At 38.6% G+C, this 70,245-nt stretch overlaps 1 protein-coding gene across 1 annotated transcript; it reads left to right on the top strand.

Annotated features, from left to right (window-relative positions):
* Positions 1–9,624: 9,624 nt before the first annotated feature.
* Positions 9,625–61,210, top strand: SHC3 (SHC adaptor protein 3; the record flags this gene model as incomplete). Its single annotated transcript, XM_084225392.1, has 12 exons — positions 9,625–10,715; positions 25,962–26,032; positions 38,175–38,238; positions 40,858–40,977; positions 44,099–44,152; positions 48,334–48,385; positions 52,291–52,417; positions 53,453–53,606; positions 54,573–54,669; positions 55,527–55,721; positions 57,837–58,132; positions 61,082–61,210. Exons 1-12 carry the CDS (start codon positions 10,176–10,178, stop codon positions 61,208–61,210), a joined length of 1,899 nt encoding a protein of 632 aa, XP_084081518.1. The 5' UTR covers positions 9,625–10,175.
* Positions 61,211–70,245: the final 9,035 nt, after the last annotated feature.

The following is a 70,245-nucleotide window of genomic DNA, read 5'->3' as shown; positions in this document are numbered from 1 at the left end:
TAATGTGCTCTGTAGAAAGGAAGAGCTCCTTCCAGCTTTGTTTGCATCTTGGACAGCAGAGGGCAGGTGTTAGTTTTGTGTGACTGAAAGCTCCTGTGGAATGGTTGTGTGTACACATTTCCATCCGCATACTAGAAAGGGTTAGGAAGACATAGTTTAGAGCTATTAAATATAGATTATGCCTTTTTGTGTATGTAGGAAGTGTTTTTTTAGCAGAATATTCTTTTGCTTTTTCTTAAAAAAAAAACCCAACTGCTGTTTTGGCCAAAAAAATGTAAACACAAAATTAAAATGGTATTGGCAAGGTAAGAAAGAGTATCAGTCCAAGAACATTACCATCGCTATAATGAAACCTCCCAACATCCTCCTGTTCTCTCATTTGACTCTCATCATGGTGGTCTGTATATGTATTCCATTACAGAATACATATGTATTCTGATACAAAATTTTATGTAGCAGACTTACTTTTGCCTTAATTGCCTTAATTGTTGAGTTTTCAATTTAATTGAAAAGTTCCTGCAAGGCCACTTAAGGATTTTTTTTGCTTGAGGAAGTCCTCATGCTTGTAACTAAACAACAGATTTCTTCTGGTTTAGAAATTCCAATCAAGCATATGTTGGTAAGGTGCTGTTCAAAAGCAGGTTTAGTATTTGCACACTGTTGGGTGCAAAGCTGTGTTCTTACTGGTAAAGTTTCTTGCACTTGGTTAGAGGAGCAGCATTAGTATAACAAAGCATTGCTATGACACTCTCTTGGTACTCATTGGGAGATAAAGTGCTGCTAGTTTTCAAAATAAAGTCTTAGTTTAAGGATAATTGCAGTTCATTGTGGTCAGTAATAACTGTTAGACATGTAACGTTGCTTCAGTGGCACATGATAATTTCATAACAGTATGGATCCTTACCCTTTCATATCCTAGTCAAAGTGAATAATAACAGCAGACAATCAACATCTATGCAATGATAACGTTGACTGTAATGATAGAGTGCAGTCAGTCTCAGATGTGCTGTTGCTTAAACTTGAACTAACTGGAGACAACAGCACTACTGTTGCCACTGGGTAGTAAGGCTGGTTGTTTTCAATGCACTTGGTAGGATTTTTCCTTCTGCCTTACTTATTGTTATAGCAGACCTCAGGCTGTCTGGTGGCTTCAGCATCCCTTTTTCCTCTCTCTGTTCTGGAGCTGTGAGCTGTCTTTGTGTCTCTGCCGGTGGCATTTCTCCTCTGCCTCTTCATCCTGGCACCAGGGCTTCATTGAAACCCAATTCAAAGTAAGCACTGGGCAGTTCTGAGACTGGGCTGTTGATGTAAGATTTCTCCACTGATTCTCATAGCTGACTATTTTTCCCCATTCCTGTATCTCCTCTGACCTGGATACCCATTAATTACCTTTTGCCAGTGGGCTTTGGGCTTTTCTGCTTGTCTATACAAGCACTTAACATGTTTTTGCTCCAGCCTTTCTGCTGTATATCCTTGCTACATGTCTTTGCTGTTACTGAAATCTGGTCTTAGTGCATGTCCCCAATGTCCTTTGGAGAACTGCTGACCCTCAGAATACCAACAATTTTCATGCTAATTCAGCCTTAATTGTACCGAAGGTTCTCAGGGGCTCACCCTGCTTGAGCAAACAAAACACATTTTCTGGGGGTACCTAGAGAAAGGTTTTGCTACAACAAAGAAATATACAGGCTTCTGTGTATGGCAGTAGGGTGCCAAACACATGTTAATCTCCATTTCTCTGCCATTCTAAACATTTTTTAGTCTTGGAGACCCTTTTAGAGTTCGGGGTGCTTGCTTCCCTATTGCTCTGCTTCAGTTCATGGAGCTTAAAACAGAATTTCCCAGTCTTCACATCTGCAGCCATTTCACTTAGTGCCTTTTCTTACATTACTAGCAATGTAATTTGTAAACTTCAATCCATTTAAGTGAACATTTAAACAGATGTTTAAATCCCTCCATCCAGCCCTGCCTCATTATCATGTCTTTCACAGATTTGCCATCCTGCTTTCCATATGTATTGTTGCATGTAAGGTAGGCCAACTCAAATGCAAGGAAGAAAAGCAACCCAACTAAGAAAAGAATGCATCCTTAATACATGCAGGCATGTGAGCATACCTACACATATACACTTGTCTGCAGATGCCTCTTTCATTTGACTGTACCCAGAAAGAAGTGAACCATTAATTCAGGTCAGATAACAAGTAGCATGAGCATAAACAGGTATGCTAGTTCATATCCTCTATGATATACAGAAGTAGTCCTTATTTTTAATTTCTGGGAAGGAGTGCTGTGAGTGCTGCTGTGAATAACCCTCCACTGGTGCTGTTATCCACTACTGCAGAATTGCCAAAATTTTTTACTACTGAAGCTGATCAATAACAGCTCTGTGTGTAGCTCCATGTTTGCCAAGAGCATCTGTATTGTTTGGTGACAGAAGTTAATGGGTTCAGTTTCAGGGTGAAGTGGATGCAAGTGGGTGTTAGACACTTGTCCTGGCCTGTGCAATTCATTTCCTCTTCCTCTTCACTGTTCATGACTGAAGTGATTTGGAGTCTAGAACTGATCTAGCTGAAAGTAACCCCCAAAACCCCCCAACAGTTTTTCTGTGTTATTCTTCAGCCAGGTGCCACACACAGCGTGCACTTTGTGGCAACATGGCAAAGGTGATGCAGTCTGAACAGCTTTACTATCCCTAGATCTCTACACATGCTGCCAGAATTTTGGTCTGATGTGCGACCTAAGACAAAGATGGTAATTTATACTCTCTGTTGGTGTTTGGTTCTTACAGTTTTGATGATAACCTTTTAATTAGGGGAGGGGAAACTAATGTGTTTGGGAAAGCCTGCATTTTTTTGATAGACTGCTGTCTGCTTAGACAAGGTATGGTTAGCCCTTCCTGATGCCAAGAGTTACAACAAAGTGCATTTTTTCACATATCCTTTTCATTGCTGCTCTTCTTGCCACTATTTAGCTATCCTAACACATGAATAGATACTAGAGCATAAATATTTCTTTTGGTGGTAAGGAACATATTTATATATAGACTGTATAAGAAATAAATAATTTTTTCATGGTTTTAAAAAGCAAAATATAAATAAAGCCATTTGCATTTTCATAAAAGTAAACATACTTTATGAGTGGCAAACAACCAAAGAAATCTTGCACAAAAAGTCAGACACACTTAAAATTCCCAGACTTCCATTTGGATTTGGAAATGGAGAATGAAATTTTACTCCTCTTGGAATCAATAGGAAATTTGTGAAGTCAGATTTCATATACAGGGGGTTTTAAAAATCAGCTTTGCAAACCACTCCTAGGAAATTAAGATATCAATAAAATAAAAATAAAATACTCAAAAAACCTATCAAAACTAAAAAACAGACACTTTATTACAATGTAGAAAAGAAAAATATTGAATTATTAAATACATTTCATGAATGAGAACCAAAATTGTGCTAGGTTAACAAATAAGTAAATGACTGGCTTTCAATATGAAGAAGAAAGCAAAAAAAGTTGTCGCACAATTTGTCAATGAACTAGATTGCTATTTTCTTTCTCCACCAAATAACAGGTTTTTCTGATTGTTTAAAATAGAAACACTTGGAGACACACAGATGTTAATGCCCACATGCCCAGGAGAAGCATCATTTCCATCAGTATGAATGGATCATGGAACCATGCTATGGGCCTCTCATTACATTATTCACAATTATTCACAAAATTCACATTTTGTTCACCATGCCCTGGTTTGTGGACAAAAAAGAAAATGGGACTGGGATGTATTTCTTAGGCAGAGACCCTCTCTAGGGTGAGGCTCCAGCTAGAGTGAGACTCCTGGTGCAGAGGGTGGAAGCTTGGGAGAGGGAGAAAGAGGAAAAAACCACAGAAACAGGATCATTTAGGTCGGAAAAGACCTGTTATATACAAAGGTCTGCAGTAGGTGCAGACAGCCAAACAGATGTGGCAGAGCTTTAGATTGTCTGGTTTTTAGGATGTACAATTCTGTTACACTGCTGCTAATTACCTAGTTTCAGTGTCTGGCTGAAAGAAAGAAATAATTAAAACTGGGGCGTTTGTAAGAGTTGATTTAGTGTTTGTAGATTTTAATACACTTCACTGTCTGATTCTTCCTCAAAAAAGCTCAGTGTCATGTTCAGGTTTGGGTATTATCCCAGATCCATCTTTTCTTTGAACTTTTGTAGTGTGTTGACTTTTAAGAGTTGGCTCAGGCGCTACAAATGGAGCAGAAGGAATTACAAATTTCATTTTCTTCCAAATATTTCATGTCATATTTCAATAGGTGAACGTGTCTTAAAACAAAATTGTTTCAGAATTTCCAACTAACAGAAAAAACAGCCTCCTGAACATTGTTTATGGTCTGCTTCTGGTTCAAAATATAAGCATCTGCCCAAAAATTTTTAGGCACATTTGAGACCTTGATTTTATACACCACTGATGTAATTTTAGTTGGAAGTTGATCATTAATGATTAATAATCACTGATCTTGAATAGTAATATTTTCAACAGTATGATTTTCCAGAGAAATAATTTGCAAAACCACAGATAATGCTCCCATTTCCTGGTGCAGCCCACCCTTAGCAATAACGTTGCCATGGAAACAGCAAAACTCTGATCCAGTGAAAGAACAGGAGTGAGGATGAAAGGGAGATGGGGGCAACTTATAGCTTTTTGGTGTTTTGGGTTTTTTTAAATAAATTAATTAGAATTTGTTAGAATAGTTTTGGTTTCAGGTTGGGTTTTTTTGAGAAAGGGGGTGTTCCTTGATTTTGAGTTGGTTGGCTGGTTGGCTGGTTGGCTGGCTGGTTGGCTGGCTGGTTGGCTGGTTGGCTGGCTGGTTGGCTGGTTGGTTGGCTGGCTGGTTGGCTGGTTGGCTGGTTGGCTGGTTGGCTGGCTGGTTGGCTGGTTGGCTGGCTGGTTGGCTGGCTGGTTGGCTGGCTGGCTGGTTGGCTGGTTGGCTGGTTGGCTGGCTGGTTGGTTGGCTGGTTGGCTGGTTGGATGGCTGGTTGGCTGGCTGGTTGGCTGGTTGGTTGCTTGGCTGGTTGGTTGGTTGGTTGGTTGGTTGGTTGGTTGGTTGGTTGGTTGGCTGGCTGGTTGGTTGGTTGGCTGGTTGGTTGGTTGGTTGGTTGGCTGGTTGGTTGGTTTTTCTGCAACGGGAAAATGGCACCCTTTACCTACATGCCTTCAGGTTTTTTTTTGCATAGGACAATAAGCTGAGGTTGAACTCCAACACCCATTATGGGAAAAAAACCTAAGCAATGTGAGCCCAGTCTATGCTTTGATTCCTGAAAAATGTTTTGAAATAGAAGTATTTAGTCCTGCCACTGTCAGGAAGTTCAGTGCTTTTCAATAATTCTTGCAGCTATGGGATGAGCCCCTCTTGAAATCACAGTAGGATGTAACTGAGTTCTCTGTGCAGGTACATCAGAGAAACAGAGGAATACAGAATATGATGTATTAAGTATGTACTAACAGAACATATAGAATTGTTTAGGAATTTAATTTTTAAAATTAAAATTCTTAATTCTTAAGAAAGTTAGATCATAATGCCTTTTAGCTTATCCTGATGTTATCTTGCTTTTCTGTTAACTACATCATCTGAGCTTCTCTCTTATAAAGAAAGCTGGATTAGGCTGATTAATAAATACATGGGTAAGAGATTTCTGATATATGTCTATCTCGTGTTGTGCAAAGAATGCTGATTTTTTTCCTTCTTAATTGTCAAAAGAAGAAATGTTCCCACAGGATATTCAAAATCTTTGTATTATAGAAATGCTATCTTTTTATTTGAGGAATTGACCATTTGTTAATATTGAAGATTCACCAAGAACATTTATTAAAGCAGATCATTAACACTTGTGTCCATCATATTACAATGTAAGGAATAGTATCCTATTTGCTGATGGCTTAATGTTACATCACACCAACAGTAATTGTTCAGGACTTGTCCTAAGGAGGAATGTTAACTATGATGCCCTATGGCCACATTTTGTAAAGTATTAAAACTCTTAGCAACATCAATATTTATGTTTGTCTGACATAGTCAGTGTGTCTTATAACTTAGCTAACCCAAATTCCATTTGGAGGGGTTTTGTGGTCCAAAATTAAGGTCTTTCTCATTTGTCTTAAATTCAGTTTAGCCTGCAAACAATTTTACTGCTACCAGGCAACAACTCTGAAAATGCAAATATTTCAGCAGAAATTCAACAGTTTCTAGCACTTATTTATTGTATAGAGTATGTACTTGACCACAGTGTGTTACTGGAATGAGGTATTTTTGCCAACTCTGATTATATGATTAATATTTCTCTGAATATTTCTCTGAATATGATCACTGAAAGTCAAATTTTTTGCATTCTGGAAAGTTTTTTACTATACATTGAGCAACATAGTGGTGGTATGCCCTGTGTTTCCTCTTTACAGTGGTCACATCATCCTGCCTGGTTTGGCTTGTGTATTGGCAATGTCTTCTATGTTTGCAGCAATTTAAAACCATTTGAACCTCAGCAAAATGTACTTTCTTCCTCTAATCATGCCCCCAGCATAATTTCTTTTCTTACCCTTTTTGGTTAATAAGAATTAGTAGCTTCTGAAATACAGGCTGCAGAGGTAGTTTAGATACAGAAAGAAAAATGTGGCAGCTAAGAATAAGCCCCTAAGAGCCGCTTGGCAGGAGAAAAGGACATGAAACAAGAATGGAATTAGGGTAAGAAGAGTATCCATGAGAAAACAAAGCTGAAAAAGACAGCAGAAAAAAAAAACCAAAAAAAGAAAGAATGGTCTAAGAGCCAAAATTACCAGTAGTTTGTAAGAAATGCTGTATTTTGTCAGAGGCAGTGCACACCCCCTCACTGTGTATGTATTTCTAGGATTACATATTATTTTTCACTTACTGACATTGAATTTCCACCTGCCATTTTATTACTGGGTCGACAAAGGAGTAACTGTTCCATGGCCATTTATTAATCCTGTTGTAGTGTCTGTCTCACAGGCCTACAAAAAGAAAAAAGAAAATAAAAAGGCTCATTTTCAACCTGGTTGAAATTCAACGTGCTGACTTAACACAGGTTGGTAAATAGAAGTAAGAAAAAAATAGTGCTCTGAATGTCTTGCTGTCTTGCAAGATAATAGCAGCAACAGGCTTGTTTAAGGCAGACATGGTAAAGTCAGTATGCAAACTCCAGACATATTGCTGGAAACGCAGAAGATATTATAAATGCTCTGGCAATAGCTAGAATGAGCTAGATCCTAATTTAAATTGCAGTTTATGCCTATTACACAGTCTCCTAATTTCATTCATTATTTCCTGGAGTTGGATTTGAACCTGCTGCCTGCAGGGCAAAATTATGTACTGTTTCTACTCCCTGGAACTATAAAAGGCAAGGTTTTGAAATGTTCAGTTCTCCTACCCTAGGACTGGATTTGTAAGGGAGACAGTTTCTTGATCAGACACTGAAATAGGCACTGGATTTCAAGCACTGGGTAATTCAGTGGCTTCTACTCCTCTGCAGTGTCTAATGTCAGATTTGCAGTAGAGCTCTGCTTCCAATGGATGCCTTGCAAACATTTCTCTGTCCAGTGAAAGTTTCAAAATTAGACGTTTTGCTGGTGCTCTGGGAAGCTTTTGTCCTCTAGCTTTCCCATTGCCTGTAATTCCCTGGAGTGATGATCATACTGCCTTTAAATATCTACTGTGCTAACAGGGTAAATAAGGGGGAAATAAGTATATGCAATTTTTTTTCAAGGAGAGCTTTGGGGTTTTTTTTTGTGGTTATTTTTATGTGGGGGGGTTGTTGATTGGGTGGGTTTTTTGTTTCAGTTTTTTTGTTTGTTTGTTGTGGGTTTTTTGTTTGTTTGTTTTGTTTCGTTTTTGTCAGAGGTCTCTGAAGACAAACCTGTAAAATCTGTGAATCTGCGGGTGCACAGAGAGCAATCGAATATCAAACGAAATGTGCACATTCATGTTCCTATGCTGGATGTAAATGAATTGGCTGAATGAACGCGGTCGGGGAGAAACAGAGATCTGACTCCACTGTTTTCCTCACCTGCTACTCCTGTGGACACCCCAGGCATTTCTCTGGCAACACCCTGTCGTCCGCAGGGGCTTCACGACCCGCTCCCGTCTGCTGACACGCCGGCTTCATTTTCTGGTGCTGCAGCAAAAAAGGTGCCGCCTGTGCTGGAAATGGGATCTTCCACTATTTAGCAAGGCTTTGCTGAATGAGTCATCAAAGCCGGCTGGTATTGGCTGGGCTGGTGAGCACCCAAGGGATTGCCTGGCAGAGGCTGCGAGGCCTCGCTTCATTCACAGAAATGTGGGGATGCTAGCCAGCCCTTTCATTCACTCGCGCAGCATCTCATTCACATTTTGCAGTCCTGCTGGCCGCTTATAATGAAGAGAGCCGTTCGGGAGCAGTAGGGTTTCCTGGGCAGTAGAGACACGTAAAAATAGGCTATGGTGTGTATATTTGCTGTTGCTGTGCTAGGAAGATGACGAGAGGAATGAATGCTGTGAGGAGGCTGTAGCAGGTTTGCAGCATGGTGATGAAAGGCTCTTCTGCAGATCAGTAGAAAACTGCTTTACATTGACTAGGACATTGCCATTATTCATCACTGGTGGGATAAGAGGTGCTGACTTAATTCAGTATGTCATGAATATACTAATTAAATACCTGTATTTAAGCCGGCTGTTCCACTGTGTTTGCAGTTTGTATACTGCAGCCTTTAGTCGTGGGAGAAGGAAGGAATTCCATAGGCTTTTTTCCTTTAAGTTGTGCTGCAGTTAGTAATTTATTTTAAAATTTTTCACTATGCAACTTCTCTGGTCTGAATTTGTTTATAGTGCAGTGTGTTGTCCTACATCCAAAAAATGTTTTGCAAAGCAGATTGATTTATAGGAAAAAGCCATATGACTTGTGATGGGCATTGTGTATCACAACGCTGAACACATTTGGACTTCTAAAGAAATTGCAGGAGAAATGAAATACCTGTTTTCTGCATGTTTTGCTACTTCTCCAGATCAAGTGTTTGTGACTGACATTCATTCTTAATAAAGGCTTTTTTTTTTTTTTTTTTTCTCACTGCAGGGTGTCAGTTTGCTGCTACCTGGACTTTTTAATATTCTCTCAGGGTTTTTTCAGTTTTTCAGAATTGAACCAAACATTCCAGCGAATTGAAGACTCTCTTCATGTCTTTCTTCGGACTGAAAATCAGTTGTGAAAGAAAAAACGTCTATTAAGCCTGTTCTTGGACATCAGAAAAATACTTTTCTTCACACATAGGTACTTACATAATTCCTGCACTAAAATAGAATGTTCTTGTGAAGTAACAGGAAAGAAGGATTTCTTTCTCTGTCAAAATTTGAATATAACAGTTTCTGTGAGGGATAGCATTGACAAAAAGGCACTGTTAGGCTGCTTTTGTGGAAAAATAGTATATATTCTTTAGTTCATCTGTTCTGAAAACCTTTAAGGTGTCTGTGTTCTGCTGCAGGGGCAGAAGAGGGGGATTATATGTATGCAAATATTATCCAGATATTTGCTATCTAATTGTGATTTCTTTATAGATTCACAAATATATGAGTTGGAAGAACATTTTAGCAGATGAATAAAGTGTGGTGTTTCATAAAGGCTATTAATTCAGTTTTAAAGGTAATTGCCTTTGGTGCTAAAAGGGTGGTGGGAGGGGATAAGAATTAAAGGTTGGGAGGAAGTATCTGTTTGAGAAGATAGGAAAAGGGAATTTGAGAATTGATTGGTGCTAGTGTGCTGTAAGTGGGTGGATGTGGTTTTTTTTTTTCTTCTCTCTCCTTTTTTTTTGGCTACAGGAAGTGATTTGCAGTGTTCACAGCCTTTTGTTGAAAAGGGTCCTTCTCATTTGTGTGAGTCATGCTTTTGCTGTGAGCGAGTTGGCAGCTCTAAGCAGGACTGAGATCTCAGTCACAGAAAACTGTTACTTCACCCAACCTTAACAAGGAACCAAAAGAAATTTCTTAAAAATATACATTTTTTCATTTTTCCCTATACTCTTTTTCTTTTTTATCCTAAACTCTTGTTAACCCTCCGTGCTGTTATGAATTGCTTGCTATGTTAGTGCAGGCATCTCCTGCATTGGCATCAGATTTGCCAGAACATATGCAGGAAAGCAGATAGAAGGGCATGCTTCAACGTACCAAGTATAACCGCTTCAGGAATGATTCTGTGACATCTGTTGATGATCTTATTCACAATTTGCCCATGAACAGCAAGGTCTCAGCAGTTGCTACAACTTCAGCATCACCTTCGTACCTGGTCTCACCAGAGGTTCTCCGCAAGGACCAAGAAGATGGACCCACCACCCTGTGTACCCTCATCCATAAAGTGTCCCACTTGAAACTCTCTAGCACGGGCAGCCTTTTGGGTATCAAAAACCTCTCCTCTGCAGTAAAGGAGCTTGCTGTCTCCAAATTGCAGGGAAGCTCGAGTGCTTCTAGTTCAGCAGCAGGGGCTTCAGACAACACATGTAACCTTGTCTCTGCCACTTCGTGTTCTCAGCAGGACGTGAGCAAGATGAGTATGGGGAAAAAAGCACGGTCAGAGGAAATGCACCTGGGAAGTGAAGATTGGAATCAAACCAGCAGTTTTGTCAATAAATCCTCTCAAGGATGGCTGCACTCGAGTGAGAAGATCCTGGGACCTGGTGTGACGTACATTGTGAAGGTTGGTCTGTTTTCTTCCATTCTCTGTTTTTATCAATGAAAAATTCTCTGCTGGTTTTGCTGACAGGATAGTCAGGCTGAAAGGATCTCTGTTTGGTTGGGTTTTTTTTTTTGGTGCATAATACATTAAATGTAAATGCAGGAAGGAAGGGTTGGGAAGCTGTGTTAATTTGTTATATTAAAGCAAACCTGCAAATATTGTTCTACAGCTGTATAAAATCGTGTTCTAAGCTAAAAGCTGATTTGATCTGGGTTTTATCTAGCATACTGTATATATCTTGGATATGTAGGCTTTCAATATGTCTGGTGCAATATACAGGAGGAGAGAAAGACTCCTTGATGTGAGGAGAGCTGTTAATCATGCATGAATTTTTCAGTTTTAAAAACCTCTAAGGGCAAGTGTTTTTTTAAAGTGAAATGATATTTGAAATCTTAGAGCAGGAAGGCAGAGAGCACAATTCTTATTTTGTTTCACAATTAGAAATAATGTTGTGGGTAGAGCAGGAAAATGCTGCTTGTTTTACATAATGAGCATTCAGCCACTTTAAATGTTATTGCTCTTTTCAGTTCATTGATACAGCATGTCAAGAGCAGAGGATCTTAAGTTTACAGGGTAAACTTAATGTTTCCATATGCTTTAAAAATATTTTGAAACCACCTGTTAAAGTAGAGCCTTCAAGATAAGTGTATGTGCAATTTTTTTTATAGTTAGGTAAGAGTCTGGTTGCACCTTTCAGCATAGTGTGCAGAAAGTGTAAAAATTACATTATTGTCCAGAATTCATTCTTCACTTGCTATATTTCATTTGCCAAGAGGCAAATGTATCTTTTGTATCTTAAGTGTTAAACTGTTTTGCAGCAGGCTATTAATATTACAGGTCTATTTTTAGTTGCATCTTATTTTAGGCGTAAGAGTCACAGGTGACTTTATTTCAGGCTGCTTTAAAACTGAGTGACACCCTTGTTACTTAACTCTCACTGCTTTTTCTCAAGTCTTATTATCAAAAGCAGAGTGCATATTTAGCTGTTGGGAGACGAGGAAGCAGTTTTCATTTCTTCGTGTTAGTGGTGATAATAGATTTAGCAGGTGGTGGTAGATTGAGTAAGTTGGCCAATTCAGAGCACTATTGAAGTTGTACTGTCCTTTTTACTACTCTGAAATTTACTGGGACTACAAAGGAGTCAGTGCTACCTTTCAAGCCACAAACTGCTGTTCTGTTACTCTTCAAGAAGTGTCTCAATAAAAAAACCCCACTGAGGCTAGACATAGTGGTCTTGAGACTCTGATATCCTTCTGCACAGAAATACTCTGGTTAACAAAAGGTCATTTACCATTTTCACATTAGCTCAGGCAACTCAACCATTTTACTTTTATTTTGCTTAGGATAGTATAAGCCGAATAATGACTGTGTGAATACACTGCTGCTGTTAGTTTTACCTGAAGTGATCATTATGAAAAAGAACAAACACAGCATTCAATTTCTCAATTCTTTCAGTAGTTTACCTACTATATGCTAGAGGAAGCTGATATCTTTGAATTGAAAAGAGAATTAAATTTATACAGAAGTTGACTAACATTTACAGTCAGTAATTTACCCATATCTCACTGAGATGGTAGAACAAATATTTAATTAGTGCAATTGATGTTGGGTACATGAAAGTGTATTTATACACACTGTGTATATCAGAATTTTTAAAATCAATCAAACAACTTACTTTTAGGTGTTTGCTAGTTGTTTATTAGTCATTAAAATGTACGAAATCTGGTTTATTGTTTCTGTTAAAAAAATAGGACGATCACTTTAACTTTATGGTGTCTGGCATAGGAATCACAGAACAGTGCTCTAAATGTAAAAACAAAGATTGAAAATAGATACCAAAATAAGTGGTTAATGAATGAATGAAAATAGACTGGTCCTGATTAGTTCCTAATTTGCCTGCTTATTAACCATCTCAGTTTTCCTTGGCAACTGCAGCATTCATATGGATAAGAATAGAAGTGCAGTTCCCAAATCCTTAAACACTGTTTGCTACCAAGGCTTTTATCCAATCAGACCATCAAATCAATACACAGATAATGTATACTGAGGGGAAACATTCCTTGGATACCTCATGGCTATACTGACTGTCTGGGGGACTCATACCATGTTTAATTAGTACCATATGCCTTTCAGAAAATTCCATATGCCATTTGTTAAATGAGACAAAAATTAGATTTGTTGTTAACCAGCAAAGCCTTTTTTTTTTTTTTGGGGGCAAATATGCACTGGGTTACAATTTTCTCATTAATCCACATTTAAAAGAGAAAATTTGTCGTGGAACAGGGTGAGTTGTAACTACTGGGCAGTTTGATAGCTCACATGGGAATCTTCTGAAGTAAGAGACACAAAATTCCTATGTGCAATGTATGAAAAATCTGAAATTTTACTGCTGTTCCCACATTTTTACATATTACTCACTTTTAAAATAGTCTGTGTAACTCTAATGCTTAAAAAGGGTGCAGGTTTGTGGTAAACTGTAGCTATATTCTGATCTCCATGGTCTGCTGCAATGGAATTGTTTTCAACCATAAAAGTGCTGGTGCTGTCTCAATCTTTTATTCCCTGTGGATTTCCTTTTGCATTTTTATACATTATAACATAAAATTTTTCACAAAAACAACCCCAAAAAGCATTTTAGCTACAAATTAGACAATGACCATAACCATACTGGGGATATTAAGTAGTCAGGTACTGATGTCATGCTAAATCATACTGCTGGACTGTTTAACAAATAATGAATTAATGAAAAAAAAAGGCAGTAGTTTGCTGGAAGTCTTTAAAGAGCTCAGTGCTTTCCCTATAGTGGGACTGATTACAACAGGAAGAGATTATAAATCTTCATGTTGTCGGGAAAACAAAGGCATAGGATAAAAACAGTGTAAAAAAACCTGAGTAATGCAACAACAGTTAAATGTTTCAATGGAATCTGTTGTTTCAAGTGATAAATATCTACTGATGAGTATCATAGGGTAATATTATAGACATTTTGGAGTTTGGTTTATGTAAAAAGGAGCACAAAAGTCAAGAGGCAAATATATTTTTGTCTTTAGGTAACTTGTGGCTGGATTTTGTAACAAGTGTCAATGAGTTTAAAATGCTGTTGTTCAGCAGTTCAAAACCAAATAAACCAAAAATACTGTATAATTTTACATACCTAAATGAAGTGTATCTGAAAAAACCAGTAAGATTTAAAGCCAACACAGTAGTATAGAACAGACCTGAATAAATCTAATGTTAAAAAACAGATAGAAGTATATAGTATCTAAGAGAGAGGAAGGTAGAACTATTTCTTCCAAAAGAATCGCTGCAAGTCAGGCAAATAATATTTCAATAAAAAGGACATTAAATTATTATTATTATCATTATAGCAAAGTAGTCAAAGAATATAATCCTAACTGATGTTATTTCTTTAATATTCTAACACTTTAATTCTTTGTGAGGGAATAACAGCAGTTTATATCTGATGTGCAAAACAGACATCATTGTGAAGCTGTTCAAACACATCACCAAAAAAAGGCTGCAGTTCTGCAAACATTCCTGCATGACACTGTTTATGGGAGCATTCTCATTGAAATAATTGAGGCTACCTTTGTACACTGGAAGTTAAGTGTGTGCTTAGGGATGAACTGAATTGCTGTGTCTCTTTAGTGGATAACCCAGACTGCAAAGCACAGCCTTAAATGGAGCTAACAAAGTGGAAACTGCATCATATGTCACCTTCCCCTAGAAGACTTCAGGGCTCTTTGGAAAAATGTTTCTCTTTCCTTTTTTTTTTTCCTTTTCTGCTTTAGCGAGAATTTATTTGCTCTCACTGAAAAAAAAACCAAACCAAAAAACATTACAGCAAACTTTTTCATTTCTCTTTTTTGGTTAAATTTATCTTCTTTATAGGAAAATTTCTTGCAAGTTTGTTTGAGTTTCTTTAAATTAGATTTAATTTCAACTTTTGTCAATCAAATTGAGGTAGTGCTGTTGGTTAATCACTGATCATTTGGCGTGGCCTGACTAAAACCCCAAACCACAGTCCCAGAGCATCCTGTTTGTAATGAGGTTTACATGTTTAAGAAATATGTTGTGTGTTTCAACCATATGGCAATTATAGGATAGAATACTGACTTTTTACTTCATAGTCTGCTACCCTCAACCTGGGTACACAAACAGTGCTAACAAAGACTAATGGAACTGGCTTATCACTGTGGGTTTTAAAGCTGCATGCATGCAGATTAGGGGAGAGAGAAGTAAGTGACAAAGACAGCATTGGTTTAAGTAATTAATCCCTCCTATTGTACCATATTCCTGAGAGATCAGTTAGTTTCCTTTCCATTTTCCTTCACTGTTATTTGAGCTATGAAAGAAGGGTACTGATGCCTGTTGCTCTGTTGAAAACCTTTCTTTTGATCTTCATGGACCTGAACTACTGTGGGTCTGTTGTACAGCCCAATAACAGGAAAAGAGCATTTCTCGCAGAAATTAGATCAGATTCTACGAGCAGAAATCATACCATAGAGTCTTTAATTATAATATTATTCTAATTACACGAATCAAGTACTATTACTGTACATTTGCACCCTTTTTTTTCTTTCTGCAGAAAGCAAAGCATGTATTGATTTCAGAGTTGAAGGATTCAGCTGTCAACATGAATGTCTGTTCTCCAGTACATTTGGAGTGTTTGCATGGAGTATTTTTGTTTAAAACAAAAATTATACTCTTGCTAGTTATTTATCCTGCTAGTTATATATGTCCTACATTTTTAAAATCCCTAGATGAATTTAGCTGGTCAGTGTATGAGGTAATATTGCATTCAGGCAGAATTCCTTCTCTGTTTTTCCTTGGAAATTGGACTGTTGGTTTCTTTATTTGTCTTCCAACAATGTTTACAGTAAGAATATCATGTGCCCAATGTAAATATCTACCACTACAAACACAAAGAGAAAACACCGATGAATCAAGATCTTCAGTGAAAACTCATGCCCTTCTGTGCTGCTGGAGACAAGGCACTCCTTTGTCCCAGTGACAGGGTGTTTTTCTCCCCTAGCCAAAGAGAAATCTTGTCTCCTCTAACCCAACAGCTATACTTGTGCTGCAGCCTGGCTTCATTTTACAGCTGTAAGTTCAAGTGAATACACAAAGTATCACTATTAAATTTTCTTGTTTACAATGAGGAAAAGCTTGGATCCACTACTGGTGTAGTGTCAGAGACAACCAGCCTTCCCAGCTACTAATGCTCTTTCAAGATGATTTACTCCCCCATGCAAGGAAACGAATTTCATAGAGGAAGAGGGGTTCAGTATTGCTTCTCTGCAATTCTGCATAGTCATGCAATATAAATTTCATTTGAGCCTCTATATTTATGACAAAATGTAATGCTGCTCTACCTTTGTCAGCTGCAGGCAGGTCTGAGGCAGAACCTGTCCATTTGAGTTGTGATGGGAATAATGATGGGACTCGGGCAAGCACATTTCCAGTCATCCCTTGTTTTCTGGAGGGATTAGGCACAATTCAGTAAGGATAATCTAGAACGTTTATTTAATAAATTAGATATTCCACTTGGTTTTTCAAATAAGTTTTCATAGGGCCAGGTGAGATATCAGTCTCAAAAGGCTGAATCAGACAATCCAAGTCATGGCTTAAAGTTTGAAGACTGAAAAAAACATGTCTTAAATTAGACAGAAATGGCAACCAAAGCCGTAAAAAGTACAAATAGACAGAGTATGGGCTGACACAAAGAAAGAAATGTGAGGAAGACAGAAAAAGATGTCTAGGCTTTTTTTTTTTTTTTTTTTTTTCCTAGAGCACCATCACATTGGATGTACTGATACAGGTATTTTTATCTTTTTTTTTTTTACCTCAGAATAAATCCTGAAATTAGAGACATAAGTTGAACAAATACCTTAAATAACAAGGACAAGACCTTGAGATTTTTATCTTAAGATGTTGTTTAAGCTTCCTCAGCACCATTTCCATCCTTCGGCTATATTGTTGTACTAGGATACCTTTATTTCCATTTTTGGCTCTTACTAATTTAAGGATTATACAAAGGAGAGAATGTCTCATGGGACAGCAACATCTTTCCTGACTGGCATTTGACACTGCTTACCTGTGATAAAGTAATTAAGAAACATAATAAGAAAGAGGATTGTCTCTTTTTTAGAGACAAGCTGCTTTCAGGAACCACAGGACATTTTAGAAACTCCTGTAACTTCCCAAAGAATTAGAATGTTTCAGAAACACTGCCTTTGCCACCAAATGTAGGGGCCATGTTTTGTCACCACATGTTGAATGCAGATGCTACACTTCTACTAACATTTTTGGTAAATTAATTGTGTAGAAAAGCTAAGCAGCAAGCACTAAGTAACTGGAAACATTGTATGAACTCTCTCTTACAATATATTTGCTTCTGCCAAGGAAAGAAAAGATGAAAAACATGGAAAGGCAGGGCTGCTTGGTACTGGGCCCCAACTGGCAGCTGCAGGTGCCAATTCTGAGCTGACCCTGGCCTTGGGAGTTTTAGGAGCGGTGGTAAAAAGGGGTCTCAAGTGAGCCTGCTTGGGGCCATTGGGGACCTTGTGGTACCCCTGGCCTCCTAGAGCTGCTCTGCATCTTCACAGCCTTTATGCTGCAAGTAAACCTTCCAGAGATTTTTCATCATTTAAATCCAGCCTTGAAAGTTTCTCCCCTTATCCCTGTTTTCTGCACAGTGGGGGTTATCTTTTGGGCACTTTTTCTGAGAAGACAAGAAACTATAGATTCAGCATAGGAGAGTTAAATATTGATAAAGACTCAGAAAAAAATCTGGTTTAATTGCTGAATTCTTTCGATGAAGGTCAGAGGCACATATGGCATTCATATTGAAAAGTACTCCCTCTCCTTCCATGCATGTTTTGGATTTTCAGTTTTAACAGTGACAGGTCCTTCCTACATCACACCTCCAAATGCACAGTTTAGAAAGCAGAGCAGTATATGCATTTCAGATACTTAACATGGGTTTGTGTTTGGCATACTGGAAAAGCACCTGTTAGATCTTTCGGCTTCTGAATCTGTGCTTTAATGATACTTCTCATCAAGAAGTTCTACTTGCTAATGACTCTCTTACTCTCTAATGACTGAGGAAGAGCAAGTTATTTAATAGCTAAATATATTTACAGTGTCCATATTTACAGTTTGAAATGTCTAATTATGATTTCCAGCTATTGAAGCATATTGTTTTGGCTGCAGAAGCTTTTGTGTGTTTGTGTTAAAGGAATTCTGATGCAGAACATAAGCTGCTGGAACTAATCTGCATGGTGCTTTAAAGGGAAGTATATCTTAGTGGATATTCAAGGTAGCAGCAAAACAGTCTGGAAAGTGTTCACTGAATTAAAGTATGCAGCTGTGAAAATGAAGCAATTCATCTGTGCTACTGCAGTGCATACTCTTAAGTGGTTCATACTGCAATAATTGCATTCATTGTTATTATGTATTTTTAAAATTAAACTTAAAAAGTATAGAACTAAACCTTGTGGGTTTTTTCCTCAAATGCAGCATTTTCTAAGGGAAATTTTTTTTTCCATACAAAAAATCGAGGCTTAATGTAGAATGTGTTTGCATTTAAAATAATAGAATAAATCACTGTCCAATGTAAGTTTCTGATTCTAACATTCCTGAGGTTTTGCATGCAAAAACATCTATCTGTAAGATAAGAACAGAAGAACTATTGTTCATGCAAAACTACTGATATGTGATTTTTCTGAAATCTTGTGAAGGCTCTGTTCATTTAGCATCTCTACTACATAAATATTTTTGGACATGATGTTTGCAATCTATTTCATCCACCTGCAAGTAAAAAATAAGAAAAAAGTATTTTATTTGAAGGTGCTTTGTTTTCAAACCCATTTTAGATGGAGATTAGAAAATTGTCAGAAGCAAAATTTGTTTCTCAGTCATATCTTTCCCCTCTCTAGCAAGAAATGAGACCTCAGAGTTGACTTAAGAAATTACTTTTCAAGATAAGATGAAATATCTTCTTCTTTTCCTAGCTGAATCTTTTGCCTTTTTAAAGAGATTCTGAGTCCTTACTGTCGAGCTGATTGTGAGATGCTGCCAGAATGCTTTCACAGGGTAAGACAATTCATAGAAAGGGTTGGCTATCATTTGCCATTTAAGAATTGTTAGTCTGAATATATAGAGACATATAAGCTATTTTTCTGCAGAAGCAAGTTAATATATATGTAAGAGGAAATAGGAAGGTGTTGGCCAGAGTTGGAGGTATTCTTGGGAGAACTGTGTACTCATCCATTGCTGTAGAAGCAGACCACCTGTTTTCGAGAGGAATGAAATTGACAGTCATATCCATCATCATTTCTACTAGTATGAAAACTCTGTTGGTTTACTTGCCTCATGGAGGATTTTGTTATGATAAATTTACACAGAGTGGTTGAGGCTTATCTTTAGTTGAACCCCAAAGAACATTTTCTTTTCCGTTTCCACTCAATCAATCCTTACCTAGAGTTTTCTGTCTGGATTGGAACATGCATTCTTTAATGAGGAAAAAACCTTTGGGGGAAATATTGATTCACTGCAAAGCTCTGTACATGATTACTTATCACTGTAAAAATTACCAACTGCAAAAGTATGAAAGCACGGAAGAGAGCCTTTCTGTTTTTCATGGCAGCATATGTTTATGACACATTTTTGGTGCCGGATTCTGATAGTGTCTAAATATAGGGCCTTTTCCTCATTCAGAACAAGGCTGCCAGAGCTTCTTTCATGCAGGATTGCTGCTTCCACAACCAGGTTTGCTGTTCTACATATAGCAGGAAAGCACAGGGCAGAGGTACAGACTGGAGGCTTTGGCATATACTGCTGGAGCACAGTCACCAGGTGCCCCCAGAGACCTGCATGTATGTCTGAACGTATGTCTTGCCCCAAGGGGAGGGAAGGACAGGAGGCTATGGCATGGCATGGCATGGCATGGAGAGCATGTTAGCTAAGCTCCCATGTTAAGATTTTAATATGGTGTTATGTGATAGTTAGGCAGATGATTTAAAGGCAAATATATTTATATTCCAAGCTATTCTGAGTTTTCAGAGAAACTGAAATCTCTAGCAGCTTAGTTAAAACTCTGACTAGTGCTTATGAAAATATACTTCTCTCTGAATATCTAGCCTTGGTTCTGCCCACAGCTTTTTCTAATATTATAACTTACTCTACATTAGAAATGTCACAGAACAAATTTTCCATTCCATTCTTCTACTGAAAGTGCCTAGGTAAATTAACATAAATGTGAATGGTTTTGTGCATGCAGGACCTCCTTTTAACCACACTGCTGTCTGTTCAGCTGATGGTAGCCAGGATTTTCAAAGGCTGCCTCTTCTGCTCATCAAATGCTTTGTATTTTCAACAACACCTGAAGCGAGAGGGTGTCCTGCAGACTTCTGTGATGCCAGGGTTTGGAGAAATGTTTGCCATGATAATGGCAAGACAATGGTTCTCCACCTACCAGGAAAGGATTTCCCTGATGTTTAACAACACCTTCTTAGCAATGGGCAGGTCTTAAGGTAGAAAAGAAAATGAACAAAGAAACAAACCTCCACAAAACAAAGAAGTGAAGCCCCACAAAACAAGAAACAGACAAAAAAGCCCACAAAAACAAAGGAAAAAGGTTTTTGCACCTTTTTATTGGAGTGCAGGTCTTGCTAAGCATTGAGTCCAGAAAGATTTTCCAGATTCCCAGATCTATGTCCCAGTTGGGTAGCTGAGCCGCATCCATGTGTTAACGATGAGTATGATATTATAAGGGGCCTTTACCTATGCATTTTTTCAGTATGAATGCAGTGCCTCTGTACTTAAAAGATTTCAAGTGCTAATTCAATTAAATCATATAAATAATATACATACAACTACACTTAGTTCCCCTGTGAAGTAAAGAAGCAAAGGTATGTTTTGATAAGCTATCTTCCTTTTTTGTGCCCGTGTCTTGCTGAGTTAAGTAATTTTGTGGTGCATGTCTCAGTCAAACTAGTGAGGTATTCAGGGTAATAAATGTTCTTGTGATGCACAATTAAAAAACTTTTCTTTACTTAATTAACTACTTACTACTTTTCTTTAACTTAATTTATTTTATTAAAGGAAACACTTTCTGATTACAGCTTAGACTTGTATTTTTTTGCTAGTTTTTAAGAATTTTTTTTGGTGGATTTTTTTTCTCTACTTCAGTGGTTTAGAAAGTGGGTATTTTAAATTCAGTTAAGCTGGGAATTTAATCTAATATGATATCAAAGGGATTGAAGGATAGAGTTTCATATTAATTTGCTAAAGAGAAAAATTCATTTTATAAAATACTTCTCAATCTTGCAGTCTCTGGCTTGGGCTGCTTTTTGCTTGGGCTGCTTTTGTGTTGGTTATTGTTACTAAAAATCCTGCCTGTATCCACAGTTACATATGGACAAAGTTACTATTTTGAAATCAAGTCCTGGGCTGTTACTATTTTTGTATTATGGCTGCTTGTTAGTGGGCATCTGGATTGGGATCTTAATATGATTTAGGGTAGATAGCAAACCTGAAAGTAATTTTTCAGTTTTGTGGTACATTGGGGAACTCCCAGAGCACATTTCACAAGCTCCTTTAGCTGTTAGTGGTGATACCTGAAATTAGAGGGAACTATCATTTTGATGCATAAATAAATGTGTATTGCACTAGTAGCAATGGAATCTGAAACAAAAGCTCTTATTTTTAAATAAAGGAGTCCTCAACCATAGTTAACTAGCACTAGTCAATTCATACTAACTATTTGTTTACTTCCATGCCATAATGTAATTGTGGACTAGCTCTTTAGTGAATGAGAATAAAATGTAAAACAATAAAACCCTCAAAACCAAGCAAACAAATTCTCCCATCCCTTAAGAAATGAAAAGAAAGAAGTGTAGGCGTATGACTTGAGATACACATGAGAACCAGATGTGGCAAGTAAAAAGATACTCACTTTTTCCCTTTTGCACATGCCAAGTAAAAGCACAGCCTAAGCCCGTGGGTGAGAAAATTGCAGTGAATTGCCCAGCTTATTTTATTTCTATTTTTGAAACCGCGATCTCCATACAACACCCAGAACCTCAGGATAAGAATCTAATTTTTGAGCCCCCAGGCTATTATCTGCAGCTGTGCAATGTTACAGCATACTTTGGATACGTCAATATTTGAAGGCGCGGGCTAATTTTTGTCTAGTAATACAATTGTATGTCTGTTTGCTGATGTAACCCTGTTATCTCTCACGTGATTTGTACAAGGCAGGTACAAGCTGCCAAGTAGTGAACCACTTACATCTGATGATGGTCATCTGGTTACACAGATTAAAACCAGTAGATCTCAATTTGCTAAGAATACCCATGCAGTTTTGATGAGCTAATGATACTGAGGTAGTGTGGATTCAGAGGTTAGGATTTCTTATTTTATTTGAGAGTAGGTGATGGGTAGATATGCTATGTGCAAGGCAGAGACTCATCTGCTAGACATGTATGTAGGTTGGACTGCTTCAGTGCTTTATGGAGCTACATCCTGATGGAATAATAAGTCTTGCTACATTTTTATAAAAGTATTTCTTGCTGTTGTTACTGCCAGCTTCTCAATCCAACAACAGAGAATTTCTTGGTATTTTGAAGAGCTTGTTAGGAAGCACCAAACAAGGTTATTCATATTTCTGGAGCAAAGGGCTTCTCTGACAGTGACTACTCTCTTTTTTTTCTCTTCTTTTCTTTTCTTTTTTTTTTTTTCCTCTCTTGGCTGCAAGTACACAAATGCAATCAGCCAGCATTCGCGTCTGTTTCGGAGAAGTGTGGAGAGATCTCAATATCCTCTTTTACACAGTTTAAAATTTTAGTTGCTGTTCAGGAATTTTCTGAGTCCTAAAGAAGACAGGTACTTTAGGGGGTGTGGAACAAGTTTTCTCATATGAGACAAACCAGAAATTTGAGACACATATCCTTCTCTTACACTAACCTGTCAAAATTGTAACTAATAAGGATATTGGAACTGCATGGAATGAGAGCTACATGGTCCCACCGGTATGTGGCACTCTCCTTCCTGCAAGGTACTGTTTAGCATGCAAAGAACAAGTTATGAATCTAAAACCTCTGAATGGGAAGGTATTCATTCATATGAAAGATTTTTTTCCTTGGGACATAGTATCTTTCAGTGTACACATGCTGGAAACTCATTCAAATATTAGAAAGTCAACAGAAGGCAGAAAGAATGTTATCTGAGAAAGCTTGGAACTGGTAGTCCTAAGTCCTCCTACTTCAAGGTGGGCTACATCTCGATATATTTGGTTCCTGAGCAATGAGAAGGAGGATGATAGCAGGAGCTCATAAATTTCGCAGCACACAGTAGCTGATTGGTTAGAATATACATTAAGTGCTGGGTGAAGAGGAGCTTTTTTTAGAAGTAGACTGTTTTATAACTATATTTTAAATGTTTCATGGAATGCCTAAAGCAAAAGATAGCATTTCTTTTTAATCAGGGTATTTATTTGTTGAAATAAATGAATAATTTATTTCCTTGCTATCTTGGTTGTATGTCTTCTTTCTGTGGATCCTTGTCAGGTTGTACTTCAAATGGATATTTTTAGACAGCAGTGTTGGTCTTGGGGAATAATTGAAGCATAGCAGTAGGTGAGTTATATGTCCCTGTAGTTGGCCTTTGGACCTTTTGAATGTCAGTTTTTATAGTAATTTCGTTACTTGAAAACATGCCATGGTGATTAAGTGTTCACATCTTTTATCCCAGCAAATCAGTTGCCATCTTTGCATTGATCAGTCAGGAATACTGCAAGCCTTACTATGTTGTGTTCAGCTGTCTTCGTGATATACATAAAACAAGTACAGGGTAATTTTTCCATCTGACCTTCCTTCAGTCTGATCTTGTCTCTATTTTTGTTAATGCAGATCAGGTAGTGTGACTCAAAGGGGTCTGAATGCACGTCTTCTAAGTATGTTTATGGGTTTTTGTCTACTTATTCGTCTGTTTATTTTGACACTGGCTTGTGTGCACATGTTTTTGTGTATTTATTTGCACGCCTGCATGTACTTGTCAAAATACCTTCTAGAGTTTGCTTCCAAAATGCTGGACCTGGTTCTCAAACTCGTGCAATTACTTTGTTTTAAAAGACTTGTGGCAAATATAGGTAAGTGAAGGAACAAGTGCAACCCAAGACTGTTTTAGTAATGAGAGGTCTAAACTAACAGGTTGATGAAATAATGAAATTTCTTTAACAAAAAAATCACAGGGATACCTTTGATTAGTCATACCATTTATAGCATATTTAATTACAAAAGCAAGAAATAAATAATGGGGCAAAATTAATCTATGAAAGCATCCTGGACTAAAACAAATGTCACAGAAAGAAAACAGGAAGATATTGATCATTGCTTTTTATTGGCATAAGTTAAATTATTTCAGCTGATTTTCTCAAGTGATGCTAAAGAATTTAATTTCCAAGAAAATGAAATCATCCTCTGAGATAATTAAAAATAGACTTAATGGCTTAAATTCCTTCATCAGAGCATGAAAATGTAGTTGTATATATTTTTAGTGCTCAGGCAGAAGTAATGTTAAAAAAATAATTTATTTGTAGTAAGGTACAAGGATTGTCTAATTTTGCACTGTTTAGACTGTTTGAGAGTATGATCTCTAGCTTGAAAGCTCCATCTTACAGGATCTCCTTAGACAAGACAATTTTTCAAAAAACATAGATTTGCAGATTTCTAAAATATTCTAGGAAATGGATCTTGAGATAACCCTTCTCAGAAACTGTGTGCTATAATAATGCAAGTTCAAACAATTTAATGTATAAGAGCCAATTGATGTTCTAGTTCATTTTATTCAATCTTGTGATGATTTCATAGCATTTGATAGAAATAAATTAAGTAATAGTGGATATGTGAAAACAAACTAGATATTCCCTCAGCCTGTAAACATTTTATGACATACATGTTTCTGTGGAAAATCTTAACTGAAATTCTACATATTAAAGTTACTGATCCAGTCATTCTCTATTTAAAAGATTATCTTTTCAGCAAAAATAAAATTCCCAAACAGGAAAAATTGCGGCCTCACTTGATTTTTGCACCAGTTTCATCCCAAATAGGTTGCGTTATGCTGTGAAGATAGAAAAACTGATATAAAACTGATGTAAGAGCTGATATAAGAACACAATGCTACAATAGCTTCATGATCATCATTATCAGGCTCATGATATAAAGACTCCTCCACAATTCCTCAGACTTTCAAAAGTCCAGTGTATGGCTGGACTTAAATACTTAACCTACATGCAAAGGTACTGCCATGGGTTATGCCAGTCATGAGGCAGTTTGTGCAAAGACACCATCCAAGTATCTGACAAGAGCTTGAGCTCCAGTAGACTTTAGCATATGCAAGTTATGCCTACTTTTGGAAGCAAATCTAGAAGATTCACCTGAGTTTTTTCTCACTCCCAGTGATAGATACTGTTGAATTTTAACATCTTTCATAATGGTACTCCCTTCTTTCCACAGAGATGCCGGGCAGGAATCTTGGTCAAAAAGTCTGATCTTGTCTTAATATTAGCTAACCTTCATGTCATTTCTTCCTTGAATGACCCTGTTAAAGCCATTTACCGGCTTGGGTTATTAGTATATTGTATTAGCATTTTCCGCCTTTTTACTACTATAACAAATGAAAATACTAAGTCACATCTATCCCTGAACTGTTTATTAAGAATTTGGTTGCTGGTGTTCTTTTCAGCTTTCCCTGTTCTAAGTTGCCTTTTTTGTTCTAATGAGACTTAGTTCTCTTCCATTTAAATAACTTTGTCCCATTAACTGATACCAGATAAATTTCTTTTCCCACACTTCCTTTCTCAATAACATTATTTTTTACTTTAATTGTATCTAAAGTGGACCGATTAAGATAGAAGAAAACAAAAAAAAGCACATCAACGCATTATAAATTGAGTGTATTACAGTGACCAGGTTAAACACAAAACTGTATGTTGAATGAAATGTTACATTTAAATAAAACAAAATGTTTATGGAACTAATCTGTGACATAGAACAGCATAATCACAACAACCTACTCACATAGGATAAATCAAATGGAAAAATAAAAATTGCACATTGCCTTTAAATGGTGAGTTGCACTTTCTCCCAGAACTCAATCCTAATTATAATACATTTTCCAACTGTTTCTTTTTCCTTACAGTACTTGGGCTGTATAGAAGTCTTACGGTCAATGAGATCTCTTGACTTCAGTACTAGAATGCAGGTTGCAAGGTAAGATTTTGTACAACTATGTTTTTTAAAGTAACCTATGAATCATGTCCCCCGAGTGAAAAGGCAAAACACATGGTAAAGGATTTTTGGATACCATAAGTCCACTTTTAAATTTTGCTTTTACATGTAAATCCTTTATGTGGTATTAATACAGTTTCAGCAGGACTTAAAAGCTGTTTTCTCTTTGGATTTTTGATATGCCAGGAGCAACTTCAGAAAATTTTTGCCTGTTCATTGTGCCAAGTAAGGCACTTATCTGGGTACCAATTTAATGGCATTTAAGCAAGTGAGAATTAGAATATGCTGAAAATCTGTGATCTCAAAATTAATCTTGGGAGCTGGTTTAGAGTCCATGTTTATGGGTTTTATAGTAATTTCTTATGAAAAGTTTTCAGATTATAAACTATCTGCACAAAGAATATAAAGGAAAATATATAACCACAATGATACCAGAGCCAAAAAAAAAAAAAAACCAAAAATAATGATTTCTTTTTCAGGCTGTATGTAAGAAACAATAAGCTTGTATTAGGTTCTTATGACGGTTCCTTTAAATGTGTTATGGTATTAAATGTCTCATGTAAGAGCAGTATATAAGTACAAGACTAAAGTAGAAATGTTCATGAATTTTTTTTCTATGAAAAATATTTTCTGAGAACTACAGGAATGGTGTTTTGCAGGCATTTTCACTTGAAAAGCTGAGTCATTGATTTCAGAGGAATATAGCATTGATGTCTTATAGCAACTGGAGACCTCTTTTCAAATTCTGGAATTGAAATGATAAAAGAAATCCTTTTCAAAGAAACACATATAAAGTTATATGACTGGATACAGTGCTTGAATTTCAACCCTTTGAGGTGTTTTACAGTTGAAAATAAATAAATCTGTCATAAGCCATTTATCATACCATAAACAGCTAAATATTTATTTTATTAAATGAGAAAAATCACTTGTTTTTAGGCTTGGATGCTAATCATATGCATTGACTTTGAGTTATACCTGCATACAGCAGCTTTGAATTGGCTCATGTAAGTCCTCACAAAAAGTTAGCCATTAATTTGTCAGGATACTCCACTGATGAGAGGCACAGAAGCCAAAGGACAGGTAAATGACAGAATCCCATTTTTCAAACAATGTAGACTATGGAGGCATTTGATAATTTTACTACTGTACTTTAAAAACATACCATGTACATTTCTGATGCATTTCAGCAGGGACCTTTGAAAATTATTTCATATCTAAGCAGACTTGTAGTTCTAATGCAGGTGGTACATTTATGTTTACCACTTGGAAATTCAGTGATACTGGTTTGTGAAACAGTTGTGATAATTATTTGGCTTGTTTTCTGTATCTGGAAGTGAATTCATCCTAATTTTTCTGCACAGTTTCCTTCACTGTATGCCTTCATTGTAATAGTGTTGTACTTATTTTCTAGCTTAAAGACACTACTCTGACATGAATACATAAGCATATTTGGTGATCTGAAGCAATATGGTCTACGTAAACAAAATATCTTTGCCTTGTAGTTCCTCCAATAAAAAACCAAAAAGTTTATTGGCTTCTACTGTGAAAGAAACTTGGAATTGTTGGGGGTTTTTTTCTGTTGAAGTTATGGCATGTATCAATACATGAAATAATTTTGTTATTCCACCTTCATCTAATTCTATCTAGAGCACAGAATTTTTTCTTTCAAGCAGGAAGCCGTATCTTTCTGGTTCACTTTTTATTTTGCATTTATGGTTCTCTATTTATTATTAAACAATGAAATCTCATCATTTTTGTAAGGTAGCTCCTGATATAAAATTTTTAGGTTTTTAGGTAGATTTTTAATTGGACCTAGGATCTTAATCTGCATTTCATTAATTCATCTGGCTCTAGAAATCCCCTTGTCATGTCCTAGGTTTTCAGTGCTCACATGGTTTGCTATGTAGCACTTAACATACAAGCCTGTTGTTTATTAAGAAAATATTATGTAATTGCTAGAATTCACACATGCTAGTTAATTTTCTGGTGTGTTTTAAGAAACATAATGTAGGCCTCAAGGTATCTACTGAATTAATAAGACTGATGTTCTGATATTACAGGCACCAATTCCTTCTTAAAGGCACCTGGTATCAAATCGTCTGTGCAGCCCTTTAATTACAAATAAAATAAAAGCACCTGAAAATTACATTTATGTCTACTACATCATACATATATTTTTAGGTATGTCCATTGCTGATTTCTCTTCAGCTTGCCACCAGTAAAAAAAACCTGTCCTGGTAGCCTGATGACTTCTGATTATGGTGTGGCCAAGGTTTAGGTCTGTAGTGTTAGCTGTGACTGCATCAGCCAAGGAGCCAGGGTCCATAGCTGAAGTAAAAGCTTCTCTGTGTAAACCTCTCTATGCTGTTTCCTCTAACCAGAGGAACAGATGTCATAGGAGCTGCGATCCCTTTCTGACCCAAAACTTTATAAATTGTTCCTACTGCTTGCATCACACCTGTTGGATCTGTTATTTTTTCAGGACCTTTCAAAACCAGTCATAGAAGAAAGTGATCTGTCTTGGATTGATATGGCTTCTGGCATCATGCAGTATTTACTAAGTATGATTAAAAAAAAAACGAGAAAAAAATGAGTCAAGTTTCTTCTTTTATTGTGATAGCCTGGGTGCATTTCTTCCTAATAAGTAGGCATCATGTTTGACACATAGAAAGCACTTACTCCCTTTCCAGCACTGCATCAAATGCCTGTTCCTGCCTCCTTTGTTAACCTTACTTTTTCTCCATGTTGCAGAGCTTAAACACAGGAAGTCAGTTATTAGGAATCCTAAATTTGCCTGTTTTCTGCCTTCAAGTTATTGCATATGTCACTTGATGTCTCTGTCAACTTTGAGGATGAGCAAATCCCCAAAAGTAAAATAAGCAGCATCAGTTCCTAGAAGAAAAAAATTGTGGGGCTCAGTAATGGGAGGGTAAGGCATGTAGTCTCCTACTCTGCTTGAAAGCTCCTGGTGTTATTTTAGACAAACTGTTAGTCCCAGTCACAGACAACTCTGTGATTAAATGAATTAGTGCTTGTAAATGGCACTTAAATTGTTGAGTGAGCACTTGGAAATTACTTAAAAATTGGACTGAGATATCCACTTATCTGGTGAATTAGAGGTAAGAAATTCATGTGAAAAGGTTGTGTAGATAATTTGAATGGCTTTGAAATCACAGCTGTTATAATGCATTAGGAAAGTATATACATCAGTGTGCATGCATGGGCGTATCTGACAAATGAAGAACTTTGGCTTCAATTTCAGGAACTGCATCAAAGCCCCAGAGTAAATACGTTGGTATTTACAGCCTTTCTTTCCTTATTGCAGTCCTGTAAAATATTGGCTTGTGCCATCTAATGCTGTCTTACCTATCCTATCTTGTAACTTGTATTTGTTTCGCCTTTTCATTTTTTGTACAATATGATGTTAAAACTTGCAGCAATACATTTATCTTCATGTATGAGCAGCGAGCAAACACTTTCACTTGGCATACTCTTCATCAGATCTTAATAACCTTGGTGGAACCTTGCAGTGGTATTACTGCCCTAATTTTGAGTTGAAGGAAAAATGAGCAGTTATGTAAAATTTCTGACAGATTTTTGCCTTTATCATTACACATATGAAGTCTCAAGATTCTCTCATTACAGGGGAAATAGAAGAACTAGAGTAGTATTAATCAGCTGTATTGTATTGTATTTATTCTTTCCTTTAATGAATGTAATGTCATGTGAACCTTTGAGAAAATAAGAGGATGCGCCAGACAACGGTCAGCCATCACACATAATGATAAATGAAAGCAAACTGAATCCACGTGTTGCATCTTTAATTACCCAGTGATAATTCTTGTAACACATGTGAAGTCAAGATGACTTTCTTGGGCAGCAAGACAAATAAAAGCATTTAATTTTCAACATAGTGGAGGAACAGGAGGACTAGCAGACAAGACTACTGAGCTAACCACGGGTGGCAAGTGGTTAAAGTTCATCTGAAACCTACTATCATCGTCATTGAAAGGGGCCACTCTAAAGCTTCTGTGGCCAGGCCCTTTGTGCCTTCAGGCTATTTGTAAAAAAAAAATGTTAAAAATCAGGTAAAATTCTTTTGCAGCATGTGCAGTGTTTGCAGTTCATGCAATGTGCTTGTATGCTTATTGTTAAAGCTACGGTAAAGCGTACGCTAGCTACGCTTTTGTGTTGTATGCATGAGTGACATGCACTGGTTTGAATTAGGTGTTGCATGCACTTTGTTTGTTGTACATCTGAGTCTGAACTACAAAGATGCATGTTCACTGGTGTTTAATTGAACGTAATCCATTTACTGCATGCAGCATCATAAAGTCACACCTCCCCATGCCAAGTAAAATATTATGTTGCACATTGTTTTAATAGCAATAGGCCAGAGGATGGAAATACCTCATATCAGCAGTGGACCCAAATCCAAACTCTGATCTCATACTCTAGATTAGCTCTTTTGGGATGAACAGCTTGAAAAGTATTCCTCTCCAAATTTGAGGCCTGAATTTTATTAATAAAATTATTAAACCAAAGCCATTTATGCCAATATCCCTGGAGGAGAGATGGTGGAAATCCAAATGTTAGAGTTGTATTTGAGTCCAATGCTAAACAATATGAAGCAGTTTAGTTGGTGTAGTGTTTCACCTGTATCTGTGTTTTTTGCAGAAATTGTCAGCAAGCATCACTGAAGAAAAGGGTGGAAGACATTGAAAAGCAAGAATGTGTCTCCTGTGATTCTTGAAGGCCAATAGGTAATCTGTTATCCGCAGTGAATTCTGTATTCAGTGTCCTCCTTAATATGCTGTCATGCTTAAAGGTGAGTGTGTTTTATCTCTGCCTTCTTCCATGAGAATTCTGGGTGTGGGATGGGGTTAGGAGATGGCAGAACACATAGACCATTTACAGTTGCAGGAAGAGGTGGTCACAGATACTTCAGAGTCAAAGCTGTGGGAAGCATGAGGTGCTAGCTGCTGCTTGGGTCACCAGGAAGCAAGAGTCTCAAAAGTGGATGGAGACATCCTTATAATTAATACAGCATACCTCTGAGTGTGACAATGACAGCTATAGTGCAGGATAGTTTGTGAGAATAATTCACAATTGCTAGTTAAGCTGTTATTAACACAGACATGGTAGAATAAATAGGTTTTCGTATGCCTAAGACTGGAATCTTTCCTCTTCAGTGCAGTACTAGTTGGAAATTGTTACCTAATATTTAGAATAATTTTACTAATATATGGTAATTCAAAGCCAGAATGAGAGCAATTAATTGAGCTGCCCCAGTCCATGTACCTCCGTACGAAAACAAAGAACCTCTTGGAGGATGGGGAAGGTGGAAAGTTTGAAGCCAAATAGTCAGGGAAGCAGTTATGGATATTGCTGTATCCTGGATTTTCAGAAAGATGGTGACTCCACACAGGTTTGCAGAAGCATAACCTGAAGCAGAGTGATCTTAACACCATTTAAATGCAAATTGCAGTACAAAGTTAACAGCTCACAGAAATCTGGAAACCAAAACACTCTCAAGTTCTGCTAACAGCACCTGGCAGCTTGATTACACAAATAATTGATGGCATAAGGAATTTGTGTGTTGTTCACCTGACATGTCCAGTTACACCAGACAGTTCATCAACGCTGAACAGTCTTTTTTGGCAAACACAGCCCAGATATTTATAAAGAGTCGTCTATCTTACACAGAGCTTTCGTAAGATACCTCTCCAAAGTCCTGCTTTGGACATGAAGTCAGTAAGGCATTAGAGAAAAATATTTGTTAGACAAAATGTTTTTACTCTACTTCTGAAAAGTTTCCTGTGTCTGCCTTTGAAATATCTGCTAATTTCTACTCTTTGAGAGAAAATACTTTAGTAAATGACCTGAGGCTCAGCCCAGTTTGGAGATTACTATGATCCTGATTTAGGAACAGAAAACAGTTTTAATTTCTCTCTCCATTTCTCTGACCAGGACTATGATAAGTAGCTAGAAACCAGGCTGAGTGGAAAAAAGCCATTAAGGGATTGAGCTACTTAGCAGATGAAAACCTTAAAGTTTTTTCTTTTTAGATGCTTTTGGTGTCATTGACTATATTCTTGACAGTTAGAGGGCTGTCTATAATCAAAGTTTTGTAGCTGTACATTCAAAACCAAGGTTTCATATACTCTTACTTTATGTTCATCAAAGCTGTGTATACATGCAGAGTTAAGAGATATAGTTAAGGTGTGCCCGTAGGATAAACAAGTTTCACTCTACATTTCTTAAAATAAGACCATTGTTCAGAACTGTTGCGTTGGAAGAAATCATCGAGATCAGGTAGATTTCTATGTTACTGGTGAATGAGACTGGGTTTTCTGAAACTTACTTGCATGTTATGGAAGATGGTATAAATTGTAAAGAAATTGTATCAAATATTCCTTAAAAAGTTAGATCATCTGTAAATACTGAGAGCAGAGCACTGAGCATACCAATGGATAAAGAGTTTCTTTGCCAATGAAACCAAAAGGGTACTTCAAACTACATTGGTTTCTCTTAGGAAATTAATGGAAGTCTCACACTGAAAATGCAGGAGCCTAAGAATAACTATCATTAGATAGATTGCATAGTGCATATCTAATGACATGTGGTATTCAAAGCCAACTGCTTGAGTGTGTAAAGTTTATTCAGTAAACCAAAAATTAAGTTGGCTAGCTTCCTTTCATTTTCTGCTTTTAGATTTTCTACATGTGAGACAAGTCCATTTGAAGAAACAGAATGGGGAGCTGACAAAAAGAAAAAGAAGAGTTGTCTCTTTGCTCTACAAGTGACATCAGCTTGTGCAACACATCTACTTGACATCAGCTTATTCCACAAAAGTTTTCTTCCAGGTTTCCCATGAAGACAGGCTTCACTTCTGTCAGGATGGTAACAAATGGCATCACTTGGTCTTTGCACCAGTTTCTGTGGGGGTTTCCCCTCAGGGGTGCTGCTGCATGGTACTCTGGATTTGTGGCAGTAGGTGCATCTTCACCACAGTTAGCCTCCCTTCCTTCCCATACTGTTGATTCATTCTCCTTAATTACTTCTTCAGCCTTGCATGACCATCCAGACATGGTCAATCTGCTGTCAAATACTGGTTTAGTCTTCGGAGGTTGTCAATGTCCCCTGTGCTACTTCAGCCAGCGCATGCTCATTTTGCCTGTTTTGCAAATGAACAAAAAGTATTTCAATTATTAAACAGACTTCTAAAACATATTTTTGGTCTCTGTTTCTTTTTTTTTTTAATTGTTTTCTCAGAAGCAAGTTATTTTTAAATTTACTGCAGACTTGGTTTCTCCTCAGCAAATACTGGTACAATATTTGGTAATGATTAAAATTGACAGGAACTTACTACTGTTAAGAAATAATTGTGAACCTTCTGAACAATTCTTCCATTTAAAAAGTCAGTCTTTTGCTGTCTGTTTTTCAACCTGTGAAGTCCTAAGCTTTTGAGGTGGGGAGAAGTAAACTTGGGAACTACAGGACACCAGAATATCTTAAAAAGAGAGTATTAGTAGATTTTAAATATTTTGAAACAAAACATTTCAGACTAAAATGTAGTCACATTTTCTCACCTCATGATTTGAGATGGTTTTACTTTTTCCAAATATGCTGAGAAAATCTGTGCTTTTCCCATGTGTATGTAATTTCCCTGAAATACAAGTTCCAGAATTCTGGGGTTTAATCAATTAAATAATATTAATTAAGAACAGGAACAGCACAATCAAAAAATGGAGAATATTTTTGATGATGTTCATGATGATGTTTCATAGAGGAACACATTTGAACTTCCTGAGTGGACTACTTTGTATAACAAAATAAAATATCACTAAAGCTATGGACGATACCTGGGCATTAGCCTTTTTAATGGAGCTAAATGGCAATGTAAAATGTCCTTTTTTCCTTCTCAGATGTCAAGCCACTTTAAAGCAGTATAGGTCAATCTCAGAAAATGAATATTGGTGATTTTTTACTGAATGCACTTGAATGCTGAAATTATATTCAAAATACGCAACATGTTTTGTGCCAAGAAAATGACTCCACAGTATGACCATCTGCAAAGCAGAAAATACTCTTGGGCAGATTTGGAGCTCAGCATGTGGTCCTTACTGCAGACAGCACAATAACTAATTTTACAAGAGATCAGCATAACTCTACACTGATTTTTATCTGAGCCTAGCTAATGAAGCAGGATGTGGCTTACAAAGGTGTAATGTCAAATAATTTTCCTATTAGAAATCAATCAAATGTAATCACGCCCAACTTTTCCAAATTGTGCAATATTTAGCCATGCAGATATGTACAGAACTTTTGGGTTCTCCTTCCTTAGGCAAGGGTTTCCATGCACAAGTCAGGTGATGGCACGCTCAGCCTAGTGGCAATTCCTGTTCCTGGGCTTGATTTGTATATCAGGTGTTTGTGCTGCTGAGGCATTTTCAAATTTGATTTGCCGAAAAAAAAATGGTTACGTCTACCCTGTCCTTCCTAGCAGTGCAAGCTGAAAAGAAGTCTTTAGGCCATCCTTTCCACATCACTAGGCTATCTGGCTATCTGATCGGGGAGCTGTCACAGAATCATAGAATGGTTTGGGTTGGAAGCGACTGTAAAGACCATTCAGTTCCAATCCCCTGCCATGGGCAGGGATACCTATTACTGAACCAGGTTGCTCACAGGCCGATGCAACCTGGCCCTGAACACTTCCAGGGCTGGGGCACCCACACTTTCTCTGGAAAACCTGTTCCAGTGCCTCACCTCCCTCACAGTGGAGAATTTCTTCCTAATATCTTGTCTAAACCTACAGTTTCAGTTTGAAGCCATTCCCTCCATCTTATCACTGAATGCTCTTCACCTTTCTTGTAGGCTCCCTTCAGCTGCTGGAGGGCCATGTTAGTTCACCCTAAAGACTCAGCTTCTCAAGACTGAGCAATCCCAATTCTCTCAGCCTCTTATAGGAAAGGTGCTCCATCCCTCTAAGTGTCTTGGTGCCCCTTGGATAAAATGCATATTCAGAGCAGTGACAGATGTTTAGTTGTCCCTATTCTTCCTATTTTCTTCAAATACTGCTTTTAGACTCCTCAACTCCCACGCAGAAAAAGTACTGTGCCTTCTGTTGCAGGCATGCAAAGAGTTGCTGCCACAGGACACTCTGACCTTGATTACACAGAATTGCTCTATGAATATATTTTCTGAAGTTCCCAGCATTTTCACTAAAAGCATTGTTAACTTGAACCCTGCTGTTGCTTGAATAGATTAAGTTTTCACAGAGGTTCAAAATCCAAAGACTCCCAGTCTTCCCACAGCCTTTGGGATCACTGGATTCTGTAAAACCAAGATATTTTACCAAAAGGAAGACAGATAGTTGGAAACTGTATAGTCTTTTTTACGGAGTGAGAGGACATGTAGCCCAGCTGGGTTTTTGGTTTTTTTTGTTTGTGGGGGAGGGTTTGTTGGTTTGGGGGTGTTTTTGGTTGGTTGGTTTTTCTTTTGAAGTCTTCTCTGTTCTGCCAAGACAGGGTATGCAAAGAGTAGTCAAGGCTGCCTTGTGAAATCTGGCCCTGGGTTTCAGCCTTTTCACCTAGTTATTCCCTCTCCTATCTCAAGTGGCAGTTTTGGTCAACAAGGTCCTTGAATCAGATGAATGTATTGAGTAACACAATGTCTGGTCATCAGGAACTGGCAGATAGGAGAGGTAGTAGCAAAACTGCTACAAGACCCAACCCTGCCCTAGAAAAATAACAAGATTGCACACATTTTTTGTTGGGCGCAGTGGTCTGAAAATCCCCTTGTCTTTCTGTAAGTTCTGTGCTGCCACTAAAGAGAAAAGATGATGGGGGCAAATAGGAAGAGAAAGGAAGTTATAGACTAATTTATCCTTCAAGTATATATCTCAGAAATCCAAGTCCTTTCTGTGAGGGGCAAAACCTATGAGGAATCTCAATGTACCAGCTGAACCACTGGAATAGACAGAGGTGATGTCTCTGTGAGAGCAGCTTGCAGTCATAATGCCTGGGAAACTAAGACACAGCTGGTGAAGCAAGAGGCATGGGTCTGAAAGACTGAAGTGGGCTGGAGATTGCCACTGGCCTGAACTTCCCATTCTATTACCTCCAAAGGATTTGCTTCAGCAGAAGAAAGAGATGGGAAACCACAAGTTTTAGCCCAGTAGCCAGGGAGGATGACTCTGTAAAAGATGATGTCTGCTTGTTTTCCTTGAGTCAAAGAAAAGCATTTCTGGTGAATTTTTCTTTTGAGAGGTGTACTGTTTACTTTTCCCTGGTTACATTTTCAGGAGTCACCCTTGTCTCAGAATTATGGTGATCACTGTGTGATGCTTGCTGTGCTTTATTGCTAAGATGCATCAGACAGGTTCTTTTAAACCAACTGCTTTTTACTTGCTCTGTAAGAAAATCTAGTAATTACTTTAACTAAAACACTTGTTTGGAGTAAAAAAAAAAAAGTGGTGAAAGTGGGAACTAAATACAGGTGCTGAACTGTGAAATGGGGTATTGTTGTAGTTATAACGGTCTGAGTGCATATGCAAGGCAGGGTTTGTAGTGAGAGGCATTTTTTGGATTAACAGATGTAGGTGGGGGAAAAAAAGGCATAAGACAAGTTATGGAAAAAACACCTCTCCTCTAGACCTGAAGAAAAGACAGTGTGCTTGAAAGGCTTTTTGAAAGATTTTTTAACCATCTCTTGCTATAAATCTCACATTTCTTCAGAATGGCAGGACTGTTAACCTGCTTCAAGGTGTGTTTCATTCCCCCAACCACCCATCTCCCCAAACCAATAAAATGTGATTCTTCCAGATGATTCCAACTTTGAATGGGGTCCAAACTAAAAGCATACAAGGCATGACTTTATATCAATTAGTGATTGACACCTGATATAATCTGTCACATCTGCTAAGCCATTATAAGTTGAATGCTGATATACGTGTATGGCATTGTTCTCCTGACTCACTTCTTGATCCTGTGCATAGTTGAAATATACAGCACACGGCATAAAGTTAATATAATTTATGTCTTATCTAGATAATGTTTCAAGGTTTTGATTATTTTGGCAGGTCTTAATCTTGTGTTCTTTATCCAATTCTTTCGTTTTCTGGTTTGGTTTTTTGTTTGTTTGTTTGGTTGGTTGGTTGGTTGGTTTGATTTTGAGTTTGGGGGGTTTTGCATAAAATATTTGTTATTTGCATGGTTTTGGCTCTAGATATAATGTGCTGTTAGTCTCAGTACATATAAAAATAGTTAAACAATGTTGGGAGTCACCTTTGTTCATTCCTGTGAAACCATTCTGTCTTGCAGTGGGACAAGCCTATTAAAGCCTTGCACCTAGTGGTCAGAAGGAAGGCCTGTGTGTGTACAGAAGCAAATTCTAAACACTGACCAGATTGACCATTCAGATAATAAGTTGCTAAATACTGAAAGGAACTGTAGTATTTGTTTGGAGCAGTATGATTTCAAGAGTTTTTGTGATGTACAGTTACTTTTTCTATTAAAATCCATTTTGGACATACATTTCTTTCAGTCAACCTGAGTGCGACGGGAAAAATGAAGCAATCCTAAAAAACTGACACAAAATATTGTTTCAGGCAATGATTTTCCCTATAATATAAATGTAAGGCAACTAATACACTACTCAGACTGGATTGAAATTGTATAAATTAAAATGTTGTACATCCCATGTACTCTATAGAATGTACATATTACCAAGAATATTTTAGGGTTCTGATACCGTCGAAATCCTGGTGGTTTTGCTCTTACTGGAAAAGTGCATAGTATAGTAGTAAGAAAAATTATGCTTTCTAACTCTCACATTTAAAAAAAACCTTTTTTTTTTAAGAAGGTGTTAAGCAATGTACAAAAGTGAGATGGAAGGATGGTTTTATATTCTAATTTCCAATATCATAATTTACAGTGAGAAAAGGTCTTTTTAATAGTGTGAGGAAACATTTTCTTTTTTAAAGGAAAGCTAACTGACCTGCTAAATGTCCTCACTTGTGCACAGAAATACAGTTGAAACTGTTCTCTCCAGTGCATTTCAAGTGTAATGAAGAAACCCACACATTCTTTTGCCATAAAGCTTTTTTCTGTCTCTTCAGGGAAGCAATCAGTCGTGTTTGTGAAGCCATGCCTGGTGCCAAAAGAGCCTTCAAGAAACGAAAGGTATATTTTTTTCTTGTAGTGCAGTTGACTGTATTTTCTCTGTACAGCACAGTGGAGACCAGGCACAGCAGGCAGGTGACTTTAAGGCAGCGTTGAGAATTGCAGATGATTAATCATTTAAAGTATTGGCTGTTTTTACTCACTGTGTGCTGTCACTTGCCCTTTTGGTCAGGATCTGCTTTTGTACGCATCTGGAAATATAAGTACATCTAGGATGAAGATTGTGCCTTTATGTTCCTTCCATAGAAACCTCCTCCTTTTGCTTTCTTTTGTAGATTGCAGGTGAAAGAGTTAAAACCAACAAATGGGATGCCTTTCCATAAAATGCATGAGTAAATTATGGAAATAGGTGCTGGAAGATACAGCAGAAGCCCAAAACATATGTAGTTTTGAAAGTGACTAGATTTGTTCTTAAAAGGTAGATAAACTGATGACATTTAAAGAGTTTGATGATCACTGATTTCTGGAAATGGAAAGAGCATGTGAGGTGATCCTTTGTTCCCTCTGCCTTTTCCATAAACACCTGTGGCTGATGCTCAGTGCCCAGTGCTGATGGTGAGTCCAGTGTGTACCTGATGTCATTACTACCATGCCTTTATTTTTATTTGTGTGCTGGGAGTTAGAGTCTTCATACAGGGAGAGGAGGAAGCCTTGGCTCAGCTCCTGCACTGATGGCTCTCAACAGTCTCTTCCAGAGGCCTGTTAGCAAAGCTGGGATGTGATGCTATCTCTAAGGGAAGAAGCATAGAAAGTAGTTAATTATAGCCCTTGTGTGTGTTCCTGGGCACAGGAGGAGAATGTGCAGGTGAGGGAAAAGATCTGACTGCTTCCCCAGCTGCTCCACCATCTAGGCAGGATCTCAGCAGAGAGGAATGCAATGAAATGCCGCTTGTTTGCAAGGGACAATCATATCCTGGTAAAATCAGTCATATGTGACAACATGTGTCACAGTGTAATTGGAAATTGTCTCAGAAATTAAGGCTATGGCTTCACCTCCACCAAATGTATCTCATTGGCTTTTCTTAGTTCTCTGGCTTTTCATTTTAAATTTGAAAGTAAAGACAAAAGTATCTTTCTTCTTGGAAAGCATTATGACACAAAATGTAGTTGAAAAAATAAGTCAAACAGAGTTCCAAGCACCTAGTGGGACACCTTGCTGTATTACAGGTTTTAAAAGTAATGTTCCTTATAATTTGTTGAAAAGAGCAACAGAATTTCAGAGAAATGTCAAAGACATGTCTTTTTCTGGTCTGTATATTCATCATGTTTCTGTGACTAGTGACATATCAATTTGGTTAAGGTCACATGTACTTCCTGAAGCCAAATTTTCACACTTTACCTGCATTGTGGATGGTGACCCTTAGGCATGACTTGGGAATCATGAAGGATTAAGGAAAGAGGGCATACGAGGATATTCAAAAGAGTTTGTTCAAAAGAGAAGTTAATGAAATACTAGCTCCATAACATGAAAGGGTTGAAATAGTGTAGCACATGTTACATAGGAGCAGTAGGTACGCAGTGTATTTTTAATCAGTTAAACAGAAGGAAAAGAAGATAAAATTGAATGTATGTAAACTTTCAGGACTGCAGAAGCTCAAGTGTGTCCATCCTGCTAGGAGCAAAACCATCCAAGCTTGCAGGCAACTTGGATGCAAGTGCAAACATACTGGCAGAAGAGCACTGCCTCCAGTCATTTTGTGTTTTTATCCTAATGACCAGCATGAATATTTACCAGTGCAAGTAGAGCAAGTTAAAGGGCTTGGTCTGTTACTGCTGGGCAGCCTTTTTTTAACAGGCTGTGGTTACTTGAATGTGGCTGCTCTCATGCAGGTTTGTGGTTCCCCATAGCTGTCAAAGGTGACAAGTTTATGAATTTTGCTTTGACGACATAACTTCTATTGCTGCAATACATCCTAAGAGCTGGTGAAATGCCTATAAAAGTTATTGATACTATTGCATCCCCTGTGTTGCGTTCTTAGACTTATTCTCTGATAATCTTTAGATGCATATTTTACCCTAGCATAAATTTTTATTTGTCTATATCTGGCTTTTACCTACTCTTAAGTTTACAAGCAAAGAATGGTTGGAGTTGGAAGGGAACTTTAGAGGTCATCTAGTCCGTAATACTCTGTAACCCATTTTGTGAGCATTCCATCGGTATTACTGGAGTCCAATTTCCATGTGGCAAGAGGGTAGAACAGTAGATGTACAGCAAACAGTAAATGTCAAGAGTTGAAGCTATTTTTAAAGAACAAGCACATTGTTGTTTTATGATACTGACTTAAAGCATTCATCTTAGTCTGCTTACTTGGTCCCTTGGTGAAGATGACACTGGTGCTGTCTCACAAAACCCCTATTTTTTTTTTTTTTTGTGAAGAGTAGATGAAGAACTGCTTAGCTAGTATCATTACTAGTAGTAGTAGTAGTAATAGTAGTAGTATAAATGAGAAATAATTAAATAATTTCCAGAGGAAAACAGCTGTTGCAATTAAATGATCTTTGAAAAGTCATAAACTTTTTAAAAGCCTTTAAGATCACCACTAACCCTACATACAATGAAGGTCATTAAAAAAAAAAAATCAGAGAACAAAAATCTGCTTTTTCCCCCCCTCCTCACAGCCACCAAGCAAAGTCCTTTCTAGCATCTTGGGAAAGAGCAATCTTCAGTTTGCAGGAATGAGCATAATGTTGAATATCTCCACCAGCAGCTTAAATCTAATGAATCCAGATACAAAACAGGTGAGTGTAACTTCTGTCTTAACTTGTGAGGCTTTTGATGAACAGCCCGCTGCACAATCTTTTACTGTCTGCCAGATACTCATTGCTCAAAATTATTCCTCAAGAATGTCATAAAATGAATGAACCCAAAATATAATCATAGTGGAAGTCAGCTTATTTCACTATTCAACACAACTTTGATAAATTATTTTCTTCTTGCCATGTTTCAGGTAGATTGGTTTTGCTCTTAAAAGACCTACGATGTGAAATACCATTATCTGGTTGTGGGAGTTCTTATTGAATAAAATTACAAACTTTCAGAGTCATAAAAGGGGTGTGCTTGGAGCAACAACTAAAATACTGAATGTACATCCCAAATTTTGTTGTTTTTTTCCCATTTAGAGTCTTAAAGGGCAAACTGTTCCTGAGGCGCTGCCAAAAATACAGCCTCGGGGATTTTGCAGTGCAGTGAAAGGCCAGTCTTTTAGAGAGACAAAGCAGCCTTTTTAAAGTAGCTCATTTCTTCTTCTTTACTGTGCTGAAGGTACAGACAGACCTTGGGGAATCACTGCAGCGGTTTGTGAATGATGTATGAGATGAGAAAAATCCTTGCTCCTTCCTTATAAAAAGGAAGCAGACAGACATGCGTAGCCACTGCTGTGCTATTTGCTGTGAACCACATATTGCATTAGGGCATGCAACTTTCTGCCCAGATACAGAGAGAAAAGAAGTAAAATTCCTACTGTCCTTTGGGGCCTCAGGGTTAAAAAGTAAGAAAGAATATATATACCATTTATTAAAAAGCTTGCTGTTCATTACAATGTTTTCATTCATGTATCTTCATTCTTATCCTTATTTAGAAAACATCGCAATCCTCTGCAGTGAGCACTGTGACTGGGGGAGCAGGACTGTGACTGGCAGTAGTCTGTAGTTTTACTATGGAATATGCACAGCAATGCTTTTCATAAGGACAGTTGTTCCCCATCAGAAGCATAAGAATGTGATGTTAATTAGCTCTACGAAGCAAGTGCCAAACCCTGAAAGTCAGCTTGTCATCAGCCAGTGCTAGGGCAGAAATGTAATTAAACTCATTTATTTCAAAGAATCATCCCCTACATGTTTTGCCTTTTCTCTGAATTGACAAAACTGTTCATCTTCCTCTTATATCATTCTTTTTGAGGTAGACACTTCTGGGTGCTGCAGGCCTGGGAAATGTCTGGTTTCTCAGATATCCCTAGCCTGGCTGTGGCCTCTCCTGTTTCTTGTTTATGCCAAGGATTTGATTTGCAGATTAGCATGGCCCAGCAGCTTTGCCCTTTGAGGCCCCACACAGGAGGATGGCTGCAAGCTTCTGTAATAGTGTCTTTTTTCCAGCAGATCTGAAAGGAAAGAAAAGACAAGCCAGGGTTGTTGGCCCTTGTGATAGAAGGAAAACAACTGCAAGTACCCCTGCACAACAGTTCTGTGAAAATATTAAGCAGGGATGAGTGGGACATGATTTTGTTTTGCTTATTTCTTTAGAATGAAGGTTGGTGTAGATTAAAAAGCTTCTGAACTGTATGCCAACATTAGCGAATTTTTTATTAGAAGCAATGCAAGGCATTGCTGTATCTCTTTTCAGTATTTTGATATTGGTAGAGGTGAGGTAAGGAATAACCCTGCTTCAAACTAAATTAGCTGTGGAATTCAAAAAAGCACCTGACTTGAACTAATGGTTTCAAGCACTTTTCAGCTTTCTTAAAATTTGGAAAAAATTAGTTTAGCAACAATCTGAAATAATTTTTCTTTTACATGCTGAAATCAAAGATTAGGTTATTTGCACAAGTCAAGATAGTGATAATATGAAATTGTGTAACAGAACTTCACTACTTCAGTTCTATTATTAGGATAACCTACATTCTCTATGGATTCTATATACTATGTATTCTATTGTTACTTCTTTAAGAGAAGGAAATCCTCACTGCTGAATAGCAGAACACTAATTTACAAGTGTACACTTAAAAACTAACCACATCTTTGGAGGATATTGTGGGACAAGCAGGGCTATTGAAAATGAAGTGCTCTTTACATAAAAGAAACACTACAAATAGTAGTCATCTCTCTCTGACTTAGTGAAGCAGCAATATTCACAGAAAGTTCTGTCAGATTTTTTTCTTTCCAAGCAAGGTAGTTAATAGTTCAGGTCTTTAAGAAGCAGGTTAGGGGAAACAGCACAGAGAATATTTTTTTCTAGCCTATTTTGTTTTTTCCAGAATGGTTTTTTGTATGTGGTTCCCTCTCTAAAATGAAGAATCAAAATCCTTCTTATTGTCGGATGCTCTGAGGCACTTAACAGTGGCCTGTCCCATCCCAGATTAATTCCTTGGCATGGCTTCTGTGACTCAAATATCAAGTGAAAATTTCTTTCAAATGACCTTTTCTTTCTTGGTTGTTACATGATTTCATTATTAAAAGATTTTGTAAGTTGGTTCTCAGAATAGCAGAGATGTTCTGCTTTTATTAGAGGTTCAGGACAAATTGTCTTTTCCCAGAGAAATATCATATTAGTTCAAATTGTACATAAGCAATTTGAATTTCAAATGCCCTGGAGTGTGCCTGTGAATTTGTCCACAATACTACGCTGCAGCTAGATTCAAAATTCTGTTTGCATATTGTAAACATGTTGATGTTTGAAACATAAAATGACACAGTAGGTGTTGGATGCAGTATTAGGAATCTTAGCTGGTGTAGAGGTTGGCATGGATTCACTGATTTCACCAGAGTGGCAATAGCAAAAAAATGATGAACAGGACCTTTGATGAACAGGACCTTTTGTTTCATTCATCATTATCTGTAATAAAGAAAGTGAGTTTTAACAGATTAAAATTTCTCCAAAGACATTCTCCGACAGGTCTGTATGATTTACTAAAGTTCTGAGTACATTTAGCAATCTTGCAGTATCCTGATGCGTTTTAAAGAACACCAGAATAGAAACATTTATCCTTAAGTTTGTTTATATTATCATGCTATTCTTTGAAGTCCTTGTAGGTAATTTTGATCTTGGTTTTGGATTTTCATCAGCATACAAGCAAAAAACAGAAATCAGAATTGCAAACTGTAAGAAACCCATCTGACTCACACTTATTCTTTCTGATCCATACAGATCATAGCAAATCACCATATGCAATCCATCTCCTTTGCATCTGGAGGTGATCCGGTAAGCATTTCTATAAAGCTTTCTCCCACACAGAAACTGCTTTATGAGGGCTGTCTGACAAAATTTAAAGCACATATTACTAAAAGAAAAATACAACCACAACAGCTCCTGTTTCTTCTTTCATAAATTTTTCTTGATTGTTTTCATCAAGCTCTGAGGGGAATGGCTGACAAGCGTTCATGGATCCTCCCTTTGAATGACTGTAACAAAAACTATCAAGGGGCTGTAACCATTCATATAGTAACTGATACACAGGGCTTTGTTTTTCAGAGTAATATAGAATAGTTATATGGGCATTGTATAGATTTTTATCCTGTTATTTATCTTGCACTTTTTACAGTAGTAGAATATGTTGCATCTATATTTATAGTATTTATAGTATTTATAGTAATGCATGCTTTTCCTTTTTTTTTCTTCTCAACTGTAAGTGTGAATTGAGAAGACTGTGCTAAATTCTGCCTGCAGGTATATTTGCTACAGTCATGCAGGTTGAAGGCAGGCTTGAAGGAAAAGCACAGACCTTTCTCTCCTGTTTTGCAAAGCTTTTAGATACACCTACAAATTTTATTCATTTAGATCAAAATGACAGATTCCTGCTTATTGTGCTTTTCCTTATTTTTATAACCTGTTCATCCAAAGATATATTAATAAATGGGCTTCAAAATATTTGTCATTTAGGAAGCAATGGGAAAAACATAAATTAGTGACAGTGCTCTTACCTAAGAGGTTTGAAAGCTTTTAAACTTAGATTAATTGAATGAGTACCTTTTTCTCCATCATGTGATTGTCTGTCATGTATCAGTCATGTACTACAAGTAAGGCAGTTTCTAGCCTGCTTTGTGAGTTAATTCTCTCAGTTCAACTCTGTAAAGGTGAAGATGCTTGGTGCTTTCTCTGTTCATTGTGTTTTTGCAGAAAACATAAAGACAAATTCTAGTCTTAGTATAGCTTCGCTGAGCTCAGTACAATTGCAGAAGGGAAAAGGACACAATATCACAATAATTTGGGGAACAAAAAATGGATCAACAGCAGCTTGGAAACACAACAGATTGCAATGGATGCTGTAAATGAACAATTCCTGAAGTGGGCAGAGGAGTGATTAGCACAGTTCCCTGCCTCCGTAAGAAGATTCTTTGCTACCCATCTGCCATCCCAAATGCTAGGTCCTGGAAACACCATTTCACACTGCCCACTGATGAAATGATTTACCAGGAAAGAGGAGAGGAACAGCAGTAGAGTTCTGGATTTGGAGTAAACAAGCTCTTCCAAATGTTTTAAAGAGATAAAAATCTCACTACTGAGTCAGTGAGTTACCAGAGAACTAAAATTGCATGGTGCAAGGGAGCCTACAAGATACGGTGAAATTGTGAAGTTGTGTTCTCAATAAGACTACTGCATGAGTTCAGTCTGGTGTTGGGATGAAGAAAGCAGGTATGAGTATCTAATGTTTTTCTACAAAACAACTCTGGTCTAGTAAGGACAACTTTATCTCAAAAGCTTGTGCAAAAAGCAGACAGTTTCTTTGTCCTGGGTGCATGTTGAAGATGACAAAATGCAAGGAGGTGATTTAGCTCACAGCTTTATTTACTCATCAGAGTGTCATCTAGACATCATAACTTTCATCAGCCTTTAATGATTTCTACTTTGGCCACCACCAAACTGCATCTCCCAACCACAGCTTGCCTCCAGACCATAAATGTATCTCCTTATATGACTTTTAAACAGGTTGGAGAAAGGCCATAGTGACCTAGGAAGCTAGGTATGTGCCAATGTTTCGTCAGGAAGTGATTCCCTTATTTTGAAGATATTTTTGAGTTTGGTTTACTAGGAGGTGAGACTACTCTCACTTCTCTACCCCATCAACCTTTCTGCTCTGGATATCTGCCTCCCATTTGTCATAGCAGTTAGCTTTACCTTCCTCCCACTCCCTTACCATTAATTATATTCTTCAAAATATAACCCCTGGAGAAGTGTTCCACAGTCCTGGAGAAAGGCTTGAATATATACTTTTGAAATATTCCCCTTTGCAATGAGTCAGTTCCTGGCTGTGTCAGGATATGGGAGCTTAAAAACCTCTGTACCAAATCCTTTTACGTGCCATTTCAGAACCATTTTTATTTCACTTCCAAGGCTGTGCTTTCAATCTGCTTTAGCTCCCTTCAGCCCCTCCTATGATACTCTAAACAATTTTGCTTCACAGTAATTTCAGGTGGCTGTTTCCAGGCTGCCAGAGAAGACATCTGTTTTTTGGAGATATCTGCTGAAGTTTTGGAGTGGAGGATGTCATAAAGTCTAATAAGGCAGGTCTCTCAGAGGTCCCTGAAGGCAGTAGTTTTTCAATTTCAGCAATACCTCCAAATTTTAACACTACAATGCAATGTCTTTAGGCTGAAAATTGTAGCTCATTCAAGCTTGTTTTCAGTTCTTGAATGTCAAGGATCACTTTGCCGCATAAGCCAAGTCGTGCATAGTTTTTGGATGAGGGTCTTCTAACTTGGCGACACTGAAATGTGCCCACATTAGGTCCTTAATGGTTTGTCACAGTCAGCTTGAATCTCAGAGTTTTAAATGAAATAAGGAGTAGGTGTTTTCAGACTGTCACACCCACGCCAGCTATGAGATATATCTATGATTTACTCAGGCATAAATGTATCCATTAGCTATGCCTGAAGTAGTAAATAAATTGATCTGTGGCCCATTTTCTAGTCTTTCTTGCCCTGAAATAAATAACACAGTGCAATTTGCACGCACATATTCACTCTCTTCCCTTGTAGTTGTCTCTTGGGATCGATGCCAAGCATGTGCTGGTCCCACAGAGAGTGTCAGGGCATGCTGTGAGAAACTAGTACAGTGAGACAAGGGCTCTGTATTATTTGCTACTACAGACACAGTCACCTTTGTTTTCCCCTTTCTTGTTGATATGCATACTTATTTCCACTGCAGTCACTGCTCGGACACTGTGCCACAGGATGTGCAAGAAATTACGAGACAAAATGGTAGGGCTATGCTTTTTTAAGAGACCAACCTCCCTGCTGCTTTGTCTGAGTGCCTTCCAACGATGCATTAACTGACATGGTTACACATCTGTCACCAGAGCCCATGACTGTGCTTCATCATTTCCTTTGCTCTCTCCTAAGAAGGAAATTGTGTAGACATTCAGTACAGTGATTTATTTTGGGTGGTTGGTGATGGTGTGTGCTAGCACTAGAAGAAGCTGTGGTGAAGAAGTCTATCTTTTAATTGAAGATTGATCTTTATTATGACATTAGATCTTGGCATAATTGGCAATGATCTTGGATCAGTCGCCTGAAAAGACTTCGGGTACACAGCCAGCTGTAATGCATCCTGTATATCCCTTGGGTTTAGCCTACCTGACTAGCTAGGCATGTTAGGAAATACCAGATCTAACCAGGACTTCCTGATTGCATCAAGACAACATGGCATTTTTCAGATATTCCAGCAGGCCTAAGTGTTTCCCAGAAACCCAGGCCTTTCTGTTTAATCTGCATAATAATAGAAGTCTGCACCACTTGCACACAGGCGCATAGGGGTGGCAGGAGAAGAAGAAAAAATCCTGCAAGAAGATGTCTGTGTGCCCTTGCCAGAAAATCCACCAGGCATGTAGCAACAGGTGTGGCAGGGAGCAGCCCAAGGGCTGGGGAGGGTGTGCAGGGATACTGCTGGTCAGAGCCAAGCAGTGGCTGAGCACCTCTGTGCCATATGGCACTGTAGTCTGTAAAGTAAACTCCTGCTTGTCACACACGAATAAATGCCATTGCTCAGTATTTCTGAGGAGCAGTGCTGTCACTGCCACTCTTTCTGCCACAGAACCAGCTGATTATTCATTTTATGAACCAAAATCTCTAGGTAGTTTGAAGATAAGGACTCGTAATTCTCTTCCTTCCTAAATGAGGCCTGGGCCAAATCCTACTGAGTTTGTTTGATTGATAGAAGGGATTTTAAAGTTCTGCTGGATTAGATCCCATTCTGTAAAAAGGAAAAGTGGTGTAATGAGTCCCAAAGGCCATAAACTTTTATATGAGGTAGTATGTATCTGTAGAGCAAAATATTCATTTGGGGCTCTGCCCAAAGGACTGTACATACTCTGGACTGTGATCTTTTGCTGTGATCAGTGCAAATATGCTTTTGCATTCATTGTAGATATCTTAATTTTTTGACAGGATACTTCAGACTATATTGCATATGTAGCTAAGGATCCTGTTAATCGTAGAGGTAAGTTATAAATAACTATTTGATGTCTGTTTTTCCTTTGAGAAAGAGTAGTTATTCATGGTTAAGGTCAGATAAACCCCCCCTCCCCCCACCTTCCTCCCCTGAAAATCATGAATGTAGAATGTAGCCCAGTCAAAGGATGGCCTTTGACAGAGCCATAGAAAGATTGTGTAGGAATAAGAAGCAGCAGTTTGTTTCTCAAGCTTGGAAAAAATAGGTCTTGCTGCTAGTTCATACCCAAATATTACTTTGATTCTCTTCATCTCTTAAATCAAGCACTTGCCTTACTTGACTGTGTAAGCATCTAGGCAACAGCCAAGTCTTACCTACGCCCAATCACTGTGCAAGAGCTAAACAGTCTTCTCATTAAGTAACCTGATGAGGCTGTATCTGTTAGGACTTCCCAGTACAGGCCTAAACGTTCCTGGCAAATCAGATTCTTTATCAAATAACTAGCTTTACAGCCAGCTTGCTGTAATTCTCTTTCTCAGTAAAGTTTTATTCAAGGTTGTTTTGCTTTAGTAACAATCAGTCATGGACAGGGACCCGCTTGTTGATTGTGTTCACTAGGTCTTAATGCAACATACAAAGTACTTTGTAATGTACCTGAGAATCTATTAACTATTCATAGATCATGGAGAGAGAAGAACAGACTACCTCCAAAAAAAAAAAAAAAAAAAAGACATTAAGTACTTCCAACAGGGTTTCTGGAGAATTCATACACTTTAACTACAAAATGCTATTCCTGCAAACCCTCAGCTGCCCATGTTACCATCTGCACAACTGACCCAGTAGCTTCCATATGTAGTCATCTTTAATGATACCTGAAGAATCTGCTGCATCCATGTGCAGAGATGGCCAGACGTGAGGATATTAGCTCATAAATAATACCTGCACTAATAGGCATACTAATATACTGAATGTAAGTGAAATACCTAGAAAACTTAAAGGAAATGGGAGGTAGGGAATAGTGCAGTTCTTTGCAATGCTTGTTCCATTACAATATCCTGTTGGAGAGGCTCCAGTTTCAGACTATGGAATGCATGGTGCAGAGCTGCTCTCCAACCTGCCTGCTTTAGTAGTAGCCTTCTGCTAAATCCAAGACTGATTTAGCTGCTCTGAGAGATCTCAGTCAGTGTAGGGACTAGCACTGTAGACCAGATATTTGTTCTGTAGGGTTTGGAGGAGCCCTGTGCTCTGTGTTCTGTCACGTTCCTTCTGCACCACGTTCTTCCTGTACTATGTTCCTTCTATCTTACATCCTTAGCTTCCCGTGACTGTTCCTTGTTGAGCTAGGCTATCCTAGACTGAGAAGTCATCTGAGCACCTGACATTTTTGTCTTCCTTTGGTGTATTCAGGTCAAGTAATTTCTTTGTTTTCTTTATAAAAAGATTGACTGTGTAGCATTCCAGCTGCAATGCACATCCTCCATCCTTCAGAAAATTTCTGTACCTCTTTCCTTCATTTTTCTGCAGCTCTTTTAAAAAGGTATATGATATCTGCATAACAGGGGCTGTTACTATAGCACAGAATGCACCTTCCTATTTTTTCTTCCTCTTGTCCTCTTTGTCAGCTGGTTCCTTCTAAGCCCTTTTTGCTGCAGTGAAGCACTGTTACCTCATGTGAAATTCTTTCACGCTGTGATCTTTAAGCCTTCTGCATTATGCCTTTCCTATGGGTGGTTTCCTCACTCATCTGTATACATCAGTGGCTTGCAGATCATCGACTTTGTATGTCACCTGTATTAAAACACATTCTTTAAAAGGGTCTGATTTACCAAGGGACCTGAATTGCCCTCTTTTCCATGACTTGCCATTCTATCACTCTTTGTGTTGTCTGCAAATTACTTTAAAAGGGGATTTGTCTTTACATCTGTATCTAGCAAAAATGTTACTGCTGCTGTTACTGATGCTTCCCTACCACCAATGCTTGCATATTAGACTCATTTCTTCACAAGGATGGAAAAGCTATCTTCGTGCTTTGCATTCTGGATCTAGCAAGCTCAAGGCTGTCTATTTTCTGCTGTAACATTCACGAGAAATCATCTCTGTGTGAGCCAAACCTTCTCATCCTTTTACAAGAAGCGTATCTCCTACCTGCTGAAAGTCCATTCACGTATCCAAGGAAACAGGTTACTCATTATGTCACCTACTGAAACTACTTAATGACTCATGCTTCATTTCAGCTCCAGAAAGGTTTAGCAGTGAGCAATATCGCCTCCTTAAATTTGCACTCTAGTTACAGAGTGCAAACATTTTAGCTTTGTTTGGCCTAACTACTTTTGGTCCACGTTTTCAGAGATAAATGTGCACCTTCCATGGGGGCTGGTTGTTCAATGCCAATAGCAGTGTTGCAGAGGGCATAAAAAACCAAATGCCTCACTGCTAGGCAGGGATATCTGCCTCTGTCTTTGGACACATGGAGGTCCTGTTTTTGTCTGCTGAATCCACTTTCAACACGTAGCTAGGGGCAGTTTCCATGGATGAGGCATTTCAGCTTGCTGGTTGGCACAGCAGATGCTCTAAGGTGAGAAGAAAACATCACTGTATTCTGTTTGGCACTGTCACTGGTGCCATCTCATGCTGAATGAGGTGGTGCTGCTGCTGCTGCTGAGGAAGAAACAGCAGACAGTCCATACTAGTGACTGCAGGTTTCTTGGCCTTTTTTCTGGCCTCTCCAGAAGTCTATCCATCTACACCTACTTAGTCTCCCTGTATTACTTCAGCTAAATGTCACAATTAACCCTTATTTGTAGAACGCTGGCATCCAATGCACTTGGTTCCAGTGAGTTGGACACTGGGCATGTACTAAAATGCAGTTTTTCAGTTGAGGAGTTTATATTCAGGTTATTAAAGCAGTCGGGGTGAACAAATCAGTAGCTTTGAGCAAGAACCCACTTTCCTGTGGCAGGACTTTGAAAAGAACCAGTTTGAAATCCAGTCCAGGCTATAGCCAGTAGACAACATGCTTGTCCAATTCTGAGTATGGAAAATTAACTTGCCTGGGCTTCTCTGGATATCACTGGGATGTTGTTCATTGAGATCTTGAGCTTCTACCTCTTAGCACCCATGTATGTTCCTGCAGTGTTGAGTTGTGGGAACTTCATGAGTTCACCTGTTTATGTTTTCACATATGATGAGACCTCCAGTCCATTCTCTGATTTAAAACCAGGACAGATATATCTGCTCAGACAGCTGATAAAGACTTCTCAGTCTTTATAGGAAGAGACCTTGTGTTGCTATCCTCCCCCTTTACTGCCACAGTGGGTTCATATAAGTTGTACATGGGGAAGTGCTGGAGCTAATCAGGTTATTGGCTCTGCACTCCACAGAAGCCCTGCAGTTTGCTGGGAGTGTCTCCATGCAAACAACCAGGAAAAGGTACCAACCTCTGTATTCCTGGAATAAGATCAGGGCTCATTATCGAGGAAGTATCTGCAGACTGCTTCTCCCTCAGACTGTAATTTGGGAAAAGAAAGCAGCTTGTGAACTTGGGGTGATTAGATGTAAAAGTGAAGTAATTAAACTGAGGAAAACAAAAAAAGCTTTTATTGTTATTACCATCTATTAATATTTGTGTAATTTAAAGCTTAGAATTCTTACATAATCTATTGCAGTCAGATAATAAGTGAAATTTTGTGAGGTTTTTTTCTGTTTGTGGACCTGTTAAAATAGCGGAGCAGATTAGTGACCTTGTCTATTGCAGTTACACATCAGTCCAATTTTATGTAACCTTTAAAAAGTTGTGATTGCTTGAAATTCACAGTATCAGAATTGGGTTTTATTAAAATGTGTACATCACTAATCGACCAACTAAGCTTGACATGTAGGTGTTTTGTCATAGGTCATTGCAATCCCACCATGACATAAACAGTGATTTGCATGTGTCAATCTTTTTCACTTAGCTTGTCATATACTGGAGTGCTGTGATGGCCTGGCCCAGGATGTCATCAGCACCATAGGGCAAGCATTCGAGCTTCGATTCAAGCAGTACTTGCAATGCCCTTCTAAGACACCTACTTTATCTGATAGGTGAGTGCAATTGCAGAAGGCAGCTAAAGGATCTTCTTTAGCTTTCAATTTACTTGATAAAATGTGGACAATGTTGCTGGGCACAGACAGGACTTGAATACTTAAAAACTATTTCTGCTGTATTAGTGAAACAGTGTTTACCTAATCAACATGGAAGAAGTCCAGTTTAAGATAGGTTAAATATGGATTTCACAGTGATGTTTTGTACTGTAGTTAGTAGGCAGAGATGGATGGCCAAGAATGGTTGTTATTTGTGCCATTTCCTCATTACTGTCACAGCAGCTGTGTCAGCTTAGATGGAGTAGGTCAGACTGCTGGGATTCCAAAATGACTAATGATGTTTCAGTATTTCTCATATTAGGGTAATGTTTCTAGGAATGTGATGTATTGCAGGGAGGTTTGACTGCACTGATATCTGGAGGATAAAAACTCTCCTTGTATATGTTCAAAAGGCTGGGATACAGCATTTTGTTTTCTTTAGAGACACTGATTGCTATGTGCTTACTAATATTAATAGAAACCCTAGTGAACTTTTACCCTCTGTAATCTCTTATATCAGAGCAAAAACAGGTATATAGGGAATATGCAATGCTACTATCCTAATCTGGAAGCATGCTATATCGCATCTCTTGACTTTGTGAGATTTTTGCAGAATTACATTGGTGATAGAGCAGTCATAACTAAAGACAAAGATTTAGAGCCTAGTCAGTCAATCAAGTCATAATATTACAAGTACTATTTTAAGGTTAGATAAAGTTATTTGTTAATGCAGTTTATAATGGTCTTTAAAGTCAAGTTCAAACACACTCTTCTCAGCATGAAGAATTTGGTCCATTGCAAAGAAGGTTTATGTCAGTTTGTATAAACAGAGAAGATTTGATGCATGATCCATCATTGCTTCCTGACTTGCAGTGGTAGCTGGAGTGTCCCTACAATATGCAGTAGTGATCCCCTGACAGGCAGTCTTAACCTGCTGAAAATGTCTGTAAGTGCTTTACAAGTGAGAGGCAAAAGAAAGCACTCTCTTTCTTACAGAATGCAGAGTTTTGAGGACCCATGGACGGAGGAAGATAACGAGGCAACAGAGCATCCCTATTACAACAACATCCCAAATAAAATACCTCCCCCTGGTGGATTCCTAGATGCCAGGCTCAAAACAAGGCTTCCTACTGCTGCAGACGCACCTCAGGTGAGTATAATTTCATTTCTACTCTCCTGCTGATTGATCCAAAATTTTTAAAAGGCATGTGTTTTATGGTGGATACCTTGGGTCTGTCTATAATTCATAGCCCTTCCTCTGTGGCCAGTTTCCATATGAATGGCCGTTGCAGATTGAGGGGGCAACACATTAGGCAGGTTCATAACAAATTAAAGGAGCTGAAATCCTCATGGTATTAAAAGATTAACTGGGTTCAAGGAACAGAAATTCACTGGGGGCTACTACATTTGCAGAAACCATGTCTGCTTCAGAGAGTATCAAATAGTGCACATTAACTGGGAATGATTTATTGCAGAATCATTTAAACAATCTAGTGCAGCCACTACTAACAGTTCATTATGTTAATGACTTGGGAGTGATCAGTATTCAGCCAGGTTCCTAGGCGGGTTTTCCACCTCATGTTGAACTAAGGTCAGCTCGAATGCTTCTACCAGCACTCCTGTTGAAAGTTTGACTGCAGTATCAATGTAGCCCCCTTAGAGGTGTTTTCAGATCCAGCGCAACTTTGCTTAAATCCAGAGGGGTCCTGTCTGGAGCTAACATTCTCCCCTCAGTGCCCAAGCACATCCCCTGGTACCAGTGTGAATCTTTCAGCTTATGGTGTGAAGAGTGCTGGGGCTGTCTTCTGGAACCCTTTTCCCAGTAACAGCTTGACAAGACTCGCTACCTGAGTACAAACTAAAGAAATGATGCGTCATTTGGTATCATAGGGGGTCACTAAAAGCAGAAACCAGGGAAGAACACCTGAAGGTCACTGGTAATATCTTACTCTTAAACAAATGCACTTGGGATATATATATTCTGAAATTTTGATTAATTGGAAAGTAAGAATGAGGGTACACAAAATACGTCCAAGGAAATTGGCAGGGCCACTTGTAATGTGTCTGAGCATTTTAAAGGCAATTTAAAAATTCCTTGCACATGTGTCCATTCTAGTCCGCATCAGGAATGGGAGGAGAGCAAATTTATTATCAGAGCCATCACTTAGGAGAAAAATTCAGTGAAGAATGGCATCACGGGCCTGTTAAACAAGGTGAGTTTTGCTACTTTTAGCTGTAATACTGCAGGTGGTCTTGAAGGGCAAAGCATGTAAAAGTCTGGTGCCTCAAAGCCTTAAGGCAAAGAAGAGAACTTTTGTCTGAGTTTTAGTGTTGATACCAGTGAAAAGCATTTAATAATTACCTCTGGATAAATTATTAAATGCACACCTTCATGAAATATTTTCTTCTGCAGAGCAGTTCATAAATAGAATTACCTCAATTTTCAGCTTTCTAACTTTCTATATCTTAAAACCCCATGATATTTAAGGGTCTCCTGCATGATCTGTTCTGAAAATGTGACCCACTAGGGTATGCAAAATAGAATTTTTGAATGACAAGCCTAAAGTGAAAAGTTTAATTCAAAATGTGTAGCAATGTTCTCTACTTAACAAATACCAAATAGTGCATAATGTTCCTTTTGTTGTTTTTGAATTTCAAGTAATTTCAAAACACATATAAAGATTTCACCCCATCCAGCTTTATGTGCTAACTTTACTGTGTTTCTAGGGACACTTTTGTTCAAAGGGCAGAATATATTCCTATTGTTAATCTATACACATTTGAAGATTTTATACCTTGTCCTCCTCTCATGACTCCCCAGCAGAATATAATTTTTGAAATTTACAATCTTTATTTACAAAGCTTTCTTTTCCGCCTGGGAAATAGTCCCACCATACCCTCATTGAAACATTGTTCTGAATCCATTAATTAACACTTTTCCTACTAGATCCAACAATTATTGACTTTATATCTCCCAGTCCAGGGAATTTTAAACCTGTGGTGATGTGGTGTGCTGATAATTGGTCAATACCGTACTGTCGATTTCCCAAAAATGTCTTGACTTTTCTAGGATCTCTGGATATTTGTAGTATGTCAGAAGAGAAATCAGAAGTAGCACCAACAGGAGAGCTGCCAATATATGTAAACACCCAGCATATAAATAGAGAAGATCTATTGGCACTTCAGGCAGATGCTGAAAGTGCCTTCAGTGGAATGGCAGATGATGCTGAAGCAAGCAGCCCAGGAAAGGATCTGTTTGACATGAGTGAGTTCCCTTCCTATTCACTTCCTGTAAAATATGTTTATGCATTAGTTCTGTATTAAAAGAAAAAAAAAGTTTTTGAAATTTCGTGTTCCTGGTGTAATTATAGTGAATTTTAATATCCATCGTGGTTTTATATTGGACTGAACTAAAATAAGAGTGGCTGAAGACTTGGAACTAGATGTATAACATCTGAGTTAAGGTTAGTTGCAGTCCATGTTATCCTTAACATCACTGGCAATTATGTCAGAAGAAAAATTCATCAGGAAGCTTGCCATATGGGAAGGTAAAGGAGGGTGAAGGTATGGATGGGTGGAGAGTTGTCTTCAGCCTGTCCTGTGAGTATGTTATGAGGAAGTCAATGCATATATGAAAAGCTTTGTGCTACAAGAAATGTAGCATGGAAATTAAAGTACTGACTTACCTCTTACTCTGGATAGATAGGCCTACTGTCCTATCTCTTCCAACTTTGAAGGCAGCTTTTCCTAGATCAGCATCATCATCGTGGCTGCAAAACTGCAGCTTAATCACCAGACATAGTTTGGTACTGGTGCTACTAATACATATTGTTTTCAGCCTTGAGAAAATATATAAGGTGAAAAAATAGTGAAAGCATTTGATGCACAGAAAAATGTCTTTTTTTTATACTCTTCCTACCTCAAATAATTTGCTTATCCATGCTTTATTTAATTCAGTTCACATAATTAAAAGGCAGTGAGACAAAGCAATTGGTGCCTAAAAATTATTTGTAAAATAAAATATCTACATTGCTGTTATCTTAGTGTAAGAAAAAACTCATTTTCCTGGCATGTTTTTGCTGAGATATGGCTCTATTTCCACAGCTTAGTGAGATCTTCAACTGAAAGAAAGAAGGAGGGAAGAAAGCTGAGAGAGTATCTATCTGTGAATATAGATCTGAAAGGAGAAAAATCTGCTGTTTGAAATCAGGGATGTTAGCTGTTACCAGCCATTGGAACATCAGAGAAAAGTAGTATTAGAAAATGTGCCAATTAGCCCTAAGATGGTGGTTTGTTGAGATAAACATATGTTGGACTCTGTGCAGACTGCGGTATAGTGAAGACATTTAGAAGCTACTTTTACTAGCTGGCTGAGATATCAATAAATGGTGACAGCACAATGTTTTTCCTATTTATTTGACCTAAACTAGCCTCTCTATGGCCCCATCCAAACAGGGCTTTGTACTCCTTGCATCTGAACATTCTGTTTAGAGCTGGCGTATCACTTCACTGTGCTGTTCTCCAGATGTCCTTTTGTAAGCCTAGGGGTACAGAACAACATTTCTTTTTGATATGTACTGGTGGGCCAGATGAAGGTCTTGTAATAGCAAATAGCTTCCAAGAGGTCAGTACAACATGTAACAAAGCACCCTGTGCATCCTTTTTGCTATTTCTGTAAGACTGTTGGGATCCATAATGACACTTCTTTCTACTCAACTCCACAGTTGCGCTGAATTCAGGACTCAGCTGAGGTTTAAAATATGTTTCCCCAAGGCTGGTTTTAACTAGGCAAATGGTGTTAAATGTGTTAACTGGTGTCTGTTTTGTGAAGTTCTTTTCCTGGATGGAAGCTAGGAGTAGGCTGAGTGGTGAGGGTGAATGTTTCCTACTAGACATAGCCTTGGGCTGGAGACTCAGTAATGGGTAATTTTTAAATGAATAACTTGTTTGAACAGAGACCAGATATGAGTATAATGACATTAGGTACCCCTATTATGCAATTTATTTGAAATTAAACTGTCTGACATACCTAGAAAGACTGAAGGAAAGATTTGCCTGCTACCAGATTGTATAAATACAGCTGTTGACAATAGCCACTACTGAAATAAACCAGTACCTTTCAAAAAATCCTGCCAAGGTTCAGCCTGATTTTTATCAGTATCATTCTGTGCATAATATACATTTTAAACACATTATACTCCTCAGTCTTAATATGTTATATAAATCAGTAAGTCTGTTAGTGTATCTTCCCTTGTTTTTTTCATAAAGAGAAGTGGTTGTAATGCAAAACAAATCCAGTTTAAAATGACCAGAAAATCACCATTTGGCTACATGATTTACCTCTGAATGTTCCTGCTTTTGTTTCTATTTTCATAACAAGAACCATTTGAAGATGCTCTCAAGAATCAAACATCTGAGGCAATGTTGAAGAAATCCACCTCCACGGGATGCACCAGTCCTCCTTTATCCAGAGTAGCTGTCCGGACTGAAGCTGAGGACCTGAGTACAGAGCCATGGTATCAAGGAGAGATGAGCAGGAAAGAAGCAGAACAGCTGTTAAAGAAATGTGGAGATTTCCTTGTGAGGAAGAGTACCACGAATCCTGGCTCATATGTGCTGACAGGCATGCACAAAGGACAAGCCAAGCATCTTCTTTTGGTGGACCCAGAGGGAACTGTAAGCACTGACTCCTCACTAATAGAGGAGGTTCTGACTCTACTCATTTTCTCTAAATGCCTTTAAGCTTCTTTACAGCTTATTCACACTTTACCATAAGCACCATCTCATATCTCTGATATGCCATCACATCTCTAATTCTCTCCCTGACGCCTAGCAGAAGACCTAGCACATGATTTCTGCACATTGCAGGGAGCCTTAGGGACCTGATTCCCAAGCAAGTTCACACTTTGACCACTGCTGTACAGTCTTGGTCAAAAGTGCAGCTAAGCCACTTCAACATTCTTGCTAAAGGAAGGAGGTTTGGCTAGCTTGCTTGGCATCTCTGTTACCTGGGATATGGACCAGGCCCTCTCTGTTTTCCTGCATGTATGCCCAGGAGAGAACCGGGGCAAGCCTGTTCCATTCCTTTGCTGCAATAAGAGTTCCTCAGCTGATGAAGGGACTGTCCCTAAAGCAGGATGGAGGGGGCAATGGAGCTCCAGTTTTCTGTAGCTGTATTGTCCTGCTTCTGAGGAGGCATAATGTCTTCAGAGAGATTGAAGTCATTGTCATGAATTTTATTCTTGGCTTCTGGTAGCTGCAAGTAGGCAACTCCTTTTCATCTATAAAGGACAGCTTTAGATAAGCAGCCCCACGGTGAGTGAGAAACTCCCGTAAAGGAGTTGGTTTGTTGGTTGAGCTGAGAAAGCTGTGGCAGAATACATCAGTCCTGCAGAGTCCATACTGCAGTGGTGGGGAGTGTCCGTGGTGCTTGTTGCAATTAGTTACATTTGCCACATGAGGCCTGTCAAAGAATGATTTCACACTTTTGAGGTGCCAGCTGCCTAGTCTTGGGTTTGATGGGTACACCAGCCCAGGACAGAGGCTTTTGCAAAAATTAGGCTACCTTGTTGACTCCTGCAACAAGGTGGCCTAATTTTCTTTTCCGCATGAACCCACAAATAGCTGTTACAGGCTACTGTATGGGAAACACTGCTGTGTGACCTGGCAAGGGCAGGAATGCTGTGTCCCACTGGGAGCTCTGCTGCAGTGCTGACTGGCATGGAATACTCAGGTCCTGTGATGACTTCCAGGGCATTTTTTTCCTGTACCAGTTGGAGGGGCTCCCCCATCTTTGCTGCTCTGCCTCTAGTGCATCTCTAATTTGCTGACCTCCTTGGCTAGGCACCTGCTTGTTATCTGCACCGATCCTTCCCTCAGCCTGCTTGTATCACCATGGCCCGAATGGCTCTGAGACGCCTGGCTCAGGAGGCACTGTTCCAGAACAGTGATTTTATGCCACTGTGGTTAGTTACGGACAGCTGTGCTGTCTGTACGATTTGTGGGATCTTGACACAGCTTCTGAGCAGCCCTATTTGCACTTGTCAAAGTGGAGAATCATCAATAACATGCCAGTCCGTGGCCAGCCGCCGCGGCGTGCCGGTGGCCTGCATTTCATCTGCATGGTCTCAGCGGGATTGGTCTTGAAGACTGATTCACACAAATGTTGCCTGAAAATTAATTTCACACACAGTACCCAGTGACACATAACAGGTCTTAAGGGTGTGTTCTCAGAGCGGAGTTACCTATCCAGTTGCTTCTGCTCTCATCCAGCTAACAAAAAAGTAAGAGAAGGAAAAAGATATCCCTCATTCAGATAATGGATGCTTAAAATGGAGGAGTGCAGGATTTTTCTACATTTAGAATTAGACCTCTGGTGATGGTAGAGTGTCTAACCTATGGTAAGAACATCTCAGAATACAGATAAGTAAAGTTAGTGCTTTTTAAAAGACATTTTTCATTTTGAAAATATAGTTTAATTTTAGAGACAGTGACATTTCAAAGCACAAAGCAGAATGCTTCAGAAATTGGGACAGCTTTTTGGTTTCCTTCAGTGATATAACTATGTGTAGACTGACCAGAAAGCACCATATGCCATCAAAGTTATCAATTTTTACAGAACTTAATGTTGAAACTGAATTATTTCAGGAGAGGTGTCCACCTCAGCATAAGATGACTTTTGAAACTTTTAACACAACTTTTTCTCTCCTCCTGAGAAGAGATCAAGGAAAATAGACAACATTTCTTACTCAGAGCAGTGCTCACAGGTTCTTGCTTGAGGCAGTGTAGAGCCGGCCCTGCACAAAGTTTTAGTGCAAGATGCTTGTTTGAGGTGGATCTGTGCTCTGCCTGTAGCAGTTGTATGCCTAACTCATTTGCAGCATTGGAAGGAAATGTGTTTGTGAACATGTGGCTAAATAATTAGGGATTGCTTTGTAATATAGATTAGTTTTTGGGTTCTGATAATTATGACTGTTTTATCCTGCAATATCAGTTTCCTCCTATCATGGGTGGAATATTGTATACCAGCAGGATGCTGCTACAGAGAGCTGGCATGTGGGCTAGATAAATGATTTTTCCTGCCCTGTTTCAGTTCCAAAGGCACAGGGATGTATTGTGCAGCATAGGACAAACCCAAGCTAAGAACATATGGTGGGTGGATCACTTTCTAGGAAGGGAATTTTTGACTAGCAGAAGAAGAAAAGCACAAAAATGCTAAGGTGTACAAAGCAGCTGTTTTCTGACATATCTGGCATGATAGCTCTTTCTAATTAAAAAGTTACAAACATCTCAAAGAAGTAGGTGGTCCTTTGAAGAAGAAAAATCTGACTTACAGTGAAACAAAATCATGAACAGATGTTTTCAAGCAGACCTATACAGGAAAAGTAATAAGAGTAGGCTGGTCCATGGAATTGCATGCAAAATATCTATTTGGTGAAAACAGGGGGAGTGAGAGAGAAAACAGAAGCCACACTGGATAAGTGCCAAATTGCCACCAATTTTGATGGAAGAGGGACCAGTTTCTAAAATATGATTTTGTCAATTTATTCTTAGATAATTTTAGTGTTAAGCTAAGGGGAAAAGTACCTTACTCTTTAATCTATCTTCTTCATCCTTTTTTTGAAGGTTCGTACAAAAGATCGTGTCTTTGACAGCATAAGTCATCTCATCAACTATCACCTTGAGAATAATTTGCCTATAGTTTCTTCAGTGAGTGAACTCTGCCTGCAACAGCCTGCTGAAAGAAAACACTGACTCCAGATAACTCTTTTAGTTATTGCAACTTGCAAGCTATGACTGGTAGAAATTGCAGATCTGAAAGCAAAATGTACATTTAAAAAAACCCCACATACATTTCACAAGTATGTTTTATTTAAGTTTAAGAAGCCCCATTTCATATGGTCCACTTGAACATTTTCAATGCTTTATGTGACATGAAATCACATCAGAAGCTTTTCTTAAAAGTAATTTAAACAAAATTGTTCAGATTCTCTAATGTGAATGTTGATAGTGTATATACACATTATATATATAAATACAGTATATATTTATATTTTTCAAGTCAGTCTGTTGACAGTATAAAACTATCTTCTGTGCCATGTGTTTTTACCAAAAGAAAAATAACAAGTGTGATTGTTCAGATAAAAAAATAGAATTCAGCAATCTCAATTTCTTGAGAAATTTAATATTACAAACCTTATTTCTGATTTTACCTAAGAAGCACAACTATGGGGATTACAGATGGATTATGCTAGTTAACCATGGAAGAAATCTGAATTCAGTAGCTAGTATTCCAACTCAGAAATTTAGCATAAAATGTTTTTTAAAAACATTATTCACTGTCACTGATATCAAAAGGATTTTATCTTTCTGACGTCAAGTTTGAATTCTTATATGATGCTATTCAAAACATTTGTATCTTACTTTAGCAATGATTTGGTGTGATCTCTATGTGTACGAGGTGTTTGCTTTGATTTTTTCTAATGGTATTGTAACAGTATACTGTAACTTCAATTTTTTAATTTCAGTGCTAAGGTTATTTATAAGTCGTTCTCTGCTTATGGTGAAGATCTAGGTGTCCTTGAACTAACAGTCTCAAACGAGATGTTGCATACTGATTAGACAAGTTCAAATAACTTGTATTTAATAGGCTTAATACAAAATGTACATGACTGTTCAAAGACATATCTGAAAAATCTTTTCTTCTTATAAGCAGTGAAAACTATCTGAACTCAGTGGTCAGTTTTGGAAATGATGTCACTTGCATTTACTTGCCAAAGCATAACTTCATTTTGGCCTTCAGCAAGTGATAGGTATTGGAAATACACTGTTTTTCTCTAAATACCAAGTTTAAAAAATACACATACAATAAAGACACATTTCTGGCAGCAATGCCCTTGACTTTTGGTACTGGGAAATGCTTTAAGGGATGTTTGTACTCTTCACATTTAAGCATTATATAAAGTTATTTTCCCATTCTATGAATCTTATTATGAGTCAAATTCAATAGACACAGTTCCTGTAAATGCAATGCTTGTGCCAGAGTCAAGATTTAGCCTTCAGCAATCCAAGGTCTTCTCTAGCACCAGTCTCTCAAATTAAATCTTCAGACTTGATTCTTAAAAACTCAGCAGGGTAAGTCTAGGTTAAGTACCTGCCTACCCCACAGTGTACTTAAAGTTACATTTGGTTCTAAGAATTTGCTACGTTTAAAAATTTGTCAGACCACAATCAAATTGACTGAAGAATTCACTTAGAATATATTCAGCAGGACCATCATGTTAAAATTCTGAACTAACTTTCTTGTACTTTCTGCTTTTAAATATGGTGAAATTGCAACTTGTAAGTTTGATTTTGAGTAATCTCAAAACTGAAAATTATTGAGAGTCCTTAAACTAATCATGGACCTAAGTAAAAATACACTTGATTCTGAGACATCCAGAAGCCAAATTCTGGATTTGGTTCACTAATGTCATCCAGAAGATATTAGTGAACCAAATGCTTGTGATTAATTTTACTAAAGATAGTTATTATTTGATATTTCTAGGTCTGAATGGGAGCTGAGAGCTAAGGTGAGCAATTAAATGCTGAATTCAACTCAGATCAGTATGGCACTGAATTTAGTGGAGTTCTTAAAATTTTCTTTTACTAGGCTGGGAGTAGCAAGGAAATAGGAACAGATATGCCAAAGTAGTATCCACCAAAATGACTTTGCTTGAGAGTCTCACAAAACGACTTTGCTTACCCAAGTCTCACCATATTCCAGTTTAAATTTTTTTTTTCATATATAATGCTTCTTATTCCATGCTCTAACCTTCCTGTAGCCATGTCCTGGAAAGTTTTCACTGTGATATCATAAGAGAAAGTGTCTTTTTGTCATTGAATATTGCATGTCATTTCAGTAAAACTCTGCTGCATAACCCTCCTAGGTGTCTTCAAATCCAAAATGGACCTGCTCCCTACGTCCATTTTAGATTTCTAAATATCCTGGAAAAATGTGACAAGATTTGGGTGTATGAATTTAAGGCACTAAACATACACCAAAATAGATATCCTAATTTTTTTACTACTGTCCTAGCTGTAGCTTTAATAACTTAGCAGCCACTTAGCTGCATGTTTTGGAAATTAAAGCTGATGCCGAGGAGGCACAAAATGAAACTGCTTGACAGAAATACTGAATTTCCCAGACTATATTTCACAAACTGTGCCTCCAGGGGAAAGTGGCTATTTTGAGCAGCTCTGTCAGCACAGCCAATTTGCCCAGCTCAGCATATCCTCTGATGATGCAAAGGTTACACACATCGTGCCTAGAAGCAGCGCGGTCCGGGACGGCAGCAGCGCCACCGCACCGCGACAGTGCCCTGCCGACACGATGGGCCAGCAGGTCCTGCCTGGCCACACATGAGCATACAGAGGCTTTTCTACATCCCTGGGAGCCACACAGCCTCACAACTGTCCAGAAAGGAGGAGCATGTGTGCCGCTCAGTACTCCATTCGTGGGTCCAGCCATGTTTTTGTCCCTGTCACTCTGGTAGATTTGCCTTTCCCCTAAAGGGCAAATAAACTGTAAAGCTGTTTGGATAGCAGCTCCAAACCAGTTGTCATTAGAGCAATTCTAAACTGATTTCAACAATTGAACCTGCTAGAGCGGCTGGGCTCACTTCTGTGAGGAGCTAACACTGCCACCAATTAAAGAGAAGTAAAAGTAAAAAGATGGATTTAAATACTGAGAAGTTAGCTGAAAACCAGACAACTAACAGCATAATAATGTAAGTCTTTTAATGTTCATCTTTGATTTGGTGTACCTTTTAAATTATTTTTTTATGCAGTCTCAAGGACTAGACATTTGCTCGTGGTAATTCAGTACTGTGACTTCAAGAAGTGGGATTTTACTGAATGAAGAACATTTCTAGACTCAATAGAAATCACTGAGATTAGGTGATATTATAGTATCTTTTGAGGTTTTTTCCAGCAAGTAGCTGAAAAAACTGGAACTGGAACTCTAAATATCCTGGAAAGACTGTCTACGCTGTTTTGAGTCCTATCTGATTAATAGTTTTGATTTCAGTAGTGTTGCAACTATAGGAATGAATGACAATGAAAACACATTCAATGACTTTAAACAAAGAACATTTATATGTGAACCAGATGATTTTGATTACTTTTTATTGCAGATCTAGACTAATTTTTAAGTTAATAAAATTCATCCAATGTTGAGGCAGTGATAGGCTGCATATCTAGGCACAATCATGTTCCCAAACTATTCATCATTTCAGATGCTTCAGAAGCAATGAAACCTGAAAATACGGTCTGAAAACTGAACTACCTTCTGACAAATGGGAGTTTGCTCAGAGTGAGAAGTTGAGCTTCCCTTTCCTTAATGCAAGAGGAGAATGTTCAAACTAACCATACCTGGCTGGTCACCATATGAGAATATGCAATTTCCATGGCTTAGTGCCTGGCTTTTTGCCCAGTTATACAGTTGTTTCACTCCACTACAGGGTTCACATTGGAACACTGGTTCTGCCAAAACCTGCCTGACAGACATTCAATAAAAGCTTGAACAAAGGACATAGTCCTGGGACCAAGACTTCAGTGCAAAATGTGCAAATGGTATTAAATGTTTAACAGTCTGGTAAATGTCACCTGCCAGCACTAAGTTTTCAATAGTCTATATTCATACTTTTTCCACACTGTGGAGTAATATACTCACATTTTTTATCACCATGGTCCCCAGGCATCATATGCAGTAAGATGAGGAGAATTTTAAAAAAATTATACTGTAGTGTGATTGCTACTGGTGCACCAATACCAGATACCAGATATAATGTATTAATAATAGAATTGATGCATATTTAGACATTTGTCATTAGATTTGATAACCAACAAAATTTCGACCTTCTAGAAAATTTGCGGTTATCAGAAGGATATTTGGAATTGAGAATACTCTGAAAAAAGATTACAAATCCTGCTTTCAAAACTTTTTTCTTAGCTTCCAGTGTCTATACAAAGTAAGTGGTAGAACCAAGAATTTGTATTAAGTAATCCATATTTGCATAAATGAAGTCTAAGCTGAAGTAAGAGACACACTTCCCTTTTTATCTGCCTGACAGTTTCAAAATATGTCTGCATAGTCTAAATGCAGACATACCTTAGTGTACTGTCAAAACCACTTTGACTTACGTACTCTTTTTTGCACAAGCTGAGGTTTTCACTCTTCACACATTCATGTGTGGTCAAAGCTGCCAAAATAGTTGGTGAATTTCCACTTAATGCTCAGTGATCAGCTGGACTTACTCTATTCCCTCACATACAGGATCTGTGGACCTTGGTCACATCTGCATTGGATGCAGCTGGAATGAGGGCATGCCCATGGAAAAGATAACATGGACATACCATTTGCCTGCAGTTAACCAGAGGCTTGGATAGAGAGTGAAAAGCTGTCTTGGGAGAGAAAACTTCAGGGATAAGAAATGTGAAGCCTGGAAACATGAGCCAGTAGGCATTTAAGCCACTAATGAGAATAGAGAGTTGTTGCCAAATTATAAGCATGCTAATTGGTTGATAGAGTTAAAGCTGAACCTCTGGGGATACAAAGCCTACTGCTCATCTCTTATTGAGACGTTTATGTTCTCAAGCCCTGATCTGTTCCTCAGCACACTCCAAAGTAAACATCTCCTAAGGCTTCCAGGGAGAAAATGCAGGGCTTTTTTTTTTTTTTTTTTGTCTCAGTAATGGGGATAAGATTTCTGAGCGACACATTTCTAGCAAAAACACCATAAAAAGAGTGTGTTTCAGCCTTGTTTGACAACACAACAGGTCATGGAAACCAAAGGAGGAAAGAAGATAGAACTAGGTGACTCATTCTGCTACCCTACTGTGTAAGAGACTGCGCAGATGACTCAGAAAACAAAGGTAGCCTCAGAGTTTGAGATTAAGATGCAGAGTTACACTTTATGTAGCTGTCATGGAGATCAAATAAAGTCCAGGTCAAATGGAAGCTTTTTCCAGCAGTCCTCCTCTTTCTTCCATGAGGAACAAGACATCAAACACACCCAGGCATACATTAATTCAAAATTAAGTGAAATTTTCTATTAAGTGAAGAATGTGAAGATTATAATTAGTATATATTTGTGTCCTTTTTGTCTGGATTGCTGTGATAACTGCTTCTTAGTAAAAGTCCTGCAGAGTTAAAACTTGAAAGAAGCTAGGTTTCTTCTTTCAAGATAAATGTTTTTCTTTGCATTGTGTGGGCAGCAACAACAAAACTAAAAAGTGACTATTTTGCTGTAAAAAGAAGTTTTATTGTACAATTGTTATTTAATAATATTTATTACTTTTAGAAACATTTTTAACTGAGAATTGCAGGAAAAATAATGTATGTGGAAATATTGTGATAATTTATATTCCTAACCACTTTTGTGAATCTCAAGTCTTTGCCTCTCTGCTGACTGTGATATTTTAGCTCTAGAGACAAATTTTGTCTCTGAGGGAGTCCTTGAGCAATGTAGTTTGGAATATAAGTGTCATGCAACTGTTTTCTGATTATTCAGTTTGTATATGTTTAACCAAAGTAATAAAACAGTGAGCACTATTACTAGATTGAAAGAGTCAATTCTCTTATGCTCAGGTTCCTTAATGAAGTTTATTTGCTGGGTTTGGGATTGGGCTTGGGAGCCTAATCTGTGTTTTGTGCCTCCCAACCTGAAGGGAGGCACATTTTGTAGCAGATTGTGTGCCATTCCAAAAGGTTCACCTGGATACTGAATATTACTAAGTCAATCAATTGCTCACCCCAGTATAATCGGGGATGAAAAATTTCAGAGGAACAAATGGGACATGAGGACCGGGACCTCAGCTACACTGACCTTACACCACCACAGGAGCTTCACCTTCTCTGACAGAGACAACACGTCTTTGTTTTCAACGAACACTACTTTTGCAAAAACATGCAAATGTTAACACAGGCCCTCCTTCTGAGCCAGATGATGCCCTGTCCTGGAAAGGTAGCTTTCCTGCTTGGCACCCTGAATAGGTGAGAATAGAAAAGGGTAGTCCACCCCATGATGTTTCCGTGGGCAGTGACCGCAAGGACAAGAGCAGCCACTTTGTGTGCTGTGGAGAGGACAATGTCTCCATGCCAGCAGGAAGCCTAGCTCTGCTAAGCTCTAACCCAAGTCCTCTTCCTCCACTGACCACATCTTCTTGCAAAGGCCTGTGCCTAAGCATGTCCTAGGAAGTTACACTGGGAGAAGAAATGCAGCTCTGAATGTATCAGGGGGCCTGAAACTCTGCATGTCTCTGCACAGTGCCTCCAGCCTTCTTCAGGTCCTGGGGGGCCGCAGGACAACAGCAGAAACCTCCCGTCATTGCTGCTGTACCTAGCCCCCATAAGTCTGGCCACAAGAAGGGAGTTTCTCCAGGCCTAGTGTGGGTTCCCAGCTCCTGCTGGGAGTGTCCTTACTCGTGTTGGCAGGTGAAATGGCACCTGCAGTGAGCACCAGCACACCTCTGCTCAGAAGGAGCTGACTGCCCACTTTTAGGACCCAAACTTTTTGGTGCCTGGCACTTTACGCCCAGGTGTGTTTTCCATTTCTTTACTAGAGCAGTTGGAAACAAGCCTTGAAGGCAGCACAAAGCTTCACTACAGTCACTTCTTGCAAAATGTCTCATTCCAGGGAGCAGCCATGCCTGGCATACCTGGAGCAGACAGCCCTCCAAGCAGATAGGTCAATGGACTGACCCTACTCCCAGAAAGCAGGGACAAAGCCGTCCTCCAGCTCTGGGGATGGCACATGCAGAGCCTGCCACCCTCAGCTCCAGAGCATTCCCAGAATCATGTAATAGCCTGAGCTGGAAGGGGTCCATCAGGATCATCACATCCAACTCCTGGCGGTGCACAATACACCCCAAGAATCACACCTTGTGCCTGAGAGTCCAAATGTTTCTTCAACTCTGTCAGGCTTGGTGCAGTGACCCCTTCCCTGGGGAGCCTGTTCCAGTGCCCAACCACCCTCTGGGTGAAAAACCCTTTCCTAATATCCAATCAAAACTTCCCGTTACTCAGCTTTGTGCTGTTTCCTCAAGGTCTGTCACTGGTCATGATAGTGAAGAGGTCCCCTCCCCTCATGAGGATGTTGTAGACCACAATGAGGTCTTCCCTCAGTCTCCAAGCTGAAAACTCAACTGCTCCTCACACAGCTTCCCCTCCAAACACTTCACCATCCTCACAGCCATCTATTGGACATTCTCCAATAGCTTAGTTACTTTTTTATATTGTGGTGCCCCAACCAGCCCCGTGCACATAAAGTGAGGCAGAGCAGAGCAGGACAATCCCCTCCCTTGCCCGGCTGGCAATGCTGTGCCTGCTGCACCCCAGGACAGGGTTGGCCCTCCTGGCTGCCAGGGCCCTGCTGACCCATGTTCCACTTGCCATTGAGCAGAATCCTCAAGTTCCCTCACTGGTGCTCCCCAGGGCCTTATTCTCCAGCCTACCATTCCCCAGTCTATACACACAACCAGGGCTCAACCATCACAGGTGCAAAATCCAACACTTGCCCTTATTAAACTTGCAGTTGGTGATTCACCAGTCCTCAAATTTACTGAGGTCTCTCTGCAGGACGTCTCTGCCCTTGAGGGAGATGGCAGCTTCCCCCAACGTACTATCATCAGCTAACTTGCTTAGTATTCCACCAAGTACTTCATCCAAGTAATTTCTGAAGATGTTGAAGAGCACAGATGATCACGACAGGAACCCCACCAGTGACAGGTGCCCAGTCTGATGCCAGCCCATCCACTGTAACCCTTTGTGCCCGATCCATGACCCAGCTGCTCATCCATCACATGATGTGATTATCCAGCTGTGGGCTGGACATTCTGTCCAGAAGGATTCTGAAAGAGATATTATGAAAAGCTTTGCTGAAACCCCAGATTACATCAACTGGCTTCCCTTGATCAACAAAGTGGGCTATCTTGTCATAGAACAAAATCATGTTTGACAAGCAGGACTCTTCCCTCTCATGAAACTGTGCAGGCTGTGACTGATGAATGCATTGTCTTTCCGGTTTTCAATACCTCCCGGAATAATCTTGACCATGATTTTACTGGGCACGGAAACAAAACTGACAGGCCTGTAGTTTGCAGGGTCCTCCTTCCTACACTTTTGACACTTGAGACAACATTCTCCAGCTTTCAGTCAGCTGAGACCTCTCTGGATTCCCAAAACCCCATGAATATTGAGAGATTTTGCAATAGCTGTTTGAGGATTCTTGAATAAATCCCAGTCAGGTTCCATAGATTTGTAGGGATCAGGTGGAGCATCAGGTCCCACACAACTTCAGGGCCAACTGGGAGTTGATAATTCTTGCAGTATGGTCCTGGAAGCTCAGAGCACAGAGCCTCCCTTGGTCTGTTACCCCTGTTGAAGACAAAGGCAAAGAATGCATAGAACACCTCTGCCTTGTCCACGCTGTTGGTGATGAGACCATCCTCGCCTGAAATGAGCTGATTTTATTTCTAAGATACCTTTTGTCACTGATATTGAAGTAACTCTTTTTATTATTCCCTACATTTCTGCCAGCTTCATCACCAATTGAGATTTCACAACACGCATTTTCTCCCTACACTGGCAAACAGCATCTCAATATTCTTCTCATGTCACCTGACCTTGCTTCCACTGGACATACACCTTCCATTTTAGTCTCATTTGCAAGAGAAGATCCCTGTTCAACCAAGCCAGCCTTCCGCCTCTGGAGTACTGCCTTCATTAAACATTCATGTAAACTCTGGGA

Source organism: Fringilla coelebs (genome assembly GCF_963513975.1).
Source record: "Fringilla coelebs genome assembly, chromosome: Z".
Classification (NCBI taxonomy): domain Eukaryota; kingdom Metazoa; phylum Chordata; class Aves; order Passeriformes; family Fringillidae; genus Fringilla; species Fringilla coelebs.
This window is presented reverse-complemented; position numbering and strand designations above follow the sequence as displayed.